Here is a 72,089-nt window from a genome sequence, read left to right as displayed (position 1 = left end):
TATTTGACTTAGGAGTGCCTGATACTGACACAAGTTGCTGCAAATGATAAAATGTTCCAGGTCCCAGCGTTGACATCTCTCGCCTCGATGACCTTTATAACCTTCACCGAAAAAAGTTCAATGATTTATCTGAATTTGAAAATATATAATTTTATATGAAACGACACCTTTGGGTTTCAAAATCTCGGGAATTCCGGGCATTAATATGTGGATCAATGTTTCTTTTTGTTGTCGGATGCCGTTCGCTTCAATGGCTAAAGGTACGGGATTTGAATGACCGCTACTTTGCCCGTGAATTAACCGTAAAATGAAAATCTACCTCTTGCACACATCCAGCATCTATAATCCTGCTACACCCCGAAATAAAAGCGTGAGCGTATTTCAACTTGTGCACCAGATGGTCCAGGCAAGGCAAATAAATCCTTAAGAGCTGACAGATTAAACGTCAATATTCAGGCACATGTGAAATGCAGGCTTTGAATCCCTTCCACTATTTGGGTCAAATCATTTTAACTCTTTCACAGGCTCAGGGCTCCAGGGGCGCTGCTGCAAAGAGATGGACCTTGAATCCATTGGCTATGCGTGACATCCGGCACCAAACGGTTTGAGCACCAGTTCAATTCACCTAAACAAGGCGACTACCGACGAGAGAACCGACAAGAGGGGAAACTGCAACAGTTAACCTTTAGTTAAAATGTTTATCTTAACGAGAGCAAACAAGGAGAAACAGAAACTGTTTCCTCTGGCGGGCGGGTGGGTAACCAGAGGACACAGATTTAATGTAATTGGCAAAAAAAACACAGATAAAGTGGATTTTGTTTTACTCAGAAGTTACAATCTGGAATGCACTGCCTGATAGGGTGGTGGAAGCAGATTCGATAGTAGCTTTCAAAAGGGAACTGGATAGGTACTTGAAAAGGAAACATTTGCAGGACTATGGGGTAAGAGCGGGGGAAGTGGGACTGGTTCGATAGCTCTTTCAAGGAGTCGGCACAAGCACGATGGGTCGAATGGCCTCCTTCTGTGCTGTAAGATTCTGTGATTCTACGAATCTGTGGTGACTGTCTTAGGGTAAAGCGCAGGATTACTGTTTGCAACAGCACGTCCCTTTTGAAAGCTGGTATTGAACCTGCTTCCACCATTCTTTCAGGCAGTGCGTTTCAGACCGTAACAACTCTCTGGGTAAAAGTAACTTGTCTAATAATTCAGCTCACATTTCCCTGTTAGTATGGTGAGCAATCCAACACTTGGCGAATTCTGCTTCGCATGTTGCGATGATGCCAACGAAGGATGAGAAAGTCACAGCATTGTGAACACGCCGGTTATCCTTGTGGTAATTAGGCTGACGCTTCCCGCTCATAATCCCAGTACGCTGCTTTCACAGGTCAGGAACGGAGTACGTGCGTAGTCTGGTTGGGCTACTGCAGTTTGATCATTTTATAAAACTGTATGGTTTCAAGTGCAGAAATCTACCTCCACTCTCCGGTCAATGACATGATTATCACAGTTGGGCAGCCCACCTCCAACCTACGGTATCCTCCTCTGCAGGACGTCCCTTAATACGTTTGAGATCAACTTGCCTTGAAAGAGATCGGAAGCCTGCGCTCTAATCTCCCTTCAGGCAGGCTCTGTGTGGGGTCAATCCAGCCTCAAACCATCTCCCCGCTTTACAGACAGTCAGTGCTGCTCTTTGACAGACCTGCCAGCAGGAGGCGTGTATGAATCCTGTGGGAAAGGATCCCATTTCCATGGGTTTGCCCTTCTCTCCAGTATGTCCTTCAAATGGAGTCTGAATGTCACTCAAGATTAGGAGTTGAATGTGAGTCTCTTCATTAAGAGTCTGGCATTCTGGCATTGTGCTGCAGTTACTGCACTCTCCAGAGAGAGCTGGTTAAGTGGTCTATCTGCAGCATCTCATTAATATTGAATGCAATGGTGCTAGTATAGTCTATTGAGGGATGGGCTAGCCTGCACTACCCTCACAAGGCTACAGAGCTGTCATCGTATCATGCAATTTGCATGCCAGAGCCCTACAATATTCTCACTCGCAGAGAAAGTAGCCAGAAATTCAGTGTTTTAAGTGTCAGTGTTCAAGGGTTTAAATCCTAGTTTCACACGTGTTTTATATCTTCTCGGTGTAAATGGGAAAGGGTAACTCAAGTTTCATTTTGTTTTTTTGCTAAGTTTGTTTTCCACTGCTTTCTTTGTTCCACCATACTCTGCATCCAACTGTGGTGTTTGGTGCTTATACTGAGGGGATTGGGGGTCTAATATTCACAAATACAGACAATTTTTTACTTACTTATTAATAATGATGATAATCCCTGCGTTTGGTACAGTGATTTTCACGCCAGGAGGACATCTCAAAGCATTTCACAGCATTTACAGTAAAGTGCACTGACTGTGCATTTTTGTAGCTGAACGCAACAGTCAATTGCAGTAATGTCCCACAAAGAACCACGGAGTGACCAATTTTATTTGAGGGATTGTTACTGGGAGAAACTCCCTTCTCTTTTCGAATAGTTCCATGAGATCTTTAAAGCCCACCTGAACAGGCAGACAGGACCTCGGTTTCACATTTCATATGAAGGACGGCACCTCCGACAACTCAACAAACCCCCAGCACTGCATTGGAGCATCAGCTTAAGTTCAAGTCCTGATGTGGGATTTGAACCCACAATCTTCTGTTTGACTCAGAAGCGAGAGGATACCATTGCGCCAGGGTGACACTTGGCGAGACCAAGGTCAACCAATGGGAGGTGCAACTCTGCTTCCTATCATTCCATGGCATAGCATTTCAAAGGAACGTGCTGACATGCAAAGGTTTTAGCCATAAAACTGGTGAAGACACTTACACCAGGGGACTTCAATATTTCAGAATCTGGATGGTACACTGATACCAGCCCCTCAATGTTTATGACCTAGGTTCAAATGCAACCCAAACTGATGGGTGGCAGTAAGTCTCCTCAGCATGTTTTTTGACATGCGTTTAGACAACCTCCATCCAAAACCTAATTGTTTGCATTGGGTTGGTAGCACAGTTATTAAGGTAAGTTTGATGGTCTCATCTGTTTAGTTCTATTTTGGTCAGTCGGGTGTCTGACACGTGGAAACCCATCACCATGTTTAAGATTATCTAATCCAAGTTGAGAACGTGGAAATCGCAGAGATAGATTGTTGGAATGGAATGCTCACTTTTTCCCTGGAGGAACGCATCCTGTTTACCTAAATCCAGAGAGGAATAGGCACAGTTTGGCAAGAACCAAGGCTTGGGGAACCCAGAGTGTGTATTGGGGTAATTGCTGGAGTCTACCCAGCTGTTCAGCTTGAGACAGTCACCAGGTAACAAATTCCATGTGGAAATTTAAGCATGCAAATACGATAAATACAGTAAAAAAATATTGGCCTCGTATTCCTGAAGAAACTTTCCAAATCCAAGGAAAGGATATAATTAAGAGTAATTATGATGAACTGAAGTGGGAGATAAAACAGCTGGATAAGAAAACGATTTGGGTGTGGGGTGAGAATTGTCACTTAAGGAATAGATTTGGAAGAAAAATATGTGAATTGCCAGATAGCTCCATTTTGTATTCCTTGGCACTGGTCCATGATATGGCACTGGGAGTCCACACCTCTCTGAGCAGAGCGTGAATAATTGATACGTTAACTTACTTTGGTCCAGATGTCTACAAAGAAAATACTAAAAACACTCAAGCGTCAACTGGAGGATTGCGTACCATTTGGCTTCCAGGCTTGGCTCATCACTCTGATACCCCAAGTTGTGTTTAATCAAAGAAACTTTAGAGTGGTTTCCCTTCCTCTTTCCGTTAACATTTAACAGAATTTTTCTCCCATCCCCGTTCTCCCCCGAGACACATACAGCTGTAACTCAGAATCTCAGTGATTCCCAATAGGTTGACATGAGCTTTTTACTCTTTTTTGGTGATACAAGATTCCACGGCCACTGGGATGTCTTGAGTTTGTGTGACAATCTGGCTCAGGTGATGGTCCTCGCGCCTCCAAGTCAGAAGGTTGTGGGATTTAAATCCTACATGTCTGGACTCTGGACTTTAGGCTGCCACTCTGGCACAGGGCCAAGGTGTACTGCCTTGTCAGAGCTGCCGTTCTTCGGATGAGACGTTAAACTGAAGTTCCATCTGCCTGCTCAGCTAGAAGTTAAAGATCCTATAGTATTATTTGAAAAGAGAAGCAAATTTCTCCTGACGTCCTGGCTATCAATCCCCCAAATAAAACTGGTCATTCACTTCATGGCTCTTTGTGAGACATCACTGAGTGCAAATTGGCTGCCGTGTTTGCCTCTGTTTTTTCATATGTGGGATGGATGCAGGACTCGACTAATGCTTAAGGTCATTGTTTGGGCAGAATGCTTCTACTGACTTGCTGCTAACAAGTCACTACAGTACAATTCTGGGATGAAACCGAAGGGGCAGAGATCGAGTATGTAAGGAAGGCACATCCCCGAACAATCGGTCAAAGCATCTCCTTATAGATCTTTGAGTTAAGGTCTCATGTCAAAATCTGGCTATTCTTTGCGAGGATTATTGCTCTATATAGCTCTCTTTCCCGACAAGGCTCTCTGTGTAATGCAATATTCAATCTGAAGAGCCCTCAGTATATATAATGGATCTCTCGCCAACACTGTCGTTAGCACAGACTTGGAAACGTTAAAAGGTCTGATACAGAGAAAAGGCATTAACATGTTCTGCATCTGACTTCAATATTTCATGTTTGGAGTAGTTGTTATTTGACTGACTCTGTACTATGGCTGAGGCCTCCACAAGAGTTGGCGTGGTCGTATAGTTGTCGAGAATCATCACTAAGTCCATCCTTCTCTCACATCCAACACTCACCCCCAGTTTGATTCCCAGCCGGGGCAAAACCATAGGCAAGTTTCCTAACCACACACGTCTGTTTGCCTAGCAGTAAGTAGGAACCTGGTTGTTAATCAATTGTTGGGATTACCTTCCGGAGGCAATAATCCCTCGAGAAAATAAAACTTGAGTCACTCCATCCACGACTGTTTGTGGGATGCTGCCGTGCGCAATTGGCTGCCACATTTCGCCCACAAAACACAGAGTCAATCCACTTTACAATGTATTCTGTGAATGACATGATAATGTGCTATATCAAATGAAAGTATTATTACTATAATCCTTGCATTTGATATAGTGCCTTTCACATCAGGAGGATGCCTCAAAGCACTTCATGGGATTTACCGTGAAGTGACTGTGTTTTTGTAAGCGAACGCAGCAGCCAATTTGCACTTGGTAACATCCCATAAACAGTCGCTGGTATTGTTAATAATAATAATTCTTGTATTTTATATAGCGCTTTATCAAGTCTTCGAGACGCCTCAAAGCGCTTCACAGGGTATGGTGCGAATGAAGTACGACTAGGTTTCAATAAACATTGAAAATATTTACTTTATATATTACAGAATAATAAAGAAAGCGTTGAAAATAGACCTCCCTGTTAAATTTCCTTTGATCTTGCAATGAAGCGGGCTTAGAGGATACGAATGGCATTGACAAGACTGATTGCCTTTTTATTTCTCGATCAAACACAACGTTGGCTGTCTGGCAGGGGGAGATGCCTACCAGAGGAAACTCCACCGAACAGGAGATTGGAGTTCAAATATATCGGCCACATTTGCGGAAATGAGAACGAACGGGCTATGATATAAAAAAAACTGCAATTTAATGATAAAGAGATGTTTGAATGCAACAGATGTTTGAAATGCTAACGCCATTATTTAAGGGGTATAAGATTGCGTATCAAACAGCAGCAATCCAGCTAATCCTCATTCTACTTTGTCATTTGAAGGGAAATAGTTTGATAGTCTTTGTAGATGTGAATAGAGAGTTCATGGATTGAAAGGAGTGTGTGTGTGTGTAGTGTGTTTCCACACACACACACACACTCATTGCTATTCTGATGACCCAGTGGATAAAAGCCACATGTGTTGAGCTTCACGAGTGTGTAGACGGGGCAATCACCTACAAAATGCACATTCACCACTCATAATAGTAATAATAATAATCCTTGCATTTGATATTGAGCCTTATCAAGTCGTCTCAAAGGGTTTCACAGGATTTACTGTAAAGTGGACAGATTATGTATTTTTGTGGCCGAACATTGCGGTAAATCCTGTGAAGTGACGAGAGAGAAGGAGGGGGTGGGGAAATCAGTTAGCGCAGTGGTGACCAAACTGTGGCCTGTGGGCCGGAAGTGGCCCACAGGGCCATCAAGAAGCAGCATCACCACCCCCCCACCCACCGCCCCCGTTCCTTCCCCCCCCTCCCCCACCCCCGAACATTCATACTAGTCTACAACAACAAGATTTCACTTATAGAGCGCTTTTCACGTCGGGAGGACGTCCCAAGGCGCTGGACAGTTGGGTCGGGACCCGAGCAGGGGGGAAATGGTCAGGGTGAGGGGAGGGCAGGGAGGGAGCGAGGAGGGGGAAGGGAGTTGAGAGGGGAGGTGAAGGCACGGTTGAAGAGAGTCTAGGTAAGTTCAGTCAATTAATGCCTTTCCAGGTTTTTCTTAAATAATAATCCTAGCATTTGATATAGCGCTTTTCACGGCTTCTCGTCGTCTCAAAGTGCTTCACAGAATATAGTGTAAAGTGAATTTCTTGATGCAATTTTCTAGGTGATTGTAGGTGATCACCCATCGACTCATAAACTCATCATCTCTTGATTTCTGGTTGATTTGTATAAATTAAGAAATATTCAATTCAAGAAAATGTATTTGGTCGGCCGACCAAAAAGGTGGTGAAATGGCAACTGGAGTTAGCAGCAATTCTCTTCAGGGTTCAGTAAACTGCCAATGACCCCTGTCCAGGATAATAATAATTCCTTGCATTTGGCCACGTCTTCGAGACGTCTCAAAGCGCTTCACAGAATACACTGCAGAGCAAATTGACTGTATATTTTGTGGGCAAATTGCGGCAGCCAATTGCGCACAGCAGTATCTCACAGAGAGTCATGGATGAGTAACCAAATTATTATTATTATTTATTTTATTTTTGGGGTGGGGAGGGATTATTACCCTCGGAAAAGCGTTCGGCCATGAACAATAGCCACTTGGGACAAGGTGTTGGAAGGTGACTCCGGGCAGGGAATTTGCACCTCAGCAGCAATCAACAGCTCCGGGAGAATAGGTGGTGGGGTGGAGATTGGGGTGGGGGTGGGGTTGTTGGTGGGGTGGGAAGAACATTCGCTCACAGGGAGAAGTGAGAATTGGAGCAGATGGGACTTTGTTGTGTGAATGAAAGCAGGAAGCAGATGTTGGAAGAAGGGGGTGGCCGATGACAAGACTGTACATGCGGCAAGCCATTAAACAGCTGTTCCCCACACACCCTCCACCTGCCTGACCCTGAGAGTTTCAAAGGCGACATCACACCTATAGCAACAAAAGACTCTTTCAGAGCCTCATTAAGTTTGCGTGTTGACTCTCAAGTTAATTATTCACCTTTTGTTCTATTCATCTCTCTAGACATGTCCAGTTGCAATTATTAGATAAGTTACATTAACAACAACTCGCAATTCGATAGCGCCCGTCAGGCAGGGTAGAGTCCCAGAGCACTACAATAATAATCTTTGTGTTTGATATAACGCTTTATCACGCCTTTGAGATGTCTCAAAGTGCCTCACAGGATGTTCTGTAAAGTGGATTGACTGTATTTTGCGGGAGAAAAGTTGTAAGAAATCGTAGGCTTACGGTTTTGTTCCATCAGTCCCAAATTTCAGCACAGCTCCCTTTCTTGGATTACCACTTGCCTTGGATAAAGGAATAAAAATAATCTTTATTTAAGACGGAGAAAGTGAGAAATCGCATCTTATTTTCTTGAACTTAGATTTTTAATAAATTTCTCTTTCAGGAGCATAATACAAGTTCAAGCCTGAGGGCAATGAAATTGTTGAACTTTTTTTTNCTAATTGGTTCTTACAGGATCACAAAGTAAACCGTAGTCAATTACTAGCACACACACTAAATAACAAGATGGAATCACAAAGCACATAGCTAATAGGATCACGGTTGCCTGTACAACAACAAAATTAAATTTGTATAGCGCCTTCGATGTCAGGAGGACATCCCAAGGCTGAATGTTAAATATCCCATGCACTTCTCGAAAATAGCCGGTAGTTTCTCCCAGTGTCCCGGCCAGCAATCCCCCAGATACAATTTGTTATCCACTTCATGACATTGCTGTGTGCGAATTGGCTGCCGGGTTCAACAACATCATACGCAGTCCAGTGAAGCGCTTTGAGACGTCTTCCCGACTTGAAAGTCAGTCACTACATCAAATCCATCGTTAAGAGGAGTAAACTTATGGAACGGGCTCCCTAGGGAGACAGCGGAAACAGAAAATGTTGTTTGTTTCAAGAACAAATTAGATAGATTTCTGCTAGAAAACATCTCGGGATACAGTGCATAGTTTGGGACACGACATGTCAAGCGACTACCAGGATGGCAGAAGGTGAACTAGATGGACCTTGGTCTTCTTTGGCCCAGCAAATTCTTATGTTCTTTTGCACACAGCAAATGTGCTTCTAAATGCAATACAACAAAACAAAATTGCCCGTTGGGGGTGGGGGAGTGTGAGATCACCTTCCGACCTGAACTACTATGCTGAGCAATAAACACCAGCACCAGAAAGATCCCAAGTTGAGTTGCTGTTTGGAACTGAGTGAGATGATCTCAGCCAGTGTGGGGTTAAAATTCCTCTCGGTGTCTTTGTTATTTGGTCAGGGTTGGAGGTTGGAGATGTAAGGATGGGGTGAGTGACTAGCGTTTCAGTTTGGGCTTTAATGGTCCTCAATACCACCGCCACCACCAACAACAACAGTTTGCATTCATAGAGCATCCGTCATGCAGAGTAGCATCCCAGAGCGCTTGACAGTGTTGGAGCACGACGCCAAGCTGGGGGGGTGCGGTCGACCTGAAGAAGGGGAAGGAGGGGGCAAAGTGGAGGGAAGGAGCGATGAAGAAAGGGGACTTAATTGATCTGTTGTTGTCTCTGGTGCGAATACCCTAAGACCTTCCCCCACCTCCTTCAATGAGACATCGCCTGCAGTGAACTCTAGTCTCTAATGTTAAATGTTTTATTCTAATACCTGTCTGAAACATATTTGAGCCACATCAAATTTCCGCAGATCACAGTTCATAATATCGCAGCAATACCTGAAATCATCAAATAATCAAACGGCCTCATATGGCAATCTGACAGATTAAAAAATATAGAGTTCCTACCGAAATGGGCTGACCAATTAAATTATAATTTCATATTCAAAGTAATTAAACTACAGGGGGCAGTTAGTACTAAATAAATTATATTGAGAATAAATCAGTCCCCTTTGCTGAACATTAACTCTATGACAATCCCTTGGGTAACACGTTGGTTTGGAAATAAATAAGTTTTGTGACACATCAGTAATGAAGCAGATCCACATTACTGTCAGTACAGTGAAGCTATTTTGTTGTGTTCAAGTTACAAGGAAGTGACCTTCAATGTACTGTACAGCTGTATTTTTCTACCTCGTGATTATGTTAATAGGCTTAACTGGGAAAGGAATTGGAGGTATCTTAGGTGGAGGTTTACAGCTACTGTTCCCTTCATTTCTGAGATTCCAGCCCTCGACCCCTCTGTCTCGCACTCTCTCTAACCTGGTTTAAAATCCCACCAAAAACAAACTTCTTTGTCCGCATCTATGATCACTCCCCCCTTCCCCTCCCTTCTCCCTTGATCAGAGCAACATCCCATTGCACTATATCACATCCCCCCAAAAATAATAGATTGCTCACTCAATCCACGACTGTTTGTGGGACACTGCTGTGCGCAATTGAATACCGCGTTTCACCTTCAAAATATACAGTCAATTCATTCTACAGTATTCACAGTATTCACTTTATTCTGTGAAGCGCTTTGAGACGTCTCAAAGACAAGATACGGCGCAAATGCAAATGCAAGGATTATGATTATTATTATCGTTATTACTATTATTGTCGTAAATTTAGAAGGTGCTCTCACTATGATCATTCTGTTCAAAGTAATTGAAAGTAATACATATGAGGGAGAGCAGTAGAGCTCGTATCTCTGACTTTTATACTCTAATACTTCCACAATTCAGCACAAATATAATTATGTCGCCAATCTCACTCAGAGAAATAAATAATAGTAATCCTGACACAAAACGCAAAATACTGCAGAGGCTGGAAGTCTGAAAATAAAAACAGAAGTCGCTGGGAACACTTAGCAGGTCAGGCAGCATCTATGGAGAAAGGAAAGTGAGTCAATTGTAATCCTTGCATTTGATGAGGCACCTTATCACGTCGTCAAAACATCTCAAACCCTTCACAGCATTTACTGTGTAGTGACTGCATATTCATAGGCAAAAACGGTAACCAATTTGCACACAGCAATGTCCCACAAACAGCCATGGAGTGAATGCCCAATTTGTATCTGGGGGATATCTGGTTGGCCATGTATTATGATAAAGGGTGTTGGAATAGGATACATTCATACTGGTGCACGTGGGACACTCGGCAAAGAGAACTTTACTCAGACTTCAAAGAGCTCAATACTGTTATTAGGAGTAAAAAGGGGAGATTTCCCAGTAATGCTCAAGCAGCTAGCATCTTGTTAAACTAAACTTAAACTAAAACTATTTTCCTCTCCCCTCAAGTAGAGAGGGAAGTGAGAGCGAGAGAGAGAGAGAGAGAGAGGGAGACACAGACATACAAGCTGGAGCAGTAACTCCACACTTCACTTTCACACAAATATATACAATTGGATAGGAACATTGGATTCCAGTGAGTGATTTATAAATTGAGGTGCTAGTGTCAGATTAGAATTACAATTACAATTGGAGTGTCAACAAGATTACCAGGCAGTGTTATTCACAGTAAGCTATGGTGATGTTAACTAAAAAAAACAGAAGTCGCTGGGAGCACTCAGCAGGTCAGGCAGCATCTATGGAGAAAGCAAAGTGAGTTCCCAGCGACTTCTGTTTTTGTTTTCAGATTTCCAGTAGTATTGCAGTATTTTGTGTTTTGTTTTATATGATTTGAACTGTTTTTTTGGGGTCAGCCGGGTATCTGACACGTGCGGAAACCCATCAACAGTATCCAAACCAAACTGAGAGTTCCATGTGTCCCACCTACACATGGAAAATCCTGTGTTTTGAATGGAATAACGCAATCTCTCCCAGGAGCGTTGCATCCTGTTTACCCAGTTCCGGAGAGTATTAGACACAGGTTGGCACACTTGGAGATCCCAGAGTGTGGGGTGAGAGAGTGAGTACGCCTGAACCCAATGCTGCATATTGGTACTGATGTTCATGACAAGGTTAAGGAGTGAGGATATGGTGGAGAAAGTGCCTTGATACTACAGTCAGTCTCGTCTATAATTATGGACATTAATCAGATGTACTGTTGGTTTTAATACAAATAAGCATGGAGAATATAAGAGTGTTGAATCATGAATGGATCATGAAAATTGAAAGAAATTTAACTTCAAATGAACCAAAAGTGGGCTGCCGGCTCAACCTACAAAACATGCTTTGCATAATAAAAGACTAATTTGATCAGCGATTCATATCAATCTTAGATTTCCTCCTCTCAGCTGTTTGCTTCGTGTACATGGGCCATGTACGACTGTGTTGTGGCTGGAGAAGCAGAGAGATGTTCACGCGGAGGACTCGTTAAGCTTGCAATACAAGAGCTGAGCAAAGTAACGGAAGAGAAAGCAGGAGGCACGGTGCGTTGGGTATCTGGTGCAGTTTTCACTGGGATCAAAGATTGGCAGATGCAATTCCGATCCCTATCCCTCCATCGCGTCGCCGCGTAGGCTGAATGGATCCGGGTTGCCCCACTTTGGTCGGCAAGAGTGTGGTATTTCCACTTTTTTCCTGAAAGTAGACTAATCCTCACAAAGTTCACTTGAAATTTCGAGTAGCTTTTCATCAACGAATTCTGTGGTGTTAAGCCTTGTGGCAGAGCAGCTGTCGTTCCGAAAGCCAACAAAGGGGAACGATAGTAACAAGCTTTCAACCCACTCCGACTCTGCTGTCAGGCCACCCTGCCTTTCAAAGCATTTGTCTGCCTGCCAAAACCTGCAACGGGTTTGTTAAACACACTTAGCATTCGCTATGGGGATACTTTGATCTTCCCCTCTATTGAAGAATACGTTTCTTGCTGGTTAGTGCATGATGGGGTCAGCGACTGACAGTGAAAGCTGAAGATTTATAGGGCTGACAATACGCCATGACATCATTGCTCTAAAAGTCACAGGCTAAGACATATGCTGCAAACTCAAACCCCGTCTTTAATGGGTGGTGAGTGAATTACATTGGTGCAAAGGTTGGAGCATCCCCTTACTTAACGGCGTTATAAATAAACATTAACTAGTAGCTGACGTAAAATTATACTGCAAAAAATCACTCTAATTTAGTAAAGGATATTGCCCATAGCTGCGAAACCTATTTTTCCGTGGTACTCTACATGGATTCTATCCCGCAGTCCCTCCGGCTTGCTCCCTCCTTCATCTCTATTAAGGCCAGTGCCTTCGCCTTGCTTCCTCCCTTTCCTCCTTCAAGGCCGGTCTCAAGACCTTTCTCTTTGACCGTGCCTTCAGCTCCCCTCTCGACTCTCTACCCCCTCCTCGCTCCCTCCCTTCCCTCCCCTCACTCTGACCATTTCCCCCCTGCTCGGGTCCTGACCCAACAGTCCAGCGCCTTGGGACGTCCTCCCGACGTGAAAGGCGCTCTATAAATGGAATCTTGTTGTTGTTGTTGTCTGTCTCAAAACTTTCCTCTCTGACTGCGTCTTCGGTCATCTGTCCCCTCCCCACCACACTCGGCTCCCACCTCCAGCTCGGGTGCCAAAACAGGGACTGTAAGCACCTTGGGACATCCTCCCGACGTGAAAGATGCTTTATAAATATAAATTTGAATTGGATTGTAGCAAATGCAAATCAGTACAATGCCGTCCGAGGTCTAAGCAATTATTTTTCGCTGGGAGAATGCCTAAATCTAGCCCATTACTGACTAATAATAATAATAATCCTTGCACTTGATATAGCACCTTATCAAGTTAAGGAGGTTCCCTATGAAGCAGTGCTTTTGGTGGGTCTAAGATGATATCAAGCAAAACCAATAATGATAGTAATCCTTGCATTTGATATAGCCCCTTATCACGTCTTCGAGACGTCTCAAAGTGCTTCACAGAACATAGTGTAAAGTGAATCGACTGTATATTTTGTGGGCGAAACACAGCAGCCAATTGCGCACAGCAGTGTCCCACAAACAGTCATGGATTGAGTGACCAAATTACTATTATTATTTTATTTATTATTTTTGAAGGAATTATTACCCCCGGAAAAGTGATCTGCTAATTGACTAACAACCAGGTTCCTACTTGTTGCTAAGTAAACAGAGGCGTGTGGGGTAAGGAAACTTGCCCAACATTTCGCCCTGCCCAGGAATCGAATCCAGGTCCCTCGCTTGCGAGGCGATTGCTCTAACCACTGAGCTACAGGACTCATCAATGCATGAGTCACTTTGGTTTCTTACTGTGCTTTGTCCCTAACCTTTGTAACTCCCTCCTGTTACCCATTCATCTCATCCCTTTACTGTCTTCAAATCCTGTCCAAAAACCTACCTCTACTACCTGCCCACACTGTCATTGTGAAGGGCTCAAGACATTGTCCTATGTAGAGCGTGTGATATAAATGAACGATAGTTGTTGTTGAGAGGCACACCTGTTATGCCTTTTGTTAGTCCTTTCAAAATAATAATGACATCATGCTCAGTCTTGCATTTGATACAGTTTCGTCCGCATTGGGAGGACATCTTAAAGCTGTACTTTAAAGAATGTACGGTACCATGTAGTGACTGTATGTTTTCGGAGGTAAACTATTCCACATGTAGAAATTGATCAATGGTGACCATTATTAGCCATGGAGAGCGTGGGGGTTGCGAGGGAGTGTGGCGTAGCCCGAACTGCACAGAACCTGGTCAGATCGGCACAGACACGATGGGCCGAATGGCCTCCTTCTGTGCTGTGTAATTCTATGAATCTCTCAAGGCAGCTTCAGTCTCTGGAGGTTTTCAGTCACTCTAGTAACTCACACTGTGTCAACCTGTGCTCTTACCATGCATCCACTTTGCATGAAGATTAACTCGCTTTTGTAGTCATGGAACAGAAATCAGCAATGACAATCTGCAGCATGAGCAACATTAGGCAAATTGTAAATGTGAGGACCCGGGTTCAAAAACCTAGGCAGGACGAAACCTAGGCAGGTTCCCATACTCCACACGTCTCTGTATACCTAGCAGTAAGTAAGAACATGATTGTTAGTCGATTGGCAGATTGCTTAGAAGGGTAACAATCCCTTAAAAAAAAATGTGACCACTCAATCCACGACTGTTTGTGGGACACTGACTGCTGTGTGCAATTGTCTGCCACGTTTCGCCCACAAAATATACAATCAATTCACTTTGCAGTATATTCCGTGAAGCGCTTTGAGACATCTCAACGACGTGATAATGCGCTGTGTGAAATGCAAGGATTGTAACTTGACGACAAAGTACGAATCTATCAGCCACGGCGATTCTGCAGCTTCCATTGCAAATGGCAGCATTTTTGACGGTGACATTCAACCTACAATCAATCGTTACTTGGCCCAGAGTTGGGGTTTGATTAAAAAAAAATCCGCACATTACGCAGCTCAGTGCTAAATAATGAACCAGCTTGTATTTTGTATGTAGATCTGAGTTGGGTTCTACACGCTCGCTGCCATCAATAACCTGCAGATAGCTCTCACTTGTTAATTATTACACCGCTGTCCGTTTATTTATTCAGTAACAACAGAAGACACTTACCAAGTATTATATGTTTTATGCAAAAGCTGATTAGGGTTCTGATTCTCCTGGTAGTTTGCCCAATGAGAATTATTTATGGTAACTGTATGATGGGCTTTCCATGTTACCAGCTAAGGAAGCAAGCTTGCACATCAGGGTTGGAGAGAAGAGGAACACTGCTCCTCACAAATAATCAGGCAAAATACATCCTCACTATTTCACACAAGGGGATGTGGTAATGTTCAATTCATTACCCACAAAATATACAGTCAATCCGCTTTACAATATATTCTGTTTGGGCGGTAGATGAATATTTGTTGGTTATTGGTCTTTCACTTCATGCCTGTTTTCACGTGATAAGGTGCTACATATCAAATGCAAGGATTATTATTATTAATATATTGTGTCTGTGCCAATTCTACCTTTTTATTTCACCCACAAAATATACAGTCAATTCACTTTACAGTATATTCTGTGAAGCGCTTTGAGACGTCTCGAAGGCGTGATAAGGCACTATGTCAAATGCAAGGATTATTATCACCAATCAACTTTTTTTAATCAATACGTGTTAATGTTTTTAATATTGAAACCTAGTGATGAAATCGACATGAACAGTGCAGTTGTATTAATGTGACACCTCATCTAGAACATAGAAACAGAAGAAGGCCATTCAGTTTCTCCAACCTGTTCCGCTATTCTACAAAATCATACTAGAGGTGGAGATTCTATTGGGTGCCGGGGGAGGGAGGGAGGAGGAGGGACTGAGAATAAAAAGATTTATATAAAGTTAGCACAAGCTTCAGGGGAATGGCAGAGTCCATTTGTACGCTTTATAATGTATAATAGTGGCTTGGATTAAAGGCTCATGTCACAATCTCACCCAGTGCTTTCAGGTCAGTTATTCGTATCAAACAATAATTAATCTTCCTGTGTGCTATTCCCGTAGGTGCACGCAATCAGAATGGGAAATATTGCTGTCAGAGGCAATCTAAGTAATAAAATGTATGCTGCATAGATTCGGAGAAAAATGCATCCCGGAAGATTATAGTTAATGGACTGAAGTTTGGTACAGTGCAGTCATAAGCTTAAATAATTGAGAAGACATGGTAACAGTGTCAGCAGTAAAATCAACACAGTGCTTCTGAGATTCGCTTTCAGAGTCATCCACTGGGGGCATTTCCATTGTCTTAGTTTAAAAGCACAGTTTTAAGAAAAGTTGAATTACATTGTGTAAAATATATATTACAATACTGGCTGCACATTATTCAGTGAAGCTGTCGTGAAGGTAACCAGGGGGTGTGTTTCAACTGCAGGATCACTAAAACGGCACCAACAAAACCACCAAAGTAAACTGGTGCCAAAGTAATTAACAACAAGAGGTCTAACCGAAATAACACCAGCAAGTATTAAATACCCCAGAAGGAGAAATGTGTGAGCAACCTAGGATCTTCTGTGTATGTTCTGGAGAGCATAGAAATGTAAATTGAGCAGGATTTGGCAATCCTATTGTACAGGATGTCACAGTATATACCTCACCCACCAACACACACGCACAGAATGGCACAGCACAGAAACAGACCACTTTACGGTATATCCTGTGAAGCACTTTGAGATGTGGTGACATGAAAGGCATATTTAAAGAGGTAGGTTTTCAAAAGGGTGGGAGGGGGGCTGTGGGGGTGGTTGGCAGAAAGCTTTAGTCAGCTGATCGGAGGGTGCGAGCAGAGGAGAGGGGTAGGAGATGATCAAAGAGCAAGGGGGTTCTAGGGCCTCAAGGGATTTATAGGTGAGGCTGAGCAGCTTGAAATTGAAGCAGTAATAAAGTGCAAAGAATACTGTAGGGCATGTCAGGTTGCAGACTGGAGAGTTAAATAAACTCTGGAATCGTTCCAATGTCACTGCAGAACATGAACAGAGTGTGGGGGGAGGAATCAATCGCATATAAAATCTTTGCACTAAGCTGCACATGGAGAACGGACGGTTGACTGAAAACCTGGGTCATCAGTACTTTAGTGGCGGTGAAGAGGGGTGTTATCCAAGGAACAGGGTACTGATGTGGCAGATGGTTTGCTTTAATGACTGGCTTTCTCGTTGGTTTCGTTAAAAAGGAACCAGCCTGTCAGCACGACTTTGTGAGTTTTCTTCTCGTTTGCCAATGTGAGAATTCAGGGTTGGGCAGATGGTCCGTCAGTATTAATACTCCCTTCATCTTTCTCCCCCTTGCCCCCTTCCCCCCAACCCCCACCCAACCAGGAAGGGTGGGGTGGGAGAAGTGCGTCCATACATCTTCCCCCAGTAGCATATTGTACCGTGACAATTAGTCGTTTGTGTCAGTAAATCAGTTGGTGTATTGGCTGAGATTGTGCCTCAGATTGTGTGAATAATCCAAGTAAACCATCAGCTGAGATAGAACCTTAGCAATGAAACATTTATTTATAGCTCTATTCCTCCTACCTCTCCCTCCCTCCTTCCTTCTATGGAAAACTGCCTCACCTGGCAATTGCTGACTGATGCAGATTAATACTCAGGAATCATCTGAATATTTAATTCCCCCCCTCCGCCCCCCACCAAAACAAAATTCAGCTCTGATGGCACAGACACTCAGCTTTCCAACGCAAAGCAGCAGAGGAGATTTGTTTAATTAAATGCGACATTACATAGCGTGGCACATGTAGTGTGTATGTGTGTGATGGGGTCATGCAAGATGAGAGTAGAGCACAGAGGAACGCTCCGGAAGGCAGATGAAACAAGATTTGTGTCATTTTTTGCTCGGTGCTAAGTAGGTCACAAATTCAATATAAGTATTCATTAAAATTTATGATTGAAACCATTTTTCATTTTCGTGTCTATTTCAACATCAATGAATCCATTGAGCACAACCAGCTTTGAACCCTCTTCCCCAATAGTTAGCTTGCTTCACAACTTCCTTTCTCAATACCCAGTTTCATTTCTTCCCTCCTCCATTCATCCTAACAAATGGCTTCATTCCCCCATCATGCCTCCAACAAATGGTCCCACTGGGATGCAATGCATCAGCATTCTTTCATCAAACTCTACTTTGCTTTCTTCTGAACTCTCCCAATTGTTTTTTTTAAATCGGAGGAATATCCAGTGTCTAGTTTGAGACTTTCAGTTCAATAGTTACACGTGTGTATTTTTAATTCTCAACCAATACCTTCTATTCATCCTGCAAATGAAGCGCAGATTCAATCGTAGGTTTCTAAACGGAATTGGATAGGGACTCGAAAAGGAAAAACGTGCAGGGTTATGGGGCAAGAGTGGCGGAGTGGGACTAGTTGGCAGCTCTTTCAAAGAGCCGGCACAGCCATGATGGGTTGTAATAACCTCCTTCTGTCCTGTAAGATTCTACGATTCTATGAAATGATAGCAACACATTGTGGTTTCAGATCATCTTAACTGGAGCTTTGAATCCAACCATCTCAATCCACCCTGGTGGCCATCCCTGTGCTCCCCAGATATTGCTCAGTCATTCAGCACAAAGTCACTTCAGAGCAACCTCCGCTTGACTGTCAATTCACTTTGCAGTACATTCTGTGAAGTGCTTTGAGAAGTTGCTATATGGTGCTGTATCAAATATGAAACTATTAATATTGTTATTAATATTATTATTATATATAACAGCCTAGAGTAGAGGAAGGCATTTTAAGCTGCATGCTCCATGCTGCAATTTTCCAAGCCCTTCATTCCAGATTTTCCCTTTGAGCTCCTCTCCTTTGAACATACACAGGAGTTGGTGGTGTCTCTGTGCCAAATAAGATATGTTAGTTGAGTGTGCCAAGAAGCCTAAATCTTGGATTTAAATATGCCCTGGACCTGAAGTTTACTATCGCAAACTCTTTAATGATATTGGCCTCTTTCACATTGGTATGAAGGACATTTTTCAGGAGGCGTATGTGAACACCTGGCAGTTTCTACTGTCTAACATGGTATAACGTTTAATCTCCTGGCACGACAACCTGATAATGGCGTGATTATTAAACCAGACACTGATTCATTCCACAAACTGTTCATCTTTCGTAGGAATGATTAATTGAAAGACAAGCAGAAATTGCTTGCGACGGGTGTGTTCCCATTAAGAGTGGATGCTGTGGAGCTGAATCCCAGTTTAAGCTAATTGCTGGAACAACCTGATGGAATTACCAAGGATGTATTTACACAGAACGACTACTCAGGTGATTAAAAGGGTGGGGTAGAGAGTGATGTATACAGTGCATGGTCTTCAGAAACACTGGATTCATTGTATTGAATGGTCCTTCCCTTCCTGTGTCAAACCACACGATTCATAGAGGTGCAAACATACGTAACAACATGTTACACCTGTACGAAACACTCTCCCATCTCCCACATGCTCAGGGCTGTTTTCACCAAGTGCTTGGTTTCTTTAATGTCCAAATTAGGCAATGCTCAGATGTGCTTTGGGAATAAACTGACTGAACCCAGACATCCGAACGGTTTCTGTTTGAAACTCAAATCTAATTTTCCACCTTCGAAGAAGTTCCATTGAACATTAATATGCATGTTGGGTTTTGACCACCATTTAGATGAACATGAGGACTTGAAGTCTCCGAGGATCTATGACAATAAGAATAATAATCATCCTTGAATTTGATATAGTGCCTTATCATGTCTTTAAGATGTCTCAAAGCGCTTCACAGAATATACTGTAAATTGGATTAACTGTGTATTTTATGGATAGTGAATTCAACATTAACTCTGTGTAACGTTGAGGCACTATATTTTGCGGGCGAAACGTGGCAGCCAATTGTGCTTACAGACTCCTATAAAATAAAGAGAAATTAAATGTCGCTTTATACTTTCAATTGATATAGCGCCAATTAGCAACATCTCAAAGCGCTTCAAAGAATATACTGCAAAAGGTGAATTGACACTCAAGCGCTGGTTGGCAGGTAGGGTGCGTAATTCTGGGTCAGTTGGAAGAATCTATTCGATGTGGATGAGTTTGGGTTTGATACTATTTGTTAATGCAGAGCCAAGATTGACACTGTCAGAAAATGTCAAGGAAATAAAAGGCTTTGGTCTATTGTAAAGCATTTATCAATGTTCTCGATCTCAGAATACAGTCGTGCATCAATTGCATTGACTGCAGTGCAGGAATTATTAACAGTTTAGTATCAGTCTTTGTAAATGTTTGTCATATTGAGTTTATCAGGGGACATTATTGTCCTTGGGAAATGTCAGATTGAGAAGAAATATTACCGCAGTATGTCATTAGCACTACAGGGAAGGCAATTTCTCCACTCAGGCAAGCATTAGAGTAAAGGTGCTGCCTGTTTTTCTTGATGTGATATTTGACCTTGTTATGGTAGCAAACCATGTAAAAGAGCTACAGGAGAGAATCAGATTAGAATAATCACCTCATGCTGTCTGCTGAGTGAGAAGCAGCTTACTTTCCGACACTTGTTAGATGGCGAAAAGCGACTTCATAAATCACTTACATCTTGCTCTGTCCTAAATCTTTAGGTGTTCGGCTAACTTTATTTCCATTTCACAGTGTAACAAGTGTTAAGAAGCTACCTAGAATCAATAATCTTTTCCTGTCTCCTCTCTGCATCTCTCCATTTTACTGATGCCAGAGATGGTCAGTGCTCATCTGAACTTGTCTCTCCTGTTTCGCTTAAGCTCCAACCCCACCCTTCCTTCCTTGCTGCATCCTCACCGTGTTGAGATCAAAACTCAACGCGTCGTCAACCTCACCTCATTATTTCCCATGACTTTAGTACTCTGCAACTCTTTACCTCGTTCGATCGTCTTTTCCTCAATCCATATGGAACGGGAAGAAAGAATATTTTTTTTTATTTTTCCAGAGGAAAAAGTTTAAAGGCATGCTGGCTACAAACATTAATGTCGTCTGGCAAAGTATTTGTGTCTGGGTTGAGAGGAAAACCCAGAAGAGATGTGCATCCCTTCATCATAATGACATGATGTGAAAGCAATGTCATTTGTACTTGTAAAGAAATAAACAGCATTTGCCAAACACTTTTTCCTTTCATTTTACGTTGCCACATTTACTCTCTTTCTCCTTCCTCTCTGCTCCCTTTTGGATGCCTCAGTAAATATCACATTGCACCGCAGAATCACTCAGTGGCTCTTAACGCGTTGATCTCCTTCTTCCTGTCTCATTTATTCAAATTGCTTAATTATTTGGTTCCCTGCAGGAAGAGATCTTTGTGGCCTTGAGATCTCAGGGAGGGAATCCAGCCAGCACACAGTGGGCATCCCTGAGGTGAACTACTTTCAAAACATGCCTGACAATGAGGTAAATGGGTAAGTAATTAAAGGTCATTTAAAAACCTGACATTCGTGTGCAAACGTTCGGAGCCCAACGAGTGCATTTCAGAATTTTTTCTAAGCTGCTGTATTATTTGATTAAATGAGTGACTGACCACCTGTTTCAAAATAGAAGAGTTATTTTTTAACCTACATTTTAAGCCCTCCGCACCACCCCCAACCCCCCCCCCCACCCTCATTTTTTAAAAAAGAAAAAAAGAAAACGATTTGCGTTTTCACAGTGGGTGGCCGAGAAATCATCCCAGAAGCTGCCTTGGATAGCGAGGGCAGTGAATTAGCATCAGTAGACGCTTCATTGATCGTATAGTTCCAACAGTGTACATTAATTCAGCTCCCTCACTCTGTCGAGCTCAGTGACTCCTCCAGCCCTGTTGCCCAGATAAAGATGTCAGTAACGCTTACTCTGCAAATATCACCTTGTGTGATACTGCAGACAATTGAAGCCCATTCTTCCCCTGTGTAGATTCAGCTGATTGGGAATTTACAGCAAGTGTCTGAGCAGAAAAAAGTTCAGAGCTAACACTACAATAATCCTTGCATTTGGTATACCACCTTTTCATAATGTCAAGACCTCTCAAAGGGCTTCACAGGATTTACAGCAAAGTGTAGCGACTGTGTATTTGTAGGAAAATATATTTACTGCAAATCAGATTATAAATTGGTCACTTCAATCCACAATCATTTGTGGGACACTGCTGTGCACAACTGGCAGTCATGTGTCACTAACAAAATATACAGTCAATTCACTTTACAGAATATTCTGTGAAGCACTTTGAGACGTCTCAAAGACATGATAAGTCGCTGTATCAACTGCAAGGATTATTATTACTATCATTATCAGAGATTTCAGAGCAAATACAGCCAATGGTTGACCTGAGGGCTGGCGTAGTCTCTGAAGCAGAAGATTCACATCAGCCCGGCAGGAACTCTGCATGTGAATGTCCTGCTGATTTCAGCTGGAAATCAAAAACCCAGCCTCTGCATGAAACAAGTAATTTAATAGCTTCCAGCACACAGATTGAGCAGTGGTCATTCACTACCAGAAACACTGAGGATCAAATGGCCAGTGGTCACGGCGGTGTGAAATGTCACTTCGGAGGATGGTGCAAAACACAAATAAGATAAAGCGTTTAACAAGAGGTTAAGCCATTTATTAGCAATAATCCTTGCATTTAATATAACACCTATAAGATTGAGGACGTCTCAAAGCGCTTCATGAAGTGCAATATCTGTGTATTTGTTGGCGAAATGCAGCAACCAATTTGCGCACAGCATTCTACCAGAAACGGCCTCAAAGTGAGTGAACAATTCTATTTGGAGGATTGCTGGCCAAGGCACCGGAAGAAAATTCCCTCCTTCTATTTGGAATAGAGCCGTGGGATCTTTAACATCCACCTGAACAGACAGACGGGACTTTGGTTCAACATTTCACCCAAAGGACGAGTCACAAGTCAGAATTGGAGTGTTTTAATCTTGTTAATAATTGTCTAGTTTTCTCTAAGAATATTTATTCCTTTCAGGCACAGGGAGCTCAGAGTCAGCCTTTCTGAACATGTCATGGAAAGGAACGGGGTTGGAAAGGACAATGCTGCAACATTGATGAGAATCAAAACACGGCCCTTTCAGTTAATATTCAGACAAAAACCAGAGACACTCAAGAGTGTCCACACCGATGAGAGCCCTGGACAGCTTCACCACAGCTGCTGGGGAATGATGCTCAACTGATTTTGTTTAAGTTTTCGTTTGAGAAGATTTTTAAGCCTTTAAACATTTTATTTAATAATAATAATTTGGTCACTCAATCCACGTTGAGTGTTTGTGGGACACTGCTGTGCGCAATACTTTACAATATATTCTGTGAAGAGCTTCGAGATGTCTCGAAGACGTGATAAGGAGCTGTATCAAATGCAAGGACTATTATTATTATTGGTTTTGTTTGATACCATCTTAGATCCATCAAAATGCAAGGATTATTATTATTTTTTCAATGAGCAATTTAGCACCTTTCAGCTTTCCTTTTTTGGGCAATTTCTATCCCATTCATCTGTCTCCAATGTAACTTCCTATTTTTCTCACCTTTACTTTCCAGTCTTCCTGGTGCCTTGTACTATGAGCCTCTGTCCATCACCAAACAATGGGTCAAGGTGAGGCACCCAGCATTACACGATCGCCCTGTCCACTTGCTGCTAATAATAATAATCCTTGCATTTGATGTAGTGCTTTTCACGGCTAGTGCAAGCAGATGACATTATGAGACAACGGATTCAAATCTAAAAAGGGTTCACTGGCTGCTCCGAACCATCCCGGCACAAATCCACTCGGAGAAAGTCCGCTCACTTTTAAATTACAGCCACTCTGAAGCGACTGAATTCCAAGCGAAACACAGCAGTACTCTTGGCTTGAAGCCTGAAAATATATAAATCCACCCGGCTGCAGCAGGCTAATGGAACTGGATCACCTGATAGCATCACACATGTCCTTGACTCCACTATGTGGCCTGTGAGATGTTGTACGCTGGCATCATACTTGTAAGAGATAGAATGGTATGTTTTCTTTTGTGTGTGGGTGGGGGTGGTGGGGGGCTGTCAGCCGGGTATCTGATGCACGCAAAAAAAAAAACATCTACACCCTTAAGCATTTCCAACCCAAACTATTGAGAATTTAACATGGTACTGGATATATTTTTTCCATTTGTTTGGTATGATTGTTTTCCATGTGCACTCTCTCCCCAGATGCACATATTCCCTGCTTAGGTTTTGCAAAAGATTAGAGAATATTTTATTGCCAAAAAAAAACAGCTTTCAGCCAGCATAGCTCGTCTAAATTCAGGCAGCAACATCGCGTCAGCCTGGCTGTGTTGATAGTGCTCTCGCACCTTGGGGTCAGAATGGTTGTGTGTTTGGTTTGTATGTTTGGGTGGACTTTAAAGAACCTATGACCCTCTCCTGGTCCAGAATCCTCCAAACAATAAAGTTGGTCGTTCACGCATCAGTTATTCGTGGGACATTGCTGTGCGTTAATCAACTGCTGTGTTTGCATACAAATACTTAGTTACTGCATTAACAATAATTACTTTACAATATTGTGATATTATAGGTGCTATAATTAATGCAAGCATTAATAATTATACAAACATGCAAGCATATACAAATATTATTAATGGTTTACAACATCAAGCTATTTCTTGATATTATTGTTAATAATTTATTAATATTTATTCATAATAATCTCCAACCACAGCTTGATGTTGTAAACAGGAAAATATTAAGGTGACTGTTTGGGAATGATTAAGGTCAACAGATATGCCAAATGGTCTTTCTTCTCAACTGAAACTCTCTTGTTAATTTCTTGTGCATAAAGTCAAGTATTTTCCTGCGTTGAAAAAAANCTCCACACAGTGTACACTACCACCCACTGATCATCTGTTGAATTACAACTGGAGAGGATAAATAATATAATAATCCTTGCATTTGATATAGCGCTTTTCACGTCAGGAGGACGTCCCAAAGCGCTTCACAGAACACACTGTAAAGTGAATTGACTGTATATTTGTGGGCGAACGCGGCAGCCAATTGCGCACAGCAATGTCCCACAAACAGTCGTGGATTGAAAATGACCAATTTATTATTGTTTTTGGTTTTGGAGGGATTATTATTAGGGCTCTGTGTGGAGTAAGGAAACTTGCCCAAGGTTTTGCCCTCTGCCTGGAATTGAACTCAGGTCTCTCACTTACAAAGCGAGTGCTCTAACCACTGAGCTACAGGACTCCATGAACCTCCTTTTTAACCATTGACATTGCCATTGATGAGATGTTGCTTCAAACTCTGGGATTTTATTTCCTCTCAATCAAATCGAAAGCAGATTTTGGCCCTTAAACCCCTCGATGCAAATAAGCTTGAGCAATAAAACCCACAGAGGTTTTTATTGTGAACCGAATATTGATTCCCAATTACAAAGTCTAGTCAAAAATTCCCGAAGCAACCTTTCAACGCTTTAAGAGGAAGCGTTTGCATCCGGGTGTGCAACACCATTCAAAGCCCTTTGAATAGCATTCATTTCATATTAATACCACTGATATTAATAATTCAGACGTCTCAAAGCGCTTTGCAGAATATACTGTAAAGTGAATTGACTGCATATTTTGTGGGCGGAACGCAACAGCGCACCGCAGGGTCCCAAAGACAGTCTTGAATTGAGTGACCAAATTCTTATTTTAAAAAATCATGCGATCCGAAAATCGACTAACAAACAGGTTCCTACTTACTGCTGGTAAACAGAGGCGTGACGGGTAAGGAATCCTGCCTAAGGTTTCGCCCTATACTGGAGAAGTGACAGATCCAAATGAGAAGAAGAACACTTTGAAAGCCAAACTGAAGTTTGGAATGTAAAATAGCCAGTTGCTGTACTTCTTATGGTAAGGAAGTTGTTGATCAGGGAAGGAAAACTGGAGGGTAAGTAAGAGGCACAGTGGACTGAATGATATGGTAACAATGGAATCACACTATTCTGATAGTAACTCACAAATCCGGTTTTAATGACTCTGACTATTGCTGGTAACCAGTGTATTGCTCTGACCCGTGCGAACATTGACCCGATCTCTGCCAAGACAAATTGTGGAGTTCACCCGGATCAGTGAGACAGACAGACACGTGCACACACACTCACCAACGAGAATCGCTATTAGTGAATTCTGCGTTTTTGCCGTTACCCACTGGACACTAAATGGTTCCTCTCTGCAGACCAGGCAACATAACACTGGGTAAGGAATGGAACATGATGGCAGAATCAGGCACAGCTGCAATGTCCCAGTCACCCACAAAATACACAGTCACTCCAAATTGCAATATATTCTGTGAAGCACTTTGAAACGACAATTTTTTGGGCAAAACCAGCCTGGCATTTTCCACCCTGATGCTTTCCAAAGTGCTGAGCTTATAGACCTGAATATAGGAGTTACTTTTCCTTTTTACTTATATATTCTTACAATGTTCAACAAAAATAACAACAACAAAATGACATTTGTATAGCGCCTTTCACGTTGGGAGGAAGCAGGGAGATCGAAAGCACGGTCAAAGAGGAAGGTCTTGAGATGGGTCTTGAAGGAGGCAAGGGAGGGGCAAGGCGGAGGGACTGTGGGATGGAGTTCCATAGCCTGGTGCGGGAGAGGTCACGGGCTGCAGAATTCTGGATGATCTGCAGCCTATGGAACTTATATTAAACGCAAGGATTATTATTATGTGGAATCCAGTATCCCGCTGGTTAGAGCACTCGCCTCGCAGACGAGAGGACCCAGCTTCGATTCCCGGGCAGGGTGAAACCATAGTAAAGTTTCCTTACTCCACACGCCTCTGTTTATCTAGCAGCTAGTAGGAACCCGGTTGTTAGTCGATTGGCAGATCGCTTTTCTGGGGGTAAAAATCCCTTCAAAATCAATTTTTTTCAAAAAAATGATTTGGTCACTCAATCCACAACTGTTTGTGGGACACGGCTGTGAGCAATTGGCTGCCATGTTTTGTCCACAAAATACATACTCAATTCACTTTACAGCATAATATGCCTCAACGACACGGTAAGGCGCTATATCAAAGGCAGGAATTATTATTATTATCAAATAGCCGGCCTATGGTCAGTGCCTGAAGACCAGTCACTTGGGGGCGCTCCACACACATAGAACTGTATCCCATCACATCATTTGGGACTGGAGAAAAAAAGGGAATTGACAGGTTTAACAACTTTTGAGAATCTTGTGGGAAATGTGGATGAGGTTCCGTCTGACTGTTCAAGCGTCACAATACGAAAAGAGAAGGGATTTCCTTCCGACAACCTGACTAACGATCCTCCAGATAAAATCAATTACTCACTTCATGGGTATTTGTGAGACATTGTTCTGAACAAATTGGCTGCGGCATTCATCTACAAAATACAGTCACTGCACGTTACAGTAAATATCCTTTGAAGTGCTTTGAGATGTCCTCCCGGCCTGAAAGCCGCCGTATCAAGTCCTGTAGCTCATTGGTTAGAGCACTCGCCTCGCAAGCGAGACCTGGGTTCGATTTCCAGCAGGGCGAAATGTTGGGCAGGTTTCCTTACTCCACACCCCTCTGTTTACCTTGCCAGTAAGTAGGATCCCGGTTGTTAAGTCGATTGGCGGATCGCTTTTCTGGGGATAATAATTCCTTCAAAATAATAATCCTAAAAAAATTCACGACAGTATATGCTGTGAAGAGCTTTGAGACGTCTAGAAGATGTGAAAAGCGCTATATCAATGATTATCAGGTGGAGTCCTGTAGTGTAGTGATTATCGCACTCGCCTTGCAACCAAGATGACTCAAGGCACGATATCAAATACAAGTATTATTATTATTATTTAAGATGGAATAGTATCACGGTTACAACAATGTGCTTTCACCGTTGAGATCATAAGTCAAATTGCAGAGCAGATAGTCTCTCTCAGATGGCAGTTAATGATTCCCAAGTAAAATGATATCCCCGATGTACTGTATCTACTCTTTGTGGTGATTGATTGCTTGTGTTTCAGTATACATCAAAGAGTGTAGATACGAGTCGTTGGCACAGACTTTGCTTCAAATGCTGGGATTTTAATTACCTCTCAAAAAATCAGACAGATTTTGACACCTAAGCTCCTTGATTGCAATTTGTGTTGTTTTGAGGAGATCATGCGACTGCAATCTATAATGTATTAATTTTCCTGTCAACATTTCCTCTCTCTTTCCCAGAGATCACAAGACCTGTGTGGATGAAGAAGATCTTTTGGCCGTTTTGATCTCATCCTTCCAGAAAACCTATCCAAGGGCAATGATCCATACTTGTTTTGGTCACAGGAACCAGCTTCCCTTTATACCTGGGCCCCAGTCTGAAATTCCATGATTCTATTGAGTAGAAACAAGAATGTGCTTAACCCTAGAACTGGAACAAATCACTGAAAGGAACAGCGAAGTTACGTTAAAGGCTAGAACATGCATCATGGAACTGTACTCCAGGTCAAGGTTTAAATTAATAATCGCCTCCAAAAACCAAAAACAATAATAAATTGGTCATTTTCAATCTATGACTGTTTGTGGGACATTGCTGTGCGCAATTGGCTGCCGCGTTCGCCCACAAATATACAGTCAATTCACTTTACAGTATATTCTGTGAAGCGCTTTGGGACGTCCTCCCGACGTGAAAAGCGGTATATCAAATGCAAGGATTATTATTATTATTATTATTTTGACCTCCAAAAGCTCAGGGATTCATTCCGGTTCCAACAAGCACTTCATTTGACACGTTTCCTTGGCATTGCAGTGTGACACAAACTCTTTGAAGTTTTGCTTTTGAAGGTAATGTCATCGTCACTCAGGTGACGTGCAAGATCTGGTTGTGCATGGGCAGGGTGCGTTGAAATTACAGTGCTGAGTTCACTTGCTGATAAATAGCCACATATTGTCGTGTGTGGCTATTTATCCCGGATGCAAGAACTACAAGGAAAAATGCAAACTTTGTTCTCGCCTCAAGGTGTTTCAAAGGTAATTGCTGTGAATTGTATTGACCGTACTTGTAGACAGACGGAGTAGCCAATTTATGCAGAGCAAAAAAAAAGTCATGGAGTAAATGTCCGATTTACCTGGAGGAACATTGATGAAGACATTAAGAGAACAAACTCTCTCCATGCCCTCACTTCCCGAACCGTCCCTTACTCACGAAAGCCACCCTGATACACCAGCCACCTCCGCTCCATTAAGGAACGCATCTGGCTCAAATCCAAACTGACGGTCCATCGGCAGATTCTGGCTGGACCATATCAAATCTTACCGCTCTGCCCTCGCCTCCGGAGGTCAAGGACAACCCCAGGCTCCTCTTCTCCATCACCAAACATCTCCTCCATCCACTCTCTCACACCTCGCCCATCCTCACCTCCAAAGCCAACTGCGAGGCGTTGCTGGACTTCCTCGAAATCAAAATCCAGGGGATCCACTCAGCTGCCTCTGCCCATCTGTCTACGACCTCCTCCGCGTCTCCCCCTCATACCCTGGCCCCTACCCATCCCTCTCTCCACACCTTCGAATCTGTCTCCCACTCCTCTCTCACCCCCATTATAACCAGCATGAAGCCGACAACCTGCTCCCTCAACCCCATCCCTACCCCTCTCCTTACTTCCCAGCTCCGCCTCCTTGTCCCTCTACTCACAGACATCATAAACCTTTCCCTGTCCACCGGCACCATTCCCACCCCTTTAAAAACGGCCGTCATCACTCCTATCCTTAAAAAACCCTCTCTGGATCCATTCCTGCTCTCAAACCGCTGCCCCATCTACAACCTCCCTTTCCTCTCCAAGGTCCTGAAATGAGTCATTGCTTCCCAGCTTTGCTCCTTCCTCTACCCCCACTCCCTTCACAAACGCCTTCAATTGGGCTTCCATGTCGCCCACAGCACAGAAACCACCCTGGTCAAAGTGACAAATGACATTCTGTCCATCTGTGACCAGGGCACCCTCTGCCTCCTCATCCTCCTTGACCTCCCTGCTGCCTTCAATACCATTGACCATTCTATCCTCAACCACTATCTCTCCTATCACCTCAACCTTCATGGTTCTCTCCTTGAATGGTTCAGATCATATCTCTCACACTGCCTCCACGTCATCTCCACACACGGTTTCTCCTCCTCGATCTCGTGCGGCATTCCTCAGGACTCTGTCCTTGGTCCCCTCCTCTTCAATATCCATATGCTCCCTCTTGGTGACACCATCCGTAGATATGAGGTCAACATCCAGAACTCTGCAGTCCATGTCCTCTCTTGCACTAGGCTCCGTGACCCTATCATCCCCATCCTTGCCCGACTCCACTGGCTTCCCATCACACAGAGGATACAATTCCAAGATCCTAGTCCTCATCTTCAAAGCCCTCCATGCCCTCACTCCCCCCTACTTCTGTGACCTCCTAACCCCCTAACCACCTGCCCTCTCCCTCTGCTCAGCAGGCTCCAACCTCCTCCATATCCCCCACCTTGCCTGCCCCATCATTGGTGGGTGGGCCTACATCCACTCTGCCCCCACCCTCTGGAACTCCATCCCGTAGTGCCTCCGCCTCGCCCCCTCCCTTGCCTCCTTCAAGACCCATCTCAAGACCCTCCTCTTCAACTGTGCATTCGATCACCCTCCTTCCCCTTCTGCCCCCACCCTCCCTGATCCCTATCGCCAGCTCAGGTCCGAAACCTTGACTGTCCAGCACCTTGGGACCTCCTCCAGCCGTGAAAGGCAGTATACAAATGTAATTTTGCTGCTGTTGTTACAAGAATAACAGTTGAAAATCTTCCCCAGACTGTAAAGCACACCAGAAAAATCATATTTACTTCCTGGAGACTTTATGCTATGACCAAACAATAGCGTCTCTGTGTGATGCACCATTAAGCCTGTGACAACAGAACTATTCATCCAATCTTTCGTTCTCTTGCGTAATAAACCTGTACTTGTTCTAAATTATATATTCGGTCACTCCAAATCATTTAGTTAATTGCCTGTGTTATTTTCCAGGGGATTTCAATTATTATTATGGGTCTCATATTAGAGGGAACCTGTCTTTAGACTGGTCTGGGCTTTCTCTGTGTATCCAGGCTGAGTAAAGCCCACTTTTTTTTAATATAATAGCCACATGCTATGATGGACTCAGAACACATAATAATAACACTTGATTTGATATCATGCCTTATCATGTCTTTGAGATGTCTCAAAGCTTTTCACAGAATATACTGTAAAGTGAAGTGACAGTATATTTTGTGGGCAAAACGCGGCAGCCAATTGCGCACAGCAGCGTCCCTCAAAGAATCGTGGATTGAGTGACCAAATTATTATTATTTTTTTTATTCACAAGCGCTCCAGAAAGTAATTCTTCAGTTCAGTTGAGAGATGGGAATGGGTGACTGACTGCAGATTTTGCATGACGAGGGGGTGAAGAGGTTAAATGTACAGGAGAGATATTATTTACTTGATAAAGGTGTATAAATAAGGGTAATCGATGAGGTGTAACAAGGTCTCGTAGTAGTCTGAGAATTTGTACTTGGCAAGTCGGGAGGATTTAGTATCAGCAGAAAAGGAACTGCTGTCACTCATCCTCCCCAACCCCCATATCTCTGACGGCAGCAAACATAATACTATCATTGTGTTTGGAGATAATGTCTGAAATGTTGAAGGTGGTGGTGTAAGGGGATGTTAATTCAGCAGGGCAGCAAAACTCAGGACAGACTGAATGACGTTATAGCCTCCTGTCCTATTTCCACCTAACCTAATCGCTGCAATCCTGCCCAGCTGAAGATTGGGTAAAACAGTCCTGAAGGTTACTTGTTTATTCTTGATCCTTTTAGTAGTCAGGATCGGGCGAGTGCTAGAATTCTACCATAACTGCCTTCAATTAATCCTACTCTGTGGTTTGAAAAAAACACCAGCGGGACATCAAGGGTCAATACAATACAATGCAAGACTGTTATAAATACAAGTACAAAATGCAATACAATTTACGTTTATATACAGTGGTGCCTTTCAGAGTGAGAGCATATCTCAAAGTGCTGCACAGTGTGGAACGGGCACCCAAAAGTGGGGACATGAAGCAGGCCAGTGTCCTCAGAGCGAAGGGAGTGGTCAGGATATTGCAGAGGTAGGGTGGGGCGAGATCATGGGGACCGGGGTGGAGGGTGGGAAGGGTGTTTCCTATATATTGATTATTGATTCCCAATCACAAAGCTTAATCAGAAAAGGCCAAAGGTTTAAAGCATCCTTTTGCTGCTTGGTGAAGCAGCTCACGTATACAGGTGGGCAACACTGTTCAAAGCCATCAAATAACACTCAGATTTTTTGATTCCCAAGTAAAATGATGTACTGTATCTACTCTTTGTGGTGATTGATTGCTTGTGTTTCAGTGTACATCAATGGGTGTGGATATGTTTTTGGCACAGACTTTGCTTCAAACACTGGGATTTTAATTGCCTTTCAAAACAATCAGACAGACTTTGGTACCTAAAGCCCTTGAATGCAAAGCAATAAATCACAAAGGGAGGGGTTCCTATAAATCAGAAATAATTATAGATTTCCTTAATCAGAAAAGGCCAAAGGTTTAAAGCGTCCTTTTGCTGCTTGGTGAATAACACTCAAGATTTTTTATTGATGGGTCCAAATGGGAATGTTTCTTCGGGGTAAACAAAAACATTTTGAAAGTCAAATACCAGTTTGGCACCTAAGCTAACCAGTCACTCCACCTTTTGGGAAACTTGCACTGGGTGTTCCTTTCTTGTGTCTGATAAAAGTGTTGCTCTCCCAGCACTTTGATATATCTCAGTTATCTCTGATGGCTTCTTAAACACCGGATCCAAATTCATGCCAAACATAATCCTGGCAATGAATGAAACATAACAAAATGAGGTTCACAGAAACAGTGGGAGTGGAATAGAAATACACATTTCATAAAAAGGAATCTGCTACAAAATAGTGCAAGTTAAATCTATTAGCCCTTGAGCTCAGTGGTTAGAGCAAACAAGAGACCTGAGTTCCTGAGTTCAATTCCAGGCAGTGTGAAACATTAGGCAGATTTCCTTACTCCGCACGCCTCTGTTTACCAGCAGTAAGTAAGAACCTGGTTGTTTGTCGATTGGCTTTTTTTAAAAAAAAACAAAATTAAATCCATGACTGTTTGTGGGACGCTGCTGTATGCAATTGGCTGCCGCTTTTCGCCCATAAAGGATACAGTCAATTCATTTTACAATATATTCTGTGAAGCGCTTTGAGCCGTATTGAAGTTGTGATAAGGCGCTATACCAAATGCAAGGATTATTATTATTACTATTAATAAGAGCTTACAAAAGAATTACAAAAATACAGGTTTATAAATGTGTAGATTTATAAAATCCAGTGAGCAAAATGTGTCAGAGTCTAAAATGTATAAAATCTCACCTCGTTAAAAGATCTATTCTCAAGATCTATTTCTTTGAACACACTTTCGGGCCATCTTTCCACTGCTCCTACATCTCACTCAAGTGCCAAGCCACGATTGTTAAGAGGCCTGGGACATCTTCCCGACATGAAAGGTGCTGTCTAAATCTAAGTATACATTGCAATTTGTATTGTTTTGTATTGAGGAGGTTGTGTGATTACAATCTATAATGTATTTTTTTTCCTGTCAATATTTTTCTCCTCTTCTCTCTCTTTCCAAGAGATCACAAGATTGTTGTGGATGAAGAAGACCTTTGATCTCATAAGAACTTTGGGAAAGAATTTGCGAAAGAAGGCCAAGGTCTATCTGGTTCGCCTTCCAACATCCTGACAGTCACTTGACATGTGGTGTCCCAAACTACATACTGTATCCTGAGATAATAAGAACATAAGAACTCATCCTTCCAGAAAACCCATCCAAAGGCAATGATCCAGGCTTCCCTTGGTACCTAGGTCCCAGTCTCAATTTCTATGATTGTATTGAGTAGAAACAAGAATATGCTTAACACTAGAAATGCATAACACTCAGGGATTCTCAAAGCTCTTCACAGAATATACTGTAAAGTGTATATTTTGTGGATGAAAAATGGCAGCCAATGGCGCACATTAGTGTCCCACAAACAGTCATGGATTGAGTGAACAAATTATTATTATTTTGATTATTATCCCTGGAAAAGCAATCCACCAATCAACTAACAACTGTGTTCCTACTTACTGCTACGTAAGCAGAGGCATGTGGAGTAAAGAAACTTGCCCAACTTTTCACCCTGCCGGGGATCGAACCCAGGTCCTCTGGCTGGCAAGTCTAGTGCTCTAACCATTGAGCTACAGGATTGAGCCCAGACATTACCTGTTGCAAAACAGAAGACAAAAGCCGTTGTATGTATTGTTTAAAGATGTAACAAATTGTACTTGGTCATGAATTCGCCAAGAAATGCAAATGTTTAATACATAATTCCCGGCGATCATATATTCCCTTGAAAAATAAAAATACCGCAGGAAACGTGGTTCAACTTTGGCTAACTAGAGAAGATAGGGAAAGTATAAAATTAAAAGACAAGGCCTATAATACTGCTAAAAAGAGCATTTTGTACCCGTGCCTCCCATAGTTGCATCCCGTCCAGACCGGGCGACTTATCTACCTTCAGTGCAGTCAACCTTTTCAGTACTTGCTCTCTGTTTATACTTATCCTATCCATTTCCTCTACCCTCTCCTCCAATACTGCAGCATTTGGTGCATCCACTTCTTTTGTGAAGACAGATGCAAAGTACTCATTCAGCGCATCAGCCATTGCCCTCTGCCTCCACAATAAAATTTCCCCCTTGGTCCCTAATTGGCCCCATCCTACCTTTGACTGCCTTTTTTCTTGATATACTTGTAAAATATTTTAGAATTCCCTTTAATGTTCCCAGCTAACCTTTTTTTGTATAATCTTTTAGCCCCTCTTATCTCCTTTTTCAAACCTCTTCTGCACTTCCTATATTCTGTATCTTGGGTTTGACATCTGTCATACACCTCCTTTTTCTGCTTCATTCTAGATACAGTTTCCTTCATCATCCAGGGAGGTTTGGAAGCCCTACTTTTCCCTTTTGTGGGAATGTATTTATTCTGTCCCTGAGCTACCTCATCCTTGAAGACATCCCACTGCTCTTTAGTTGTTTTACCTGCCAATCTTTCTTTCCAGTCCACCTTGGCTTGGTCCCTTTTTAACTCACTGAAATTTGCTCTCTTCCAGTTGAATATCTTCACCGTAGATGGTTCCTTGTCTCTTTCCATATGCACTCTGAATCTAATGATGTTATGATCACTATTGCCCAGATGCTCTCCTACTGAGACCTGCTCCACTTGCCCTACTTCATTCCCCAGAACTAGATCTAGCACTGCTTCCTTCCTTGTTGGGCTGGAAATGTACTGATCAAGAAAGTTGACCTGTATGCATTTTAGGAATATTTCCCCCTCCTTGCCCTGCGCTGTTGTTTTGCCAGTCTATGTTGGGATAATTAAAGTCCCCTATTATCACGACTCTATTGGCCTTGGATCTGTCTGAGATCTGCTTGCAGATCTGCTCATCTATTTCCTTCCCACTATTTGGTGGTCTATGGTATACCCCTCCCAGCGTAACAGCTCCTTTTTTGTTCCTTAACTCTAACCAGAGAGATTCCGTTTTGGGGCCTTCCAGCACCTCGACCCTTTCCACAGCTATAACCGTATCCTTGACTAACATTGCCGCACCCCCTCCTTTTTTTCCTTCCCTATCCCTCCTGAATACATTGTATATTGCATATAATCCCCTCACTACGCAATTTAACATAGCCAAACATTCCCTGCGGGGAGTGTTTGAATCATGCATTTGCAAAGTAGTCGGTGGCTGATTTGTACCAAATGTATGCATCCTTGGACGCATCATCAGACACTTTACAGTTCAATTGCACCCACACCCCCAGTGTCACTCGTAGCACCCGCACAAAGCCATATTGTCGTCGATATTCCCTGATCCAATTCGAGCCGGTATCCACCTGTAGAGTACAGTTGTTATCTCCCGTATAGGTGCAGTTGGGGAAGGTGCATCCATCCTTTGTGTCCACAATCAAAGTCATCCATGATAGTCCAATCAACAGCAATTCCCCCTGTCACGGTCAGCATGTTGTGGGCGGCGTGTCAGATACCGCTTTTGTCACTGCTATGACTGTTGGCGCTCCACCTGAAACCAAGCCCAGTATCTGCTATTAGTGGTCAATATCTGAATCCATTGTCCCCTCCTTCAAGCATCCTGTTAAGAACGGCTCAGCGGGTATATACTCACAATGTATTAGAGTGTTTGTACCCCCGTTATCCACTAATATCCGACTGTTCCTCCCTTAGAGGTTTGTTGCCACAAATGGTCTATTTCCCAGTGTTTTAGCAAAGGGTATAAATTTGCTATTATCTCGACCAAATGTCCGACCTGAGGGAGGAGCACTCCGTCACTGTTTCTCCGACGAGTCCCCCTCTACCAAATTAATCTCAGGTCTGGGGGGTGGGGTAGGTCCCTGCCTGGCCGACTCCTGATCCTTCAGTCTTCTCACCATTTCTAACAGTACGGCATAGCTCACCTCGCCATCCCCCTTCCCTTCGGTTTTATTGACCAGTTGCCTCTTATTATGAATTAGTGGACAGACCGGGTTATTCGCCCAATGGCCGAATCCTCCACATTTGTAGCAAACACCCCTGCCTTTCTCATCTCTCTTTCGTCCATCCCTATCACCGTGGCCCCCCTTGACATATCCTTTGCCTTGTCGCCGCACTCTGTCTCTATTATCCTCGCTCTCCCATCTATCTCTTCTGCCCTCTACCTCATTGCACATTCCCTCTTGCAGGGCATCGGGTTGTGGTTTTGGCATAGCTTGAGTGCATCGTTTTAGTAGGCCCAGCAACTCGGTCCAATCAGTATTTGGATTAATGCCGTAACCTGCCACAGCCCATAACCCGGGGGTCAATTTAACCAAAAAACATCGTTTATATGACACCGAATTCTGACACTGCTGTTGATCCATATTCCCTTCCTGACATTTGGCAAGGCATCGCCACAAACGCATGTGGAATGCAACCGGTTCTCCCGTCGGCATCACATGCATTATCCCCCTCTCGTTATGCGCGTCAAACGATCCATTAAATAAATCCAAAATAGTAGCCTGAACATCGTCCGCGGTGGCTGCAGTCCACACTTGCGGATCTAACATTGCCTTGGTATCACTGCTAGCATTTCCTATCAGTATCACCTTCTGGTCCGCGGCGGATAGTTCGGGGTGGCTTCGTACGAATGCCTCCCAGCAAGCTTCCCATCGCGTCGGGGCCAATCCCGATTTGACTGGGCAAGCTAGTTCCGAAATCAGCGCCTTCCTATCGGATAGCGGCAAAGGTCTGTCCTCCTCCACCTCTCCTGCCAACGGGCCCCTCACACCCGCGTCAACCTCATAATTCCTTCTCCGAGTCACTAAACACGCGCTGCCATACCTGGTCTCGTCTTCACTATCATGGTATCGTGCGGTTTCCTCCTCCAGACTTCCCCAGTCTACCCCATTCCCGGAGTCGGTCACCTTACTCCCTTGTACAGACCAATATCGCTGCCCACTGTACTCCCAATTTTTCCTCCATCTCCCGAATCCTCCTTTCGCATGTAGCACAGTCATGACTTCCCGTCATTCCCATTTTATATATGAGGGCCCCCTCCAGGATCCTAGTACGCACTGTCAGACTACCAACCTCCTCTTCTAACTGCTTGTTCTCGGCTTTGCACTGCATCAGATCAGCGAGGTGCTGGCCCCAGTGTTGCTATTAATCTTCATCCTATTACACTCACTTTCTAAGAAGCGCTCATTCGTCCGCTGAGTTTTCCGTTCCAGTTCCCATTCCGCCTTCTCCTTCTCCCTGTCGGCAGTTAAAAGTTTCCTTTCTATCTCCCACTCTACTCTCTCCTTTTCTCTTTCGGCAGTCAGCGTGCCCCCTCTTTACACTCACCACTCAACTTCTTGACTGATTCCCTGTCGGGCAACCCCTGCACGACTAACTTCCGCATGCAATATTTGAACACCTTTTATCCTTTTGCCGCAATTTAAGTTTCGCACCCTCCGTCTCTATTTGCCCTATTAACTTTTTGACTTCGGTCACTCCTTGCCTTAGCACCACTGTAGCACACTCCCAAGCCTTTCCTTTACAAGTCTCTTCCAATTTCTTTTGAAAACCCCTCGCCCACTTAGGTTTATCACCGCTCTCCATACTGGACTATCTGGTTTCAACGTAACTAGCTATTATGGTTTGTCCATCCCAAACAACTGACTGTTCGGTGGCGGTCTCACACAACAATTGTCCTGCAACGATTGCACACCCAACACAATCACAACACAATGAACATAAGAACATAACATAAGAATTAGGAGCGGGAGTAGGCCATTTGGCCCTTCGTGCCTGCTCCGCCATTCAATAAGATCATGGCTGATCTTCTCACCTAACTCTGATTACCTGCCCTATCCCCATATCCCCTAATCCCTCTATTTTTCAAGAATCTATCAGTCTCAGCCTTGAAAATGTTCAAGGACTGAGCATCTACAGCCTTCTGGGGTAGTGAATTCCATAAGTTCACTACCCTCTGAGTGAAGAAATGTTTCCTCAACTCTGTTCTAAGAGGCTGACCCTTAATTTTAAGACTGTGACCCCTGGTTATAGATTCTCCTACCGGGGAAACAGACCCTCAGTGTCTACTTTATCAGCCCTTTAAGAATCTTATAAGTTTCAATAAGATCCCCCTAATTCTTCTGTACTCTAGAGAATACAGCCCTAGTTTATTCAGCCTATCCTCATAGGTCAGTCCCCTCATCCCAGGAACTAACCGAGTGAATCTACGCTGCACCCCCTCGAGGGCAAGTATGTCCTTTTTTAAATAAGGAGACCAAAACTGCACACAATACTCTCGGTGCGGTCTCACCAAAGCCCTATACAGTTGCAGCAAGACTTCCCTACTCTTATATTCTAAACCTTTCGAAATGAACGCTAACTGCCGTTCGCCTTCTTAGTTGCTGCTGCACCTGCAAACTAACTTTTTGGGACTGGTGTACAAGGACACCCAAATCCCTTTGAATACTAACTCTATCTAACTTCTCCCCTTCCAGAAAATAATCTGTTCTTTTATTCTTGCTACCGAGGTGAATAATTTCACACTTGCTAACATTGAATTCCATCTGCCACCTACTTGCCCACTCCCCGAGCCTATCTATATCTTGTTGCAATCTTTTTGCATCATCCTGAGAGCTCACTCTGCTACCTAGTTTAGTATCATCCGCGAATTTAGACACATTACATTCAATGTCCTCGTCCAGATCATTGATGTAAATGGTAAATAGCTGAGGCCCAAGCACTGATCCTTGTGGCACTCCACTAGTTACATCCTGCCAATTCGAGAATGATCCGTTTATCACTACTCTCTGCTTTCTACCCGATAGCCACTCTTCTATCCATGTTAATATTTTCCCATTAATCCCGTGGGCCTTGATCTTGAGTAACAGCCTTTTGTGTGGCACCTTGTCAAATGCCTTCCTAAAATCCAAATATACCACATCTACTGGTTCCCCCTTATCCAACCTGCTGGATACATCCTCAAAAAATTCTAAAAGGTTAGTCAAGCATGACTTCCCTTTTGTAAAGCCATGTTGACTCTGCCTAATCTTTTTATGGTCTTCCAGGTATCCCATAACTACGTCTTTTATTAAGGACTCAAGAATTTTCCCTACAACTGACGTCAAACTAACTGGTCTATAGTTTTCCCTATTTTCTCTCCCACCCTTCTTAAATAGTGGAGTTACGTTTGCAATCTTCCAATCAATGGGAACTTTTCCAGTATCCACAGACTTTTGGAAGATTATAGACATGCCATCCACTATCTCAGTAGCCACCTCCTTTAAAACTCTCGGATGCAGGCCATCCGGTCCAGGGGATTTATCGGTTTTAAGACCCGACAATTTACCTAGAACCATCTCTTTACTAATGTTAATCTCCCTAAGTTGCTCGCTAACATTGTCTTCTTGGTCCTCTATTTTTGGTATGTTTCCAGTGTCTTCTACGGTGAAGACTGTAGAAAAATACTTGTTTAATGACTCTGCCATGTCTTTGTCCCCTATTATAATTCCTCCGGTCTCTGCCTGTAATGGACCCACATTCACCCTCGCTAGCCTTTTCCTCTTTATATATTTGTAAAAACTCTTGGAGTCTGTTTTTATGTTCTTTGCTAGTTTGCCCTCGTAATCTATTTTCTCCCTCTTGATCAATTTTTTGGTCCTCCTCTGTTGTTCCCTAAAGTTCTCCCAATCCTCGGGTTTACTACTCATCTTCGCTGTTTTATAGGCTTTTTCTTTTGATTTGATACTTTCCCTAACTGCTCTAGTTAGCCATGGCTGCACCACCTTTCCCATGGCATTCTTATTCCTCAAAGGAATATGTGCTCGTTGGGAATTTTGCACTATCTCCTTGAATGTCTGCCATTGCTGGTCTACCGTCAAATCTTTAAGTTTAGTCTCCCAGTTTATTCTGGCTAAATCCTCTCTCATACCAGCAAAGTTGGCTCGATTTAAATTGAAGACTTTTGCTTCAGACTTAACTACTTCCCTCTCTAACTTAACGCTAAATTCCATCATATTATGATCGCTTTGCCCGAGAGGAGCCTTAAGTTCCAGTTTGCTGATCAGCCCTGTTTCATTACACAAAACAAGGTCTAATATGGCTTGTTCCCTGGTCGGCTCCTCAGCATATTGAGAAAATTATCTCTAATACATTCTATAAACTCCTCTTCGAAGTTACCTTTCCCAATTTGGTTGTCCCAGTCTATGTGCAGGTTAAAATCACCCACAATTAGTGTCTTTCCTTTGCTACATGCTCCACTAATCACGACAAACAGCCAAGCAACCACCTCCTTCAGGGGTAGATTGACAAAAAAATAACAAAAAAAACAATTCCCCTCCCGGGAATAGCTCGAATAACAACACACCCTGTTATCAGCCGCAAATAGCTCGAATAACAACACACCCTATTATCAGCCGGGGATGGCTCAAATAACAATACACCCTATTATCAGCCGGGGATGGCTCAAATAACAATACACCTGTTCCTCCGACCGGGCACAACTGACCCCATTCACTCGCATGTAAGAAACCACTGGAAATCCTGTCAAGATCCTGCCGACTACGCCAATTTGTTAGGGTATCGGACTCATTTGCAACCGATCCTGCACCCAGAAAATAAGTTCAATCTTGATAAACCAAATGGCGGATTTCAACAATTTATCAAGCATACGAATAATGTCGGTTATACAAAATTAATGCAATATAAAATAACAGAGCAATACTACCAGTCCTTCTGTTCCAAGAACCAAGTCTGCCCTGGAGAGATCTCTAAAGACCACCCCTTAGCCCAAGTTTATATACCTTTTTGTTTCTTTTTGCTTCTTTTTTTGTCTGGTGGGCCCCTACAGCCTTTTTGCACCAGTTTCAGTCTGCCTTACTTGGGCATGTTTTTCACTATTCTGCATGCTTAATCAGAACACTTTCTTATCTAAAACTAACAGAAAGAGGAGGCCAATCAGGGCATACAACTCCTTCTGGTTGTATATAATACATATATACATTCCAACAGGCTAATTAGGAAGAAAACAGAGAGTAGGGATAAACAATTCCTTCTCAGATTGGCAGGATGTGACTAGTGAAGTGCCACAAGGATCAATGCTTGGGCCTCAATTATTTACAGTCTATATCAATGATTTAGATGAGGAAATAGAACTTAACATATCTAAATATGTGGACGACACAAAGTAGGTGGGAGAGTAAGCTGTGAGGATGACACACAAAGAATGCAAAGGGAAATAGACAGGCTGGGTGAGTGGGCAAGAAGGTGGCAGATGGAATATAACATGGGGAATTATGAAGTTATTCACCTGGGTAGTAAAAATAGAAAAACGGATTATTTTCTAGAGGAGGAGAGACTAGATAAAGTTAGTGTTCAGAGGGATTTGGGTGTCCTTGTACACCAGTCACAGAAAGTTAGTATGCAGGTACAGCAAGCTACTAGGAAGGCTAATGCCACGTTAGCGTTCGTTGTAAAAGGGTTAGAGTTCAAGAGTAGGGAAGTCTTATTGCAGTTGTATAAGGTCTTGGTGAGACCGCACCTAGAATATTGTATGCAGTTTTGGTCTTCTTATCTAAGAAGGGACATACACGCCTTAGAGGGGGTGCAGCGTAAATTCACTAGGTTGGCTCCTGGGATAAGGGGGTTTACCTATGAGGATAGGTTGAGTAAACTAGGCCTATATTCTCTAGAATATAGAAGAATTAGAGGTGATCTTATAGATCTTATATGGTTTTATGAGATAATTAACGCCACCAATAAAGATGGATTGAGAACCATTGTCAATTCAGTGAGATTAGATTACAGTTTCAAACTTGTTTCCTGATATTCGTTCGAAGCATTGAAAAAACAAGTTGGATAAGGTAATGCAGAGGAAGCATGTTAGAGGATATAGGGAAAGACCAAAGTATTGAGATTATGATCTACAATACTAAGATTCCTTGCATTTCGTATGGCACCTTATCACGCGATTGAAATGTCTCAAAATATTCATAATATTTTAAAGAAAAGTGCGACGATTGTGTATTTTTGCAGGCGAAAGCGACAGCTAATTTGTGCACAGAATGTATCACAAACAGCTATGAAGAGTAGGAGCAATTTTTATCTGGAGCATTTGTTAACTAGAAGAAGCCCCTTTACGGGATCTTTAACCCCCACCTGAACAGACAGACGGGACCTCAGTTTACCATCTCACCCAAAGGACGGCTTCCTGGAGGAGCAAACAACGATATGGAATAATGGGCCGAATGACTGTATGTGGAACAATTCAATCTGTTTTGGTTGGTTTTGGGACAAGCCTTGATGCCTCTAATTGCAATGAAACAAGAAACTACTGAATTTTACCCAGCAGTTTCCTGTAACTTTACGTTTGAGGAAATTACTTGTTTGATTGGCTCACATACGACGTAATACACTTCACAATCCATTGTATAATGGATACTCAATGTCTGAATATTGACATACTGGAAATTCAGACATTATCGTTCCTGCATCTCTCTCACAGGTTAATAAGTTAAAAATAGCACTGAGGACACGAATGATAACTGCAGAGTATGCAATAAGCAATTTTCCTTGTGTGATAACACGCAAGTAATTAAGACCCTTCTATAAATACATCTGATTCAAAGACGTGCTCTGGAGGCCGGAAGGTATTTCCAAATAACAAATAATAATAATAATAATAATAATCCTTGCATTTGATATAGCGCTTTTCACGTCGGGAGGACGTCCCAAAGCGCTTCACAGAACGCACTGTAAAGTGAATTGACTGTATTTGTGGGCAAACGCGGCCGCCAATTGCGCACAGCAATGTCCCACAAACAGTCGTAGATTGAAAATGACCAATTTAATTATTGTTTTTGTTTTTTTGGAGGGATTATTATTAGGCTCTGTGTGGAGTAAGGAAACTTGCCCAAGGTTTCGCCCTCTGCCTGGAATTGAACTCAGGTCTCTCGCTTGCAAAGCGAGTGGTCTAACCACTGAGCTACAGGACTCCTCAGCCGGAATACCCTCAGCCTTATACCCGGAAAAGCGAGCCACTAATCCACTTAACAAACAGTTTCCTACTTACTGCTGGGTAAACAGAAGCGTGTGCGTGAGTAGGGAAACTTGCCTAACGTTTCGCCCGGTTGGGAATCGAACACAGGTCCTCTCGCCTACCGAGGCGAGCGAGCTAACCGCTTCTCTACAACACAATACAAAATTACATTTGTAGAGGGCCATTCACGTCGGGAGGACCTCCCAAGGCGCTGGACCGTCGGGGATTTGGACCCAAGCCGGGGGTTGGGATCGGGGAGCGGGGAGGAGGGCGGTCGAAGGCTCGGTCGAAGAGAAAAGCTCTCGAGACGTGGCTTGCGAGAGGGAGTCGTCGAGGGAGGGGCGCGAGGCAAAGGGAACGTGGGGTGTGGAGTTCCAAAGGGTGGTGGGGGTGCGGGGGGCAAAGCGGCCGAAGGCACGACCACCGGCGGCACAGGTTGGCGAGAGCCAAGGATTTTTCAGGGCGGCGGGGGGGGGGGGGGTGGGTGCCGCCGGCGGCCCGGAGTGTAGCGTCTTGGGGGAGGGGTGGTGGGGTGGGGTGGTGACAAGCTACAGTCAAGCCAACCGACTGATAAACCAGGTGTAGGTTGGCGAGCCCACGTGACTGTCTGGCTCTGAATTTGTGCCGGCAGACATTTAAAGGGATGGCCCGGCGTCTGAGCGCCTTTAAGAGGGGCGGCCGTTGCCGCCGCCTCGCGGGACGGCTGTCTCGAGCGGAACCGACCGACCGACCGCGCGTGCGCGAGAGTCAGGCCTCGACACCGGGGGCTCCGGTAGGATCCGGTCCCGGGGGCTTTGTGAGGGGGGAGAGGCCCCTCTCTGTGTTATTGGGACCGGTTTTTAGATCCGTGTTTTTCCTCCTTCTTCTTCGTTCGTTCGGTCGTTCCTCCGTTCGTCAGGAATTTCCTCAACGGCAGTTTGTGGCCCCAAATCCACCCAATAAGTAGCCGGAGACCGCCCCCACCCCCACCCGCCCCCCACCGGCCCCCACCGCCCCCCGCCCCCCACCCCACCCGCCACCCACCGGCCCCCCACCGGCCCCCACCCACCCGCCACCCGCCGCCAGAGAGGCCCAGTTTCGGTTTTAGCGCCTCTTGAAACCCGTGTAAGAAAGGGTCTTGAAAGGAGAGACAGAGAGGAGAGAGGGAGAGAGTGAGGGAGAGGATGAGAGAGGGAGAGGATGAGAGAGGGAGAGGATGAGAGTGAGGGAGAAGATGAGAGGGAGAGGATGAGTGAGGGAGAGGATGAGAGAGTGAGAGGATGAGAGAGTGAGAGGATGAGAGTGAGGGAGAGGATGAGAGTGAGAGGATGAGTGAGGGAGAGGATGAGAGAGTGAGAGGATGAGAGAGTGACAGAATGAGAGAGGGAGAGGATGAGAGTGAGGGAGAAGATGAGAGGGAGAGGATGAGTGAGGGAGAGGATGAGAGAGTGACAGAATGAGAGAGGGAGAGGATGAGAGTGAGGGAGAAGATGAGAGGGAGAGGATGAGTGAGGGAGAGGATGAGAGAGTGACAGAATGAGAGAGGGAGAGGATGAGAGTGAGGGAGAAGATGAGAGGGAGAGGATGAGTGAGGGAGAGGATGAGAGAGTGACAGAATGAGAGAGGGAGAGGATGAGAGTGAGGGAGAAGATGAGAGGGAGAGGATGAGTGAGGGAGAGGATGAGAGAGTGAGAGGATGAGAGAGGGAGAGGATGAGAGTGAGGGAGAAGATGAGAGGGAGAGGATGAGTGAGGGAGAGGATGAGAGAGTGAGAGGATGAGAGAGTGACAGAATGAGAGAGGGAGAGGATGAGAGTGAGAGGATGAGTGAGGGAGAGGATGAGAGAGGGAGAGGATGAGGGAGTGAGAGGGAAGGAGAGGTTGAGAGAGGAGGATGAGATGGAGGGAGGGCACGATAGGGAGAGAACGAGAGAGGGAGGGAGCGGATGAGGATGAGACGGAGTGAGAGAGAAAGAAAATCTTTTACAGGTTAAAATGTATATTTCTAATTGGGCCCTCACTCCCCCCAATCTTCGCCCACAAAATACGCAGTCGCTCCCTCGCTCCCCTTTATGGTAATATTCCGTGAAGCCGCCTTGAGACGTTTTAACGACGTGATACGGCGCCATATCAAACGCAAGGATTGTTGTTACCAAAGCTAATAATCTGGCCGCATTGATCTCTTTACCCTTCCCTCTCTCCCTCCTTCCATCCCCACCAACAGAAAATAACATCAATTTACCGTTCAACCTCCCACCTCCGAATCGCACAGAGGACAAAGTCCCGGATCTTTGTCAGTTTGGAGCTTTTTTTTAAAAAAAAAAGAAAAAACACCCCAAACTTACGATTCAAATTTTATTCAAGCCCTGTCCTCGCTCCGAGGTGTGTGTGTGTGTGTTTTTTTAAACCCGCTTCACCGTTTGTCACATTTAAATGATAATGATAATCCTTGCGGGCATCGAGAGGGAGGGACGCGACAAATAATAATAATAATAATAATAATCCTCGCATTCACGTCGGGAGGACGTCCCAAAGCGCTTCACACCACACACTGTAAAGTGAATTGACTGTATATTTGTGGGCGAACGCGGCAGCCAATTGCGCACAGCAATGTCCCACAAACAGCAAACAGTCGTAGACTGAAAATGACCAATTTAATTATTGTTTTTGGTTTTTTGGAGGGATTATTAAAATAAAAAAAAAAGCACATCGTAGCATTTTACTGTGGAGTGGAGTGACGGTGGGATTCACACCCATTCTCTATTTTCAACCCCCCCACCTCGTCAAATCCACTTTTATCTCCCCCCCCCACCCACTGGGTGCAGATGGCATGAACTCTGAATCTCAGTTCTGCTGCTCTATGTTTACTGTGTTAGCACAGCCTTGCTCAGCTGGTGACCAAATCGCCAATTAACTTTGTTTGCTTACGTTACCAAAGGGTCTGCACCCAGAGCCATGGCATCACCCGAACTGTAAATGATGATAATGCTTGGCTGAACAAGCCCTGTAATCCCCAGTAAAACAATCCTGTTTAAATCACACCCTTGCAGGTTTAATAACAGACTCTTCAAGGAAATACCCAGATGTGAAATGCCCCCTTTGCCTGGTGTAGAGCTGGTGCAGACACCTCTTCAGTTATATCGCTATCTCCTTCGGTGCTGCAAGCAACTTCCTGCAAAAAATATGCAGCAACATTACAAGCATGCAATAAGGCAGGTGTGTGTACATCTTTTTGAAGTTAATATGGGAGGGTAAATGTGCAACTTGTTGTTTGAACCAACACAGTTCACTGCAAGCTCACACAATACGCCTGTGTTCATAACAAGACTCGTCTGGGACACCACCAGGAATCAGCTGTATGTCAGGTGTCATCCTGACTCAGTTGGTCACTCTCTCATCTCTTGAGTCAGAAAATGTGGGTTCAGCTGGCAATAGAATTTGCGTCAACCCGTGCAAATTTTGAAAGTAGAACGTGTGGGAGCAGTGTTCCCACAGATCAGAATAATACGTAATAATTTGGCCACTCAATCCATGCTTGTTTATGGGACATTGCTGTGTGCAATTGGCTGCTGCGTTTCACCCAAAATACAGTCAATTCACTTTATAGTATATTCTGTGAAACGTTTTGAGATGTCTCAACCACATGATAAGGCGCTATATCAAATGCAAAGATTATATTTCAGTTGAAACAGTTAAACCCTAACAATAATTATATAATAATTCTTGCATTTGATACAGTGCTTTTCAACTTGAGAGAAAATTCACAAAGTGCTTCACAGGATTTTCTGTATAGTGATTGTGTATTTTGTAGCCACACTCAGCATCTGATTTGGCACAGCAATGCTCGACAAACAGCCATGGGGTGAATGACCAATTTTATCTGGAGGGTTAATGGCCAGACACCAGGAGAAAACTTCCCTCCTCTTTTTCAAATAGGGTGATATTTAACGTCCACCTGAACAGGCAGACCGGATCTCAGTTTAACATCTTAATCCAAAGGACCGTACCTCCAACTATGTAGCACACCCCAGCACTGCACTGGAATATCATCATAGATTGTGAACTCAACGTGGGACTCCAACCCAGAAACTTCTGACTGAGAGGCAAGAGTGCTGCCAACTGAGCCAGGATAACACTTTGGATAGAAAAAGTTAAGCCCTATCTTGGTGAAGTTGCTCTAAGATCTCCAGTGTTAATGGATAAACTCTCAACCCAGAGGTTGACCTAGTTTTGACTGGCCTTCAGATTTTCCTGCACCAAATTTCAAGGCCACTTAATAGACTGCCTGCCTGCCTACCAGCCAGAGAAGGTTAAAAGTGATCAGCATTTCAGGTGTGGCTCCTCATCACATTTGGCCAAAGGGAACTGCTGAAGGAATACACTTTGTTGACAATAAGTTTCTCAGACATTTCTACTTGAGTACACGCCCTCACTTGAGGATACTTGCCTCTTCCTGTATTGGGCTGCTCCTGTGTTTCCCATTACAGTGGGTGGGGGGGGGGTAAATGCTTTCAATGTCTTTAGACGGAACTTGGGACCAGCTCATAGAGACGTGAACTAGGGTTGTGGCACCACCCTTTACCGCCACCACTGTTCAGAAGCTGGGGTGATAATCACACTGGGAGCTTTAAACACCCCCCCCCCCCCCCCACTAAAAAATTGTTCCATTGCCTCTGAACCAGACTGCATGCTGATGCAACTGCCAAGGACTGAATTTTCTTTCCGTGGAGAAGCAGGGATCAGGGTTCCAGGTCACGTCTTCAGGCAAAATGCCTTCCTTTCCAAAAGGGGATTCTTTGAGCGAAAATGTACTTTTAATCCTGGCCTCCCTCCCACCCCCAAAAAAAAATGTTTTGCACACTTTAGAACGGCATGTTCCTTAGGAGGTTTCCATTGAGACATGTCAATAGAACTTGCCACACTAGAATCTTGCCACTTGATTCACAATGGAACTTGAAAAACAGGAAAAGAGAACTTTTGTGATTTCCAGTAAACCGTGGAACTTAAGAGGGACATTCAGCAAGAGAGTTGGATTTCATATTTCATACAATATCGCATCCACCTCAAAATTTCCAAAAAAATGAGGGTTTGATGGCCAATAATAATAATACTTGCATTTGATATAGGACCTTATCATGTCTTCAAGGCTTCTCAAAGCACTTCACAGACTACTGTGAAGTGAATTGACTGCCTTTGTGGGCGAAACACAGCAGCCAATTGCGCACAGTAGTGTCCAACAAACAGTTGTGGATTGAAGTAACCAACAATGAGTGTCGGAAATCTTGTATTGTTTTGCTATTTGAAATTTTGCATTGTTGTAATTGAACGAAAGATGGTCTTTTTACATTGCAGAATTTTAAGGTCCATGCGGATGAAGATAACCCAGAGCGAATTCGACAGATTATCAAAAGGGCAATTGAAGATGCTGACTGGATCCTGAATAAAGTAAGCTTCTGTTGACTTTGGGGTTCCAATTTGTAATTGTTCCAGATAAAATTGATCATTCACTTTATGGGACATTGCTATGTGTTCACCTACAAAATACACAGTCAGTACAATATTAATATTAATAATAACATTGCATTTGATACAGGGCTCTGGGATGTTGCCCCGCGTGAAGGGCTCTATATAAATACAAGTTGTTGTTGCTGTTATCACGTCTTTAAGACATGATCAAATCACCAGTCTCCCATGCATAGGATACACAGTGACTATCCGAAGCACCACCTTAATAGCGCCTACAATCAATGAGATACCTTGGTAGTTCTTGATGTCACTAGGGTCACTGTAGTGGATAGATACCACTAGAACTCTGGAACACTAACAGAACGTGTGTGATTCAGAGAGAATAAACTAGTTTACATTTATCCTTCACATCAGGTGGACGTCCCAATCAAAATCCTGTTGACAGCCTTAAGAGGACACCCGAACAGCTTTGCATTGATCTGTAAAACCCTCGCCATTCTCCACCCTCTCCCTCAGAGCAGCTTTTAAGAACCTCGGCATTAATTTCATCTGCATCTGCTACCATATCCATAACAATGCCTCACAGTTATGGTATTAGATTTACCTTCTATTGTGAAGCTTGAGATGTATTCCCAATACAAAAGGCCTCAAATGTAAGGGTTGTTATAATGTTATTACATTTCCCTTCTATTGTCATTTGATTTTACTCATGGAAACCTAAATCCAATCCATTAATCAGTAGGTAAACAGGAATGAGGCGGGGAGGGAGGCAAAGGAGAATTGAAGACTCTTGGGCAGCTGGGAAGTGGATGAGGAGGAAACTTGTTCCTCACTATTCATGGTAATTTATGACCTAAACCATTATAAGGAAGAACTTGCTTATTTTATTAGTACCTTATCACATTGCGATACCTCAAAGCTCTTAACAACAAAGACAATGCCTGTTTGTTAAGAAATGGGGCAGTTATTTTGATTTTGTGCCAGCGAGTTGTCAAAAATTACCTTAGGGCAAGTCTCCAGACATTATCTCTCTTTGGGAACAACTAATTATCAGTGTTGCTTTCATATTGAAACTCATCTAGTTTTATTTTGATCAGACAGATGTGGAAATCTGTTGTGCTTAAGAGTACACAAACCAGACAGAGTTCCACAGATGCATGTCACAAGCACATGAAATCTTCGCTGTGGCTGGAACGGAAAGTACACTCGTTCCACTAGGAATTCCCCCTATGTAGTTGATTTGCAGTTTGTTGAGAGCCAAGACCCTAGAGTGTGTGCTGCTGGTGATTAACCAGCTTAAACCACACAGTTTGCCACAGCAAGCACTATTTAGCAAGCTTTACACTGCTAGTCCAGCTAGCATGAGTTGTAGGATTAAGGGGAGCTGAGTGGGAACAATTCCTTACAGGTTTGTGCCTTCCCAAGTCCTGCCAACAAACCGGGCTTGGCTGGTCTGTCATCAGCAGTGCCTTGGGAGTACCACAAACCTGCCTGGCTCAGGAACTATTGGAGTCCTGTAGCTCAGTGGTTAGAACGTTCGCCTCGCAAGCGAGAGTCCTGGATTCGATTCCCTGCAGGGCGAAACCTTGGGCAAGTTTCCTTACCCCACACGTCTGATAATAATCCCTAAAGAAAAGAATAATAAATTGATCACTTCAATTCACGACTGTGTGTGACACTGCTGTGCGCAATTGGCTGCCGCGGTTTGCCCACAAATATACAGTCAATTCACTTTACAGTATATTCTGTAGAGCGCTTTGAGACGTCTAGAAGATGTGGTAAGGCGCTATGTCAAATGCAAGGATTATTATTTATATTATATTATTGAGGGTTGACTCAATTCCCACATTACGTTGATATGTATATGAGCTTGGAGCCAGCCTCAAAGAAAACAAGTTTTGGGTTCCTTACTTTGAAAATAAATGAAAATAAAATTAATTTGTAAAATACTTGGTGGTGCTTCAGGGAGAGTGCAGTGTGTTGGCTTGAGTTTTCCCATACTTCTCATCTGAGTCATATCACTGGCAGAGAGAAAACATCATAGAGAAAGAAAGTAGGTTATTGCATTCACCCGGTTTTATATCCTCCTGAAAAACAGGCAGATGGAACAAAGGTTGCATTGGCGGGCGGGCCTTTAGGCTCTCTGCTTCCACCCTCTGGAACTCCATATTACAGTCCCTCTGCCTCGGCCCCTCCCTTCAAGACCCTCCTCATCGACAGTGTCTTCAGTCACCCACCTACCCCTTACCCTCCCTGCCTTCCACCCCACCTGAGCCCAACCACCAGCTTGGGTGCGGATCCATGACTGCCCAGCGCCTTTGGACATCCTCCTGACGTGAAAGGCGCTATACAAATGTAATTTGTTGTTGTTGCATGGCCTACTTGATTTGATGTAGAAGGCTGGCCCGCTGCCATGGGGAGAAAGCAAAAGATCCTCTTGTTTGACAGTCATTGTTCAAACTTTTCATATGTTCTACAGTACAAAGATCTGAAGCAATGAAGCAAGGTCTGAAGTGGTTTAAGGAAGAAGAAATACCAAAAGGACAAATGCTTTGGGCCGGCACCAAAGATACAAGGATCTGCAGCACAGCAGTGATGGCAAAAACATCATCATCTAAAATAGAATATTCTATATCTGAAAGAACATAGTCATATTAAAATATAGACAATTGGATGGTAACATTGGATTGCAGTGAGTGACTTATAAGATGCCGTGTACTACATACGGGTTGATGTTTTTTGGGTCAGCTGGGTGTCAGACATGCGAAAACCAAACGTGACCTGATGTTTAATTTCTGTAAACGTAGTTGCTGGAAAATTCGCCTTCCTCCCTGTGGTCTCTCGCCAATGCTTATTCCTAATATTTGGTGTGTAATTGGTACTTGCAATAGAACCTTTTTTTTTCAATTTTTTTGTGGTGGTCAGTCAGTTGTCTTTTGGGCTGCACCGGTTTCTGAGGCAGTAGAGCTGACTTCATTCACGCATTCAATACGTTGACAATGAGCATTCACACTGACAAGTTAATGATGTAATTAAGAGGTATTATTCTGGAAGATTTGCAACATTGTAAAAGTGCATGTTTCTCAATCACTCAGGTTTGAATTTTCAGCGCCTTGTGCTAACACACAAATACAATACAACATTACATTTGTATAGCGCCTTTTATGTCAGGAGGATGTCCCAAAATCTTGCAACTGATCCCATTAGTGACTTCCTAACACTGGGCAGTTTCTATACTCCACAGAAATAATTGAATGCCAAGGGCTACTTGTAGTAATTAGCTTTTTGGATTCACAATGGCTCTGTATCATACTGCCCGAATCTCTTATTAATACTGTAGTACCAATCCTTGCATTTGTTATAGCACCTTCCACATCGAGAGGACTTCACAAAGAGCTTCACATGATTTATTGTGAAGTGGAGTGACTGTATTTGTCAGTCAACATGGCAACTAATTTGCTCACAGCGATGTCTCACAAACAGCCGTGACAGAATGGCCAATATTTGGAGGATTGTTAGCCAATACACTGGGAGAAACTCTTTGAATAGTGTTGCCTGATCTTTAACATCCACTGAACAGGCAGATGGGGCCTCGGTAAAATGTGTCATCTGCAGGACGGCACTTCCAACAATGCAATGCACCTGCAGCATTATAATAATAATAATAATCCTTGCATTTGATATAGCGCTTTTCACGTCTCTCGACGTCTCAAAGCGCTTAACGGAATAGACTGTAAAGTGAATTGACTGTATATTTGTGGGCGAAACGGGACTGCCAATTGCGCACAGCAATGTCCCACAAACAGTCGAAGATTGAAAATGACCAATTTATTATTGTTTTGTTTTGGAGGGATTATTATTAGGCTCTGTGTGGAGTAAGGAAACTTGCCCAAGGTTTCGCCCTCTGCCTGGAATTGAACTCAGGTCTCTCACTTGCAAAGCGAGTGCTCTAACCACTGAGCTACAGGACTCCACTGCAATGGAGTGTCAGTTTACAACCCAGAATAGCTAGAGCTGGTTAAATCATTACTGACTTTATTTGATACTTGGGGATTAGTGGTATTTAGGGATGTGAAAGACGGGCAGGGATTAAAGATCTGTTAAGATGAAGCATTATAATAATAATAATAATCCTTGCATTTGATATAGCGCTTTTCACGTCTCTCGACGTCTCAAAGCGCTTAACGGAATAGACTGTAAAGTGAATTGACTGTATATTTGTGGGCGAAACGGGACTGCCAATTGCGCACAGCAATGTCCCACAAACAGTCGAAGATTGAAAATGACCAATTTATTATTGTTTTGTTTTGGAGGGATTATTATTAGGCTCTGTGTGGAGTAAGGAAACTTGCCCAAGGTTTCGCCCTCTGCCTGGAATTGAACTCAGGTCTCTCACTTGCAAAGCGAGTGCTCTAACCACTGAGCTACAGGACTCCACTGCAATGGAGTGTCAGTTTACAACCCAGAATAGCTAGAGCTGGTTAAATCATTACTGACTTTATTTGATACTTGGGGATTAGTGGTATTTAGGGATGTGAAAGACGGGCAGGGATTAAAGATCTGTTAAGATGAAATAAACCGGTGGATGGATACTAGTTTTGTTTTCCGATCTTGTGGAGTCCTGTAGTTCAGTGGTTAGAGCACTCACCTCGCAAGCGAAATGACCTGGTTCCATTCCGGGGCAGAGCGAAATGTTGGGCATGTTTCCTTACTTCACGCAGGCATTTACCTAGCAGTAAGCAGGAACCCGGTTGTTAGTCGATGGGCGGATCGCTTTTCCGGGGGTAATGATCCCTTTTAAAAATAATACAAAAAATAATTTTGTCACTCGTAGCCTTGACTGTTTGTGGGACAACACATACAGCAAATTCACTTTGTGATATACCACCACATCCCAACCTTTCCTTGTTTTAAATGCCTGTCTTAAAAGAATTGCCCCCAACCACCCATAAGGATCAAGCAAAATTCTGCGATTAAAACAAATCAATGTATGTTCCAATTATCTGTGCTGTTCCAGTTTATGATCACTCAACAATGGCTAAATAAAGCCTCCATTTCTTTGCATTGTTTGTCTGTCTGTATTGTTCAACGATCTCCATGTCAATATGTGATACTACATTACAGCGATAGTGAAAGTGACAACATAAATTGAATTCAAGATCCTCATCCTCACCTACAAGGCCATTCACGGCCTCGCTCCCTCCTACCTCTCCGACCTATATCCCCCTACCTACCTGCCCATACCCTCCGTTCCTCTGGCTCCACATCCCCTGCCCCAACCGCCCTACCATTGGTGGCCGGGCCTTCAGTCTCTCAGCCCCGAGGCTCTGGAACTCCATCCCCCAGTGCCTTCGCCGCCTCCTCCCTTTCCTCCTTCAAGGCCGGTCTCAAGACCTTTCTCTTTGACCGTGCCTTCAGCTCCCCTCTCGACTCTCTACCCCCTCCTCGTTCCCTCCCTTCCCTTCCCTCCCCTCACCCTGACCATTTCCCCCCTGCTCGGGTCCTGACCCAACTGTCCAGCGCTTTGGGACGTCCTCCCGACATGAAAGGCGCTCTATAAATGGAATCTTCTTCTTCTTGTAAATTCCTTGTTTGCTTTCCAAATTTTTTTTTGTAATTCCCCTTCACAATCCCGATTCATGATGTGGTTGCAAAAAACATGCCATGCATTCTGAATGGAAGTTTTCATTCACATCACTGAGAAATATGGAAGGTCGAACAAGTTCACACTTGAGCCTAAATGAAATGAGTGTTTTGCTGAAAATAGGAGGATAATTGACACTCCCAACTGGAGTGCAGTTCTGTACTTTAAGATTGACAGAACTCAAAGTTGAAAAGATACCATCCTCTTATCTTTTTGGTCATACACATGCTGAAACCATCAACAGCAACAACTTGCATTTATATAGCGCCCCTCACACTGGGTAACGTCTCAGAGCGCTTGAAAGTGGCGGAGTATAACGCCTAGCTGGCATGGAGGGCGGTGACCATAGGCATGGTCGAATAGGAAGGTCTTCAGGCTCGATCTGAAGATGAGGAAGGAAGGGGCAAGGCGGAGAGATAGAGGAAGAGTGTTCCAGAGTTTTGTGGCGTAATGGCTGAAAGCGCAGCCACCAATGGTGGAACGGAGGGCACAAGGAACATGCAGAAGGCTGGAGCCAGTCGAGCAGAGGCAGTGGGTTGTGGGTTAGGGGGTAAGCAGGTTGGGGAGGTTGGGAGGTACCATGGCATGAAGGGATTTTAAAACGAGTTTGAGGATCTTGAAACCGATCCACTGGGTGATAGGGAGCCAGTGAAGCCTGGCTGAAACTGGTGTGATGGGGGTATGGTGTTTAATAGAGGTGAGTATGCGGGCGGGGGAGTTTAATATGGGTGAGTATGCAGGCGGCGGAGTTTTGGATCAGCTGGATCCCCTGCATAGTGGAGCTGGGGACATTGGCAAAGAGGGCATTTGAGAAGTTGAGTCACTGAGCTAAACAATATTCAAACCAGACTGAGTGCTATGTATATCGCTTAACACATGGAAATCCTCAGGTCTGGAAGAGAATTTGCATTCACTTTGGAGTGACATTTCAAGCTTGCCTAATTCTGGCAAATGTTAACCCATAGGTGTGAAAATAAACTCGGCAAACTTGGCTTCCAAACAAGCCACTGCCTTCTTCTGCCACTTCATTTCCATGAATCATTAGTAGAACAGGCGAGCTCTGAGGCAATGTATCCTGACTTGTATTTTTATTTCAGTCACAAAACAAGACAATTTACAGCTGAGTCAATACAAATTTTATAGGAACTAGGCTTTGCCAGAAATGATTCAGAGATATGCATGTTGTCATCACAAAACAATGACAACTTGTATTTCTGTAACATCCTTCACATTGGATAACATCTTGGGAGTGCTTCCCAAGGGTGAAGTCAGACACCAAGTTGGGAGGGATGAAGGGAAAAGTTTAGGTTTACAGGAAGAAGGTGGAGGGGGGGGGGGGACATGATTGAGGGGTAAAGGGAGGGAAGAATTTTCAGAGGTCAAGGTCGTGTTTATCCACAAACACATAATAATAATATAATAGTAATAATAATCTTTGCATTTGATATAGCGCTTTTCATGTCTTCTCGACGTCTCAAAGCGCTTCACAGAATAGACTGTAAAGTGAATTGACCGTATATTTGTGGGTGAAGTGCAGCTGCCAATTGCGCACAGCAGTGTCCCACAAACAGTCGTGGATTGAAAATGACCGATTTATTACTGTTTTGTTTTGGAGGGATTATTATTAGGTGTGTGGAGTAAGGAAACTTGTCCAAGGTTTTGCCCTGCCTGGAGTTGAACCCAAATGTCTCGCTTACAAGACGAGTGCTCTAACCACTGAGTTACAGGACTCCAATCACTGTAATAAACACTATACTTCACAGAAAAATCCTGTAAAACACTTTGAGACACCTTCCTGAAGTGAAAGGCACTCTACCAAAGGCAAGGATTATTATTATTATAGTTACTGAAATCTTGGTAGCTGAGCAGAGAAGGCGGGTGGGGGGGGGGGGGGGGGGGGAGAGAGGATCATACAAAGTTCTAAACTCTATAGCTACAAAACTAAATTCACACAAAAGATGTAGGCACCCTGGGGTTTTCAGTGCATGTTATATATTTTTACTGATATTAAATTTCGCAATTGTAACATACCCAGCTGAATAAGAGGGCACATGTTCATATCTATAATTGGCGAGCAGTGACTCAAATGGAATAGGTTTACAGTTGCATCACAATGCATTCCTCCAGAAGGTTGGGAGACAAGAAGCCAGTTGAGCCCGGGGTAAATGGGCGTATGGAGTTTGGTGACAATGAACAGTATTTTGTATTGTTTTGTTTCAGCTGGAGATTATGGACAGTGAATCTAGGAAAAGGCATGTGGAGTATTTTTGAGAAGTCAGTTTGGGAGGTAGCAAATGTGTGAATAAGGGTTTCGGCAACATTTCATGTGAGAACAGAGCAAAGCTGAAGAAAAGCGGTCTTGGTCTGGGATTGGAAAGGAGGAAGGAAGGGAGGGGAGCTAAAGCCAAAGTTTATGCTAAAAACATAGATAACAATATATAACAACATTCAATGTTCCAACTGTAATTCAATAACATGATAAGGCACATAAAAGAGGTTCCACTGAGATGGTACAATTTCAACAAGACAATATGCATCCAGTATTGGCAATATTTGTATGCTCTTCCCAGTATGAAAACTAACAATAAAATCATTTGAGATTCAAAAGGCCATTATGTAGGAAAATCTGTAGTTAGCAACTCTTACAATGTCAAACAAACATGCAAGGGATCTGTCACCCACACGTCATTCAATATTGGCACAAACTTTAGTGCCAATGTTATGCAGTATTTTTGCACCAAGTCTGCCTAAACTGTATTCACAATTTTTGGTTCAATATTTGTCTTTGTACTCATGGAACCACTAAAAATATAGGACGCATTTGGAGCCTGTTGGATCCATTTCTTAGTGGATGTGTTGGTTGCTCCTCCGAAGCCCTTTGGCTAATTTGATCTCACCCTTCCAAAATACTTCCTGCCTTTTCAACATTGTTGATCTACTTCTGAAACAAATTGGTGTTCTGGCCTCGAGTACTCTTGCATGTTTGTTTGACATGCCACTTTGCATAATCTCCTGGCAATCCTATTGAAACTTCAAGCTATGTCTGATTCACCATTGTTTTGGAAATCCAGCATCAAGCTACTTTCGAAAATAAACGTGACCGTTTCCTGAAATATTTGCCTTTCACAATCTTGGCAAAGGTGAAACATTCCGGTTGTATAGCTAATGTTTTTCAGGGGTGGGATGGATTGATGACATTGTTAACCCTTTTTTCTTTATAATTTGACAACGATGACGGTGTCTGTCAGCCCAAATGACAAGATTACAAGATTAGTTTGAATGATCACCAATCCTTTCGCCATCCAACCATAACATTAAGCTGTTATTTTTGAATGAATGCAGCATCCTGGCTTCAACCACCCTTCCTGGTAACTTTTTCCGTCATTCATTTCCCGGACTGCCCTGAAATTCCGCTTTACAACTCTAAACTCCAGTATCCTCTTCTTCTGCTGTCTTGCTGCATCTTAACGTATTGTTCTGGGTTTACTTTTTCAATCCCATTTGAAATAGTTATACACTTCTATAAAGTCCCATGTGAGATATCTTCTCTCAAGACTGATAAGCACCAGCCTGTCCAATCACTGCTCATCGCCCTTCACATGGGATAGTGTCTCAAAAATAGGGGGACGTGTAATAATAATAATAATAATCCTTGCATTTTATATAGCGCTTTTCACGTCTTCTCGACGTTTCAAAGCGTTTAACAGAATAGACTATAAATTGACGTATATTTGTGGGCGAAACGCGGCAGCAGCATCCCACAAACAGTCGTGGATTGAAAATGACCAATTTTTATTATTGTTTTGTTTTGGAGGGATTATTATTAGGTGTGTGGAGTAAGGACTTGCCCAAGGTTTTGCCCTGCCTGGAATTGAACCCAGGTGTCTCACTTGCAAGGCAAGTGCTCTAACCACTGAGCTACATAACTACAGGAAGGAAGGACATTTCAACAACAACAACAACAAATCGTGCAAAATTTATATTGTGTCTTTCACGTCGGGAGGACATTTCACATTGTGAGCACAATCATCTCTTGAGTCATAACGGTTGTGGGTTCTTTAGGATTTGGGGCAATCGAGGCTAACAATCCAGTAAAAAATGCTGCATTGCCAGTGATGCCATCCTTTGGATAAGACATTAAAATGAAGGTTTGTTCAGGTTAAAGGTACCATAACACTATTCAAAAAGAGAGGGGAGTTTCTCTTGGTGTCCTGGCCAAATAATACCCCTGCTTAATATAATTTTTTTTAAACTGGTCACATACTTCAATCCTGCTTGTGAACATTGGGCGTCATGTTTGCCTACAAGTATAGAATTTCTTTCCTTGATGACTGCAAGATAAAGCCCTACGGTTGGGGACAATTGGAGCTTCAACACGATTACCAGGCAGTGTTCTTAACAGCAAGCTCTGTGGTTTTAACTGTTTTGGGGGGGTCAGAAGGGTATCTGACACTTGTGGAAACCCATCATCACCGTGCTTAAGAGTATCCAAACCAAACAGAGTTCCATCCATCCCACCTAAGTTCCAGAGATGTTTATTGGAATGGAATGTGCACTCTCTCCCTGGAGGGACTCATCCTGGTTACCTAATTTCGGAAAGTATTAGGTGCAGGTTGGCTTTTAACTGGTTAAACTACAGCAGTACCACAACATTAGTTCTGGAGTTCCCGAGCCTTAGCTCCTGTCGACCTGTGATTAATACTGTCTGGAACCAAGCAAAGCATGTTGCAACCCTCCAGAGAGAGAATTGAATTCCTTTCTAGACACAAGAAAATTTCACACACGTGATCTAGATGCTCAGGCAATGAGCTGACCACACACAAAAAAGCATTATAGAAAATCTATGACATGCTTTGAGATGTTTCAATTTGATAAGACAAATGCAAGAATTATTTCTAACCAGCATTGGTTTTGCGTATGATATTAGTGCATCGTTTGTGATCTGGAGATCGTTGTACGAGGTCCTGTACAACAACAACAACTTGCACTCATATAGCCCCCTCCACGCAGTGTAGCGTCTCAGAGCGCTTAACAGTGGCGGAGCCTGACTCTGAGTCAGGGGGATTGGGGAGGTGGCCGTAAGCACTTAGGGTTAGGCTATTCACATCACGATGATGTCCCAAGGCCTGCAGCAGTATAATGTTTGTACGCGACCATATCTCTCGCGTTGGACTGCCAAGATGTTAATCCATGCTTTTATTACTTTCAAACTGGATAACACCAACTATCTGTTGGACAGACTCCCTGTTTCTTCCCTTCACAAGTTGCAGACTAATCAGAACACTGCAGCTCGTGTCCTTTCCCACACCAGGCTCCGCGAGACTATTGCACCCATCCTCACCCTAACCTTTAAATGCTCCACCCTACCTCTGTGACCTCCTCAAAACCCCCAAACCCAGCCAGCCCTCCTTATTGAAAACCAAAACAGCGGAAGATTGATTCCTAAAAGTCAACATATAAAGTAACAATAAACCTTGTATTTGATATAGTATCTTGTCACGTTGTCCAGACATCTCAAAGTTATTCAACTGATTTACAGTAAAGTGGAGTGACCGTATTTTGCAGGCGAACCCAGCAGCCAATTTTGATACAGCAATGTCCCACAAACAGTTATGAAGTGAATGTCTAATTTTATCTGGGGAATTAGTGATCAGGATACCAGGAGAAACTCCCTTCTCTTTCTGAAAAATGCCATGGGATCTTTAACGTCCACCTGGACTTGGCTGCCACATCCACCTACAAAATGCGGTTTCAGATGGTTAGACTCCAGCAGTTACCCCAACGCACACTCTGGGGTCCCCAAGCGTTGGCTTTTGCCAACCTGCGCTTAATACTTTCCGGAATTAGGTAAACAGGATGCATCCCTCCAGGGAGAGAGCGCGCATTCAACAATCCATCTCTGGGATTTCCATGTGTAGGTGGGATGCATGGAATTCTCAGCTTGGTTTGGATTCTAACTGAGGTTCGACAAACTAGTCTTTCCCTTTCTGTTTCTGTTGGCCTGCCATCAGATGGAAACTAATACGGTAGAATTTCTTAAAATGGCAAATATAATTTACCTGTACTTACTGTAATACAAGGAAAATTGAACAGTATCCTGAATTTGCAGCAGTTCAAAATAATGCTGTTCCTTGTCTTCTTATATTACCCACGCTCTTATCATTCCTGCTTAGTATAAATTACTCAACCTGAGTAGTTTGCGATAGAAACAATGGGCTAATGATATGGAGAAGCAGCTATAAAGAACAATCTCACAGAAATAGTTTCACTTTCAACCTTCTTCATTCCAACCACTGTGTGAATTTGAGATTAATCTTTTGTCGAACTTTTTGAACAACAACTCTTCGTATAGGGTAACAGCCCAAAGTGCTTCACAAAGATGGGGTTAGGCGTCAAGCAAGGGAGAAGTGGGAGGAGAAGGGGAATGTGACCATAGTTTCAAGAAAATATTTCTTTTTAGGATTTAATGATAGATAGAGTGCGTGTGGGAGGGGGGTGCAGGGTGGGGGGGTGGGGGGGTGGGAGGAGATGGGAGTTCCAGAGGTTATGGGTTTATTAGCTGAAGCTAATTCAGCTAATTGTTCAGCTATAAATTGTGGTGTGAATGGAGTGCATCAGGTCCAAGTCAGCTAAGCGGAGGCGGCAAATGGAGAAGTCGGGGTAGGAGAAAATCACAGGAAGAACCAAACTCGAAAGCTACCAAAAAAAAATCATCCCCAAAAAATGTATAACCCCAAAATTTAGAACCTGGAGTTTTCAGGGCAGCTTAATTTTGAGGGGATGATTCTACTCTACTAATAATAATCATTACATTCAATATTGCGCCTTTAACTTTGGGAAGACATCTCAAAGTGTTTCTGAGGATTTGCTATGCGTGGTGTGGCGACTGTGCGTTTTGTGGAACGCTAAATTTTGATGCTAAATTAAACTTTTTTAAAAAGACTTTCCGGACGTTTGAGGAAGTGACGCTAGGTTTGACTGAATGGCAAGATGCCACTTAAATTACAATCAAATCGCAAAGAGTTTGTCCAGAAAATGGATCAATTTTGTTTGCAGAAAATAAATTCCCGCACTTTAAACAAGCGATTGATGGAGTTTTGTATTCATACAAAGGACAGAGATTTTAATTAAGAGATATCATTTCACAGATCAGATTTAATTTTGAATTGAATTTCCTAAATAAGTTTGATGAATGGTCTTACCTATAAAATATATATTTCTTCTAACGGGAATATTATTGAATACAATAGAATGCCTGTTATCCACCTGCCAATTATCCACATGAACGTTTATCCAAATTGAGCTCTGATATGCACGTTCTTTGCTCCCCATTTCCCCCAACCAGCAGATGAGACTATATAAAATAGATTCTCGACAAAAGTCATTGCCGCTGTATCAATTGACACTTTAAATAAAAAAGAGGAACGAGTTTCTGGTTAGGAATGGGATTGAGGGCACGACAAAAAGCACGGAAAGAGATAATAATAATCCCCGCGTTTGCTATAGCGCCTTATCACGTCTTCAAGACGTCTCAAAGCTCTTCACAGAATATACTGTAAAGTGCAGTGACTGTATATTTTGTGGCCCAAACAAATTATGAAACGCTTTCTAGAACATGATGACACAAACATTGAGGAAACCATCAGCCAAGGTTGTGCAATAAAAGAGTTTCATTTAATTTTTTTCCATACGTCAAAATATATGGGGTGGGATGGTAATCCATGACTCAAACACAACACTGTCTATAATTGGAATGACTGAATAATCTTGTTATCCCTGTTTGACGTTTTCATCATTCACTATTCTTATGATTCATTTAATTCGTAAACTCCTTAAATGACGCATAAGTGTGGAAAAAATCCCGAAGGACGCACGAGGTGTATCCTGTCTCCGAACAGCTGTTTCAGATCACTGGAAATCGAAAGTCTCTCAACTGAGAAGCTTTTTGGATACCATTTCATTGCAGGAGAACCATTGAATTGTTTGAAGTTTTTACATACGTATTGTAACTGGTATTATTGTTTTTATTCCCATTTCTTTGGGTCAAAAACAAATATTGAAAAGCACATGCGGTTCAATGGTTCAATGTTGTCCCTGTCCAGAGTAGAATTGGAACACATGACCAGAAAGGATCCAGATAATATTAATAATAATAATAATAATAATCATAATAACAATCATAATAGGGAATTTTGTCAACTTACTTCATTGTTCCTGGGAAAAACAACAAAATTACATTTGTATAGCGCCTTTCACATCGAGAGGACGTCCCAAAGCGCTGGACAGTCAGTGTTTCGGACCCAAGCTCAGGGTCAGGCTCAGAGAGGGTGGAGGGCAGGGGGAATAATAATAATAATAATCCTCGCATTTGAAATAGCGCTTTTCACATCTTCCAGACGTCTCAAAACGCTTCACAGAATATGCTGTAAAGTGAATGATCCAAAGCACGTTCGAAGAGGAGGGTCTTGAAATGGGTCTTGAAGAGGCAAGGGAAGGGGCAAGGCAAAGGGACTGCGGGATGGAGTTCCAAAGGGTGGGGACAGAAGGCCTGCCCACCAATAGTGGGGTGGGCGAGGCGGGTGACGTGAAGCAGGTGCCCGCTGAGCGGAGGGAACAGACAGATTGGTAGGGGGTTAGGAGGTCACAGAGGTAGTGGGGAGCAAGGCCATGGAAGGCTTTGAAGGTGAGGACCAGGATTTTGAACTATATCATCTGAGTGATGGGAAGCCGGTGGAGACGTGCGAGGATGCTACGTTGCTTGGATTCAGAAGAGGGAGCGAGGAGAGCGCGGGGAGGAGCTGAGGCCTAGCGGAGGGTAAAAAGTCTAGCCGAGGTAAGCAGTCGCTGATTCAGAGAGCGGAGCAGAGGATCTGCAGATAAACGACAAGTGACATCAAAGTGACGTCACACTCAACGGACAGAACCAGAAAAAAACTAAACAAAACTTAAATTAAAAACCATAATACAGAGTGAGAGAGAGAGGAGAGAATGGCATGGCAGGCGTTGTTCGATGACTGCAGTATGTGGGAGTTGATGGAGTGCAGCCTGAGCCCGGGGTGACTACATCTCCAGCAAATGTCTGCAACTGAGGAAGCTCCAGCTTAGAGTAGCTGAGCTGGAATCCGAGGTGCAGACATTGTGCAGCAATAGGGAAGGTGAGAGCTACCTGGATAGTTTCATCCAGGAGACTATCACTCCCCTGAGGCTCAGTAAATGTATAGATCTTGCTACTAGTCAGGGACAGGACAGTGTGACTGACAGTCACGCAGGTAAGGGGACCCCAGAGAGAGTGATGGAGAAGCCTCAGGCTTTAACCTTGTCCAACAGGTACGAGATACTTGCAACCTGTGTGGACAAGGAAGGTTGTAAGGAAGAACTTCCAAGGTAATAATCTCCAGATTACTACCTGAGCCACGCACAAATTGGTACAGGGACAAACAAATTAAAGAGTTAAACACATGGCTGAAAGATTGGTGCCAGAGGCAGGGCATTCGTTTTAGGGAGAGTCCTGTAGCTCAGTGGTTAGAGCACTCGCTTTGCAAGCGAGAGACCTGAGTTCAATTCCAGGCAGAGGGCGAAACCTTGGGCAAGTTTCCTTACTCCACACAGAGCCTAATAATAAACCCTCCAAAAACAAAAACAATAATAAATTGGTCATTTTCAATCTACGACTGTTTGTGGGACATTGCTGTGCGCAATTGGCTGCCGCGTTCGCCCACAAGTATACAGTCAATTCACTTTACAGTGTGATCTGTGAAGCGCTTTGGGACGTCCTCCCGACGTGAAAAGCGCTATATCAAATGCAAGGATTATTATTATTATTATTATTATTATGGGCCACTGGCATCAGTATTAGGGGAAAAGGGAGCTGTTCAATTGAGATGGACTCCACCTTAACCGAGCTGGCAAAACAATTAAATAGGGAGACAGGCAGAGCTTTAAACTATTAAGGGGGGTGGAGGGAAGGTTATAGCTACAGTTAAACGTAAACCGACAATGCAAGGAACAGTCATGGCTGTGGAGCAGAGTAGCGACTTGCGAGATAAAGAACAGAGTGTGTCAAGTAGGGACAAAAAACTCAATAAAGTGAATAGTGCATTAACAAATAGGGAAAATAGTAAGAAGTCAAAATTAAATCCGCTATATCTGAATGCAAGAAGCATTCGTAACAAGATAGACAAATTAAATGCACAAATAGAGATAAATGGGTACGATCTAGTGGCTATTACTGAGATGTTGTTACAGGGAGACCAAGGGTGGGAGTTAAACATTCCGGGGTATTCGACGTATAGGAACGATAGGCAATGTGGAAAACGAGGTGGTGCGGGGGTAGCCCTGTTAATAAAGGATGAGATAAAAACAGTACAGAGGAAGGATTTTAAATCAGAAAATTAGGATGTAGAGTCAGTATGGGTGGAGGTAAGAAACAACAAGGGGCAGAAAACACTAGTGGGAGTAGTTTATAGACCCCCAAACAGCAGTTACAATAGTGGGCAGGATATTAATCAGGTAATGGAAGAGCATGGAACAAGGGTAATACAATAATAGTGGGTGATTTCAATCTTCATATAGACTGGGAAAACCGAATTGGCAAAAGTAAATTAGAGGATGAGTTTATATGCATTAGAGATAGGTTTCTAGAAGAATATGCCGAGGAACCAACCAGGGAACAGGCGATCCTAGATCCTGTTCTGTGCAACGAAATAGGGTTAATCAGCAATCTGGGAGTTAAGGCTACTCTAGGGCAGAGTGACCATAACATGATGGAATTTAACATTAAGTTAGAGAGTGCTAGTTGAACCGAAACAAGAGTCTTAAATTTAAATTAAGTCAACTTTGCAGGTATGAGAGAAGATTTGACTAAAATAGACTGGGAAATTAGATTTAAAAGTATAATGGTAGATCAGCAAGGGCAAACGTTTAAAGATATAATACAAAATTCCCAGTGATCGTATATTCCCTTGAAAAATAAAAATACCACAGAAAAAGTGGTTCAACTTTGGCTAACTAGAGAAGTTAGGGAAAGTATAAAATTAAAAGAAGAGGCCTATAATACTGCCAAAAAGAGCAGTAAACCTGAGGATTGGGAGGGCTTTAGAGAACAACCAAGGAAAACCAAGAAGCTGATTCCCATGATCTCTTGCCAGTGATGACTACTAAAATAGAAGAGTTTCCTTCAACTTATTGTCAAACTCACAGAAGGTGCAACCTAATATTTGATTAACTGAGTTACTAAATTGTCACTTCAAATGCTGCCTGGGACTTGGCTACCTGTTGCATGCCGATGTCCACAAATAGTCATGAAGTGAATATTTCTGCATGACTGCTTGCCAAGACACCAGGTGAAACTCTAAAACCCTTAGCAAATGATTAATTACGCCTAGAATCATTCTGGGTGTAATGGATTAATGTACCTTTGTCATTGTGCACATAAGTAGTTTGTTTTGGTGTACATTAAATGGCACTAATCTGCAGTGATGTTAATATTCAGCCATTCCTTCGTCAATTGAGTTAATATATCCAGATCTTTTTGAATGCTCTTAATCCTCTGCTTGTTATTCATCTTCACATAAGATCAGGAGAGGTCTTGGTGATTCACACAGACGTGTTAGTAACCCTGAGAGCCACCACAATTACATAGCAGCTTTCACTTTGAGAGGACATCATCATAGTGCTTTGTACAACTGACTGGGGCCCAGTTTGTGTGTGGGATGGGGGCGGTGACGGGAGAGAAAGGGAACTTGGCCAAAAGCATAGTTGGTGAGATGAATTATATAAGGTGGGTTTTGAACATACTGAGAGAGATAGGGGGCAAGGCAGAGGAACTCCGGGATGATTAACTGTTGACAAAACATGAATCATAATGAGCCTTGCATTTGAGATAGCGTCTTATTGAAACATCTCAAAGCACTTCACAGGATTTTTACTGTAAAGTGTTGTGACTGTGTATCTGTGGGCAAGGTTGGCAGCCAACCTATAACACAGCAAAGTCCACAAACAGTCATGAAGTGAATTGACTGATCTGCAGATAGCAGAGGCAGAATGGCTGAAGGCTTGTCCAATGACTGAAGGTAGGGCACAGTGGGAGTAATAGGTTGTGGTAAGTCATCCATCCATTTTCAGTGGTCACTGGAAGACCCTATGAAAGAAGAAGCCTGACAAGATGTTAAACAGTGAATTACCATTCTTGACCATTCAGGAGAAATCCCAAACAAGTTAGCAAAACATTAAATGATTAAAAAAAAGCAGAGGCGAGGTTAGCACAGACATCGGCAGAAATCCCGTCTTTTTTCGAGGATTGCCGTGGCATATTTACCTGAACAGGTAGCCTAACAAAAAACATTTTATTGTAAAATAAAAAATTTTTTTTTATTGCATTTCACCCACAAAATATATACAGTCAATTCACTTGACAGTATATTCTGTGAAGCTCCTTGAGACGTCTAGAAACCATGATAGGGCACCAAATCAAATGCAAGGATTATTATTATTATTATTTTTATCTCCTCTGTCCATTACCAACTCCGGAATCCTGCTAAGGTTTATTTGCATACAATTACAGATTACTTCACCCTGAAGAAGCACATTCTTTAATGAAAGAGGAAGCTTCACTGTCTGAGGCTGTCGATATTAAAAGCAAGCATTGCCAGTCATTGTGGGCTGTCATGCAGTCTTACACATAAGGAATCTGAACACTTCTTGAATGCCACAGCCATCTCAGTGAGGTCATTGTATGTTCATTCGCATTCCGATTTCGAACAGCAATGAAAGTTCAGCTTGTTCCACGCAAACACTAAGAATTGTGACATCTTTAATGCAGCCCATCAGCCCCACGTTTCAGCTTAAAATTAACCCTCTGGAAGGTCAGGGAGATGGTGTAGCAGCAGAGCAGGAGGCAGAGACATTGCTGGGCTTCAAAGAGCTGAAGTGCAGCCATCTACAGGACCCATTGTACACCCAGGTACCCCAGGCAATAAGAAAAACGTAGCTGTGACTGTAGGCAGGGACAACCAAGAGGCGGAATAAGGAGGGTCAGCCCTGGGGCTACGCCACAGGTGCAGGTAGGGCGCGAGGACAAACCATTTGAAGAGACAAAGTGAAGGCAGTTTGTTAGATAGGACTCGAATCAGGCTGGTGAGTACCACTGAAGTGGATGATGGAGGAGAGGTGGCGGATGAGGCTGGCGGGGTCAAGGAGGCAGAGGGAGCACTGGTCACTCGAGGAGAGAGTGAAGAGAGAGGTGTGAGCAAAGCTAGTTAGCGACAACTCATTCCAAAGCTTTGGCAAGGAAGGGCAGGTTGGAAATGGGACAATAATTTGTGAGGTTGGAGGGGTCGATGGTGTTTTTTTGGGGGAGGGTTGTGATGACAGTGGTTTTAAGGGGAAGAGGAACAGAACCTATTGTGTCGGGCAACAGCAGGGAGAGGAAGTGGGGGAAGCTGGCTGACCAGCAGGTGGGTGGGGAGGGGGTCGAGGCAGCAGGTGGAGGGCTTCATCTGGGAGAGGTGGTTGAGAAGAGAGTAATCAGGTGAAAGGAGGGTAGGGAGGGAGGAGTGGTAGCGGCTGGAAGGTAAAAGGTGGGCTTGTAAGAGGGGATGAGGGACTGGTCTGAGATGGCTTTGTCTGTGGTGGGCAGGTCAGAGCTGTCAAGGCCGTGAGTGGTAATGAGTTCGAGGGTGGTGGCCATGTTTGTGGGTCAGGAAATTTACAGAGAGGGTGAGGTTCAGAACAGAAGAGGAGGCCAGTGACGACAGAGGAGAATTTGTTTTCAATTGGGGAGTGTTCAGTCTTACCAAAACAAGCACACATTGCCATCAAGTAGGTTGATAACTGTAGAATACACCAGGAAATACACACAGACTTCAGGGAAGGAAGGACAGAAATAAAAGAGGCAAATAATCCTTTCTTTCTTCTGGTAACAGGTGCTTTTCATTACTTGCATTTAGCAAATGACTGCAAGAAAAGCCCCCAAGGTCAAAATAATTGCAGCTTTCAAGAGAGAGAACATTGAAATTAGTTTCACGTAAAGTTTCACAATGTCAGCAGGAGATGATCAGAAGATAAAAGGATCGGATTCTTTTCTCAGTAATGCTGCTGTAATCTTGAGAGTGAATTTGAACTCCTTTTGCCAATTGAAGCAAACTGCAAGTGGCACTTCAATCGATTTCTTATGTGAGGGAAAACCCAAATTTCGTAGTGCTGTCAAACAGCACACTATTTCGCCTTTCGAATAGTCATATGGTTCCAGAGCAAGACATTTAGCAGTCATATATTTAAGAATATATCAATAATAATAATAATCATTGCAAGTTATATAGCACATCGTCTCAAGTGTTTCATAGGATCTTACTGTAATTGTAGCGACTGTGTCTATAATAATAATAAATTATCCTTACATCTGATGTAGTGTCTTATCAAGTCGTTGAAACGTCTCAAAGTGCTTCACAGGATTTACTGTAATGTGCGGGTCTGTGTTTTTGTTGGCGAACGCAGAAGACAAGGTGAGCACAGCAATGCTCCACAAACAGCTATGCAGTGAATGACCACTTAATGGGGGAATTGTTGGCCAGGAGACCATGAGAAATTCCCTTCTCTAATGAGTAGTGCCAAGGAATCCTTAACACCTGAACAAAGGACCTTACGAAAGGTATATAAAAAAACAACAAATAACAACAAATTACATTTGTATAGCGCCTTTCATGTCAGGAGGACGTGCCAAGGTGCTGTCCGAATCTGACTCTAATGCCAAGTAAAACCTTTAAGCATTTGGATGCATTTTTTTGCATCTTTCCCAAAGACGGCACAAGCCAATGCAGGAATTGGATATTGGTTTTGGATTTTTTCCCCCAAAAAAATTTTAATCAAAAAATGTAAAGCAAAAAATCTTGACTTTGACGACTCAACCCAAAACAAGCATTTCTGAAGAGCTTGTTTAGATTTCATTCACGTCTGACGTGACATCAGTTTGCAGCCTATCCGATGTTACGTCTGACCTTAAAACCTACCACTTTGACCACGTTTACAGTCACCCTCCCTTGCTCGGCCTGTGACTCTGCCTCTGTAAAGTGCTCCAAGACTTTACGCGTACATAAATGCAAGTTGTTGATCTAGTTAGCGAAGTTTCCATAAAGGAAGTGCATTACTGAAGATTGTCACTGACCCCTTTCCATCAACCTGTGAACAATTATCGGTAAACACTGAATGGCATTTAGATTTACGGAAGGTAGAACCTCCCGCAGTGACCCACCTGCAATACTTTGTGTGAGAAATTTGGCCTCAGGAGGAAGATTTAATCCCATTTTACGTATAAGTGAGATCTGAGAAGTACTGACACAAACAAAGAGGAAGTTCATCACCTGCTATCTCGACCTCCTCTCCACCCAACTGCTGGTCACTCAATTTCCCCCTTCTCTTCCCCCTTGTTTGCTGACACAGTCAACCAGTCTCTCTCTTCAGGTTCTGTTCCACTCCCCCTGAAAACCGCTGTCATCACTCAAGAAATCCCCCCTCGATCCCTCTAATCTCTCACACTAGCATGCTATCTCCACCAGTTGTGGCCCAGGCTCCATTGGCTCCCCATTACCGAATGGATCGACTTCAAGATCCTCACACTCATGTTCAAATCCATTAATTCCCTGGCACCTCCCTACCTCTCCGACCGCCTCATTCCCCAATCCACCACCGGCGCCTCAGCTCAACTGGCACCGGTCTCGTGCTCGCCCCTCGAACCCTCCGCCCCACCATTGGAGGTTGTGCTTTTAGCCAATACGCCCCAAAAATCTGGAACACTCTCCCTCAATCCCTCTGCCTTGCCCCCTCTCTCCCCTCTTTCAAGTCCTGCCTGAAAACTTTCCTGTTCAACCGTGCTTACGGCCACCTTCTGCCTCCCCCCAGCTCAAAGTCAGGCTCCGCCACTGTTAAGCGCTCTGAGACGCTACCCTGCATGGAGGGCGCTATATAAGTGGAAGTTGTTGTTGCTACTGCCCAAATTACTGTCGGATCGATTACTCATACTATGTTCAGCCCAACACATAAACAATAATATGTTAAAGGTTTAATAGGTCACGATTGAATATCTTGAGGTTGCATTAGTATAAAATACAGGTATTATGCAACAGGAGGATTTTCAGATACATGTAAACATATCTTGTTGATATTCTAGGACTCATTTTTTATTGACTGACTTAGCAATATTACATTACAATGCACTTGGAATTTTGCCAACACACAACTTGTATTCTCATTTTGGGGCTAAACATGGCCTAGTCTACAAATGTCTGAAAACGGAAGCATAGGAGATGCTGTCAGAACTTCAATAACACATAGGAACAGGAGTAGGCCATTCAGCCCCTTGAGTCTGTTCTGCCATTCTATAAGATCATGGCTGATCTGTACCTCAACTCCAATTACAGCAACACCAGCTTGTCCTCACACTCAGAGCGCATTGAAATGACCTGCTCTTTCCCCATACCCCTGGATACCCTTACAAAACAAATGTCTATCCACCTCATCGCATTGTCATCGTACTTTCCTCTGAATCATTCGTGGCTGTAAGATATTTCTCTGATCATCACAGAGACCACACGCGCTGTGGTAAATAAATAGCTATAAAAGGACTTCCTCAATAAGTAGCTCAGTGGACAGAGCACTTGCCTCATAAGCAAGAAACCCTGGGTTCAATTCCCAGCAGAGTAAAACCTTGGGCAAGTTTCCTTAGTTCACACGCCTGATAATAATCCCTCAAGAAAATAAATAGTAAATTGGTCACTTCAATCCATGGCTGTTTGTGGGACACTGCTGTGTGCAATTGGCTGCTGAGTTCAAATGTACAATCATATTCTGTGAAGTGCTTTGAGACGCCTAGAAGACGTGAAAAGTGCTATATCAAATGCAAGGATTATGTATTATAACAAAAATGAAGCTGAAACTTGATCTTCTTAAGGAACTGATCAGACAATGCCAGATTTGACTTGTACATATTTGGCAAAAATTCAATCTCCCCGTAAGATAACCTTCTACTTTCAAAGTTCACATAATAGCTTGGTTGAACAAAACTGGGAGGAAATGAATCTGGGAGCTTAAGTGGCAAATGTAGGCTAAGCTTCATTCAACAAATCCCTAATTTGCTCAAAGAGAATAAATACTGTGTGAGGCAAGCGTTCCAAATATGTCTGCAAACAGCTTGAAATTCTGTGCTTTACAGAGGAAAGGTGAATTTTAGATTGGGCACATAATTTAGGGAGGGCATTGAGATGGGGGTGCATCGATATATATGTCAAATTACTATGTGCAGTTTGCATGTATTTTGTGGAGTTATGGCTCCACTGTCAAGAACATCGAAATGTCCTGATATTGGCATTGTTTCCAGGAAGAGTTGCTCACTGTAGGAAGTTGCAGAATATCAGCAAAGTGCAGCAATGATAGTAAGAATATTAACCCTTGCATTTGGTGTAGCGCTTTTCACGTCAGGGCAATGTCCCAAATCACTTCGCAGATGCACTGCAAAGTGTAGCGCCTGTGTATTTTGGAGGCGAACGCGGCAGCCAATTTGCGCCTAGTGACGTCCCCGAAATAGACCTGAAATCAATGACCAATTTTATCGGGGGGATCGATGGCCAGAACACT

At 43.3% G+C, this 72,089-nt stretch overlaps 1 protein-coding gene and 1 non-coding gene across 4 annotated transcripts; both read left to right on the top strand.

The window, feature by feature from the left end:
- Positions 1–44,084: 44,084 nt before the first annotated feature.
- On the top strand, positions 44,085–51,638 carry lyrm9 (LYR motif containing 9). 3 transcript variants are annotated; one of them, XM_007900702.2, is made up of 5 exons: positions 44,085–44,148; positions 45,579–45,736; positions 46,405–46,570; positions 48,707–48,799; positions 51,300–51,638. In XM_007900702.2, exons 3-5 carry the CDS (start codon positions 46,445–46,447, stop codon positions 51,318–51,320), a joined length of 240 nt encoding a protein of 79 aa, XP_007898893.1. In that variant the 5' UTR covers positions 44,085–44,148; positions 45,579–45,736; positions 46,405–46,444; the 3' UTR covers positions 51,321–51,638. The 3 variants fall into 3 exon arrangements, with proteins under 3 accessions (XP_007898893.1, XP_007898895.1, XP_042194854.1); XM_007900704.2 differs by lacking the exon at positions 45,579–45,736 and having other exon boundaries at positions 44,090–44,148; XM_042338920.1 differs by lacking the exons at positions 44,085–44,148; positions 45,579–45,736 and adding an exon at positions 44,452–44,480.
- A 19,451-nt stretch (positions 51,639–71,089) lies between these two features.
- trnam-cau lies at positions 71,090–71,159 on the top strand. The gene has a single exon. It is a non-coding gene; the product is annotated as a tRNA-Met (tRNA).
- Positions 71,160–72,089: the final 930 nt, after the last annotated feature.

Source organism: Callorhinchus milii, unplaced genomic scaffold (genome assembly GCF_018977255.1).
Source record: "Callorhinchus milii isolate IMCB2004 unplaced genomic scaffold, IMCB_Cmil_1.0 Scaffold10, whole genome shotgun sequence".
Taxonomy (NCBI): Eukaryota; Metazoa; Chordata; class Chondrichthyes; order Chimaeriformes; family Callorhinchidae; genus Callorhinchus; species Callorhinchus milii.
The sequence above is the reverse complement of the archived record's forward strand: the minus strand, read 5'-3'. Positions and strand labels throughout refer to the sequence as shown.

Bases quoted from the DNA above. Each gene is read 5' to 3' on its own strand.
- lyrm9 (XM_007900702.2), top strand. From the start codon at position 46,445: ATGCCCCCTTTGCCTGGTGTAGAGCTGGTGCAGACACCTCTTCAGTTA. The intron at 46,571-48,706 runs GTGTGTGTACAT...TTTACATTGCAG, and splicing joins ACAAGCATGCAATAAGGCAG to AATTTTAAGGTCCATGCGGA. The intron at 48,800-51,299 runs GTAAGCTTCTGT...TATGTTCTACAG, and splicing joins CTGACTGGATCCTGAATAAA to TACAAAGATCTGAAGCAATG.